Here is a 72,089-nt window from a genome sequence, read left to right on the forward strand (position 1 = left end):
CTGGTGCAAAAGCCAAGGGTGTTAGCCCTTCCCTAGCTCTTCCTGACAAAGACAGGAACAGGGCGGGTTAGCCCTTGGCCTCGGCTTTGCCCAGGTGCTTCCTGCGCTGCAGGAGTGATGTCTGTACTATATAGCACTCTGTAGCTGTCAGCACTTCTAAGGGCCTCCTCCTACAGCCCCAGGCAGTGTGGGACATGTAGTCCCTGCAGCAACAGTTGCTGGCATTATGTAGGACCTGCTTTGTGGGAGTGGTGTCTGCTATATATAGCACTCTGCAGGTGTCAGCCTTTCTAAGGGCCTCCTCCTAGTTGAGGCAGTCTGGGACACATAGCCCCTGCTGCAATGGTTGCTGGCATTATCTAGGACCCACCTTGCAGGAATGATGTGCATGTTATATAGTGCTCTGCAGGTGTCAGCACTTCTAAGGGCATCCTCCTATGGCCCGAAGCAATCTGTGATGCTTAGTCTCTGCGGCAATGGTTGCTGGCATTATCTGGGACCCGGGTTGCAGGAGTGATGTCTGCACTATATAGTCCTCTGCAGGTGTAGGCACGTGTAAGGTCCTCTTCCTGTGGCCCGAGGCAATCTGGGATGCCTACTCCCTGTGGCAGTGGGGATGGCATTACCTGGGACTTGAATCATCACATGGAAGTTCATTGACGGGTTTTGATGAATCAATTTAAATTGCTGAGAAATTCTGTTTTCTGTTTCTGAAATATGCATATTGTATAGAGAATTGGTGAGAAACCATAGTTGATGATACATGAAATACAAATAATTGAAAAGGCAATATTGTATAAAAATACATGGATAACTCAAAGTATAGGAAAACGCTCAAGTTAAGTGGCAGTGCATCTAGTTGGAATGGAGCTAGTCAGCAGTTCATTTTGCAAAAAGTCAATCAAAGCGAGGTAAAATGTGAGTGTGTACATACATATAAGTATATATATATATATATATATATATATATATATATATATATATATATATATATATATATATACATATATATATAAAATAATGCATACTGTCTCATTGTCGACAAACACTTTCCTAGTATTTAAGTTTTAAAAAGTAAAGAAACAAAGTTACAAATCTAAATAAATCAATCACAATTAGTAAGTAGTTAATTTTGCTGAAGTCAATACAAATTAGGAAAAGTGATTTATATGTGTGTGTGTGTGGGTGTGTATGTGTACAAAACACATCATTGTCTCCAACCACTTTTCTAGTATTCCAGTTTAAAGAAAGTTACAAAGCTGCATAAATTAATCGCAACAGAGCCATTAATTTATTACATTATTGATGTGACATGTGCTTGTCACTGAGGAATTGCTTACAACCTACTGTGACATTTCAGTCCCTGAAGCGTAAGCGGAGGTCCCTATATCACACGCATGGGTGGATGAGCCCTGTCGGGAAATATCTTTGAAAAGCATTACCCAGTATTCCAACACAGGAACCTCTCATGGGAAGTCGCTAAATATTATTCATGCTCACTCTAGTTTGTAAAAAAGGAAATCTTTTTATAGCTTTGTAGGTTATTCCTTTACTTTTTATGAGTGCTTGTCTGAGGTTTCCCAGTGTCTTCTTAATAGCTTGAAATGCATAAACAAAGATTAGCTGAGAAGGTTTCTGATGCTTTTATTTTTAAATATGTGCACTGTTACCTTTCAGGGGCAGATTAAGGCCCTGATTTATACTTTTTTGTGCCGCATTTGCATAATATTTTGTAAGTTTGTGCCACAGTTGCGTCAAAAAATTACGCAAATGCGGCGCAAAAAAAAAGTATATTTATGCTTTTTTAGCACCGCATTTGTGTAATTTTTTGACACAAAAGCGGCGCAAGCGTACAAAATACAACTGTATTTTTAATTGTAAGTTTGCGATGCTTTTCCGTCAAAAAGCGGCGCAAATGCGGCGCTAAAAAAGTATAAGTAAAAGTATAAAAATGGGCCTAAGTGTTTCAGAAGCCCTATTTGGTAATTGTGACAGGCATTTGCCCTTTCACGAATAAACCGAATTAGAAACATTGAAAAATGAAGTGTGTTACTCGCTGGACCCATCTCATTCACTCTATAGTATGTAGGGGAATCTGTCTGTCTAGTTAGTAGATGGGATGCTACGCTTAGAACCAGTAGTCCAGGGTTCTGGTTTGTCCATGCACAAAATCTTTAGTGATTGAAGGGAGACAGTAAGGATTTAGATTCCAGTAGTAGAATCGTTAACATGGAAGTCGACTGGAATGATCTGCCCACAGTAACCTTTTTGTTATCCCACAACTAACAATAATGCCACACCATCATCTGATTTAGTTAAGCAGTTCAACTTAAAAAATGCAGGGGCATAGTTATACTCTGTCTGCGCCGAATGTGCGTCAAACATTTTGACGCACATTCAGCGCAAACCTTGCTCCATATTTATACAATGACGCCCGACCCCCCGAACGCCAAAATTCCGCCATGAGCGTAATTTCCTGAATGCAGGAAACCGCCTTGTGTTAAAGACATGCAAGGTAGGTGTTCCCGGCCAAAAAATGACTTAAACACCCGTGCGCCATATTTATGCGACCGCGCAAAAATCCCGCACGGCCGGGAGTCGGAAAAAGACGCACAGCCCGATTTGCGTAAAAAATAATGCCTGGGTCAAAGCAGGTGTTAAAATGGGGCAAGCACACCACTACTTAAGGAAAACTCACAGAAGCAACAGCAGAGCTTCAAAAGGAAGGCATGGAGGTGCTTTTCATCCAGCATGCACGCAGATGCAGAGCACAGGACCAACAACAGCAACTTCCACAACACCAGCATGGACCCCAAAGGCAACGCAGAAGGCAGGAGAGGATATTCCGCACCAGGACAACCCTTCTAGGACTCCGGCAACAAGACATTATCCAGAGGTACAGACTCAACTGGCAAGCCATTCAGCAGCTGCTGCTCAACATTGAGCCAAAGTTTGCACCCAGCTTGCAGATACTCCACATCCTTCCACCAGAGACCAAGCTGCTAGCTGTCCTCCACATGTTGGCAAGTGGCTCCTTCCAAATCACTGGTGCCCTGGTTGCCGGAATCTCACAGCCCTCATTCTCTGCCTTCCTACACAAGGTATTGGATGCCATCATCTCCCTCACACCCCGCCACATCAGCTTCCCCAACACGCAGCTGAAGCAGCAGGAGACCAAATAGGGTTTCTACCAAATCAACTGCTTCCCACACGTGCTTGGTGCCATTGACTGCACACATTGTGCCACCTGCTGCAACCGAACATCTATATCGCAACAGGAAGCACACACACTCCATCAATGTGCAGGCCATTGTCGATCACCAGGGATTGATCACAAACATTGTGGCAAAGTATCCTGGCAGTGTACATGATTCATTCATCTTCTGCCACTGCACCATCAATCAACACTTCCAGGATGGACGATATGACAATGGCCTACTTGTTGGTAAGTACAGAAACCTAATTATATACACACACAGCACAGCAACCCTGTAGGACACACAACACATACACCACTACATTGACACGTGGCCAGGAAGACACTGAGGTTGTGACACTGCTAGGCATGTTTGATATCCTCACGCAATGGAATACACACCTATGGACAAATGACAGATCCAAATAACAACAGATGCCACTCCACAGACACAAGGGAACAATTTAAAACAACACAATGACAATGACATGGCCTCAACTGTCAGTACAACTTGGAAGATTAATCTTTCAATATCACATCAATAACACTCAATCAAACACCCTTCCAAACAAGTACTGGGTAAGGGGTGTGCAATGTGTTTTGCTGCAGGTCAAACACCATGAGACACATAGCATGATGATGATGACTCTAATGAAGGTAACATGGAATCATTGAGGCAGTACCAATATCTCACACCACTCCTGCTCTGACATTGCCCACTACCAATAGACAAGTGGACTGTGCTAAGAGCACATATTGATGTGACAATACTGAAAGTGCACATTCCTACACATAGGTTTGAGACAATTACACATATACACAACAGATGTACAGGCATATGGACCTTCTGACACTCAAAACGTCAACCTCACAACCAAGTTAGCCAGCTGAACTGGACCAGGTTCAGTAGTATAGGTACACGTTTGAACATGAGTCAACTCGGCAAGGGCAGAGAAATAGGTCTGCAGAGAACCTGTCACACATGGGGATATTTGTGCATTGTCAATTGTCAACAAGTCAGTGCAGACAACTTATGGACATGTGTTGTACATTGTCACCTAGCCAAATCAAAGTGCCTCACTGATGTTTAACAAATTCTATTGCATATGTTAAATTGGATGGGATGTCCAGGCCATATAAATGCAACCGTGTTACCACCACTGTGGATTTGATTCTGTGTGTGTATCATGTCACTCCCATGACACATGGACACCTCTTTCACATGACATAATGCAAGGGAGCACACAATGTACAAAAATACCGCTGACATCCGGTCGATCAGCCAAACACCAGTTCAGATAATGAAACAACCCAATGCTGATGGTACAACCTAGAAGCCTAGGATTCCACACAATAACACAAACACAGATGAGTCACAGACAACACAAGAGAACAACTGCCATGCAAAGTGATAATCATGGTGCAAGCAACATCAACATTTTCTCACTCATTTACTCTTTCATCTGATCATGGGTATGGGATCCAGCCATGGATCATGACCCCATTTTCAAACCCAAGCACAGCATCAGAGCATGCCTGTAATGAGGCACATCGGAGGACACACACCATAGTCGAGAGGACTTTTGGCATCCTGAAGTCAAGATTCAGGTGCCTCGACATCACCGGAGGCAGCCTCCTATACTCCCAGAAATGGTCTGCAGGATCATTTTGACCTGTGCCATCCTGCACAACATTTGTGTAAGGAGGAACATTCCCCTCTATGAACCAGACCCACAAATGCCTGAAGAGGAGGAAGAGGAGAACGTTGTCCATCAACATGAGGGGGACCATCCAAACACAGCTGCAGGATTGCGTTCGGTACAACACATTGTCCAAAACTTCTTTTAACTATAGTCACCATCACCACTGTCTTACCATATGTCACTAAACACCTATTCTAAACACTAAATCATGGTCTAGGTAATCATTTTTGCATCACATTATCCCTAAGATTCATAATCAGAGTGTAGCCTCATGGAGCATTGCAGAACTACATATTAGGATACTGAAAAATCCACATCACATTTGATGGGAATGAATGTACAGCCAACTTCACACACACTGTAAATGACATATATCCTGTCCATTTCACATTTGAAGGGCAATATCAGAGGACGACAGCTATTTCACACATACATGTTGGCAACATGGTTCATTGCAGCATATGGCACACAACAAAGACACCATTATTCAATATGGAAAAAAATGCCTCATACATGAGGCAGTGGATGTGCTATTGCAATGGTAAAAGGAATGTATGACCAGACCCTTGACAGCAGTAAGTGTGACATCAGCTATCTTTGCAAGGAGTATGTGTGACAAGAAATCCATGTAAGCAGCAAATGGATAGCACGAGTGCCCTGTTCTCTGTCTCTCCCCACCCTTCTCAAGGGGACCCTGGAAATGGACTATTTGTACCCAGATAATCCCTCATCTACACACACCCAGACTCACATTAGGACTCCAGTGTGCTTCTCTCTTTAGTATGTTATGCAATAGTCATTGTTCATCTGTCTGCATGAACTTCTGGTCGGATAATGCACTGCCTTTTAGTCTGTATGACCTGTAATCACCTGTCCATTGCTTCCCATGTGAAAGGTTCTGTTGACCCTTTGCACTTGATTCTCACCTACAGGACTTGTGAGAGACTGAAGCTGCACACACCTGTGAGCACCTCCATACAGACCAGCCATTTGAACATGCACTGCCCTTGCAGCTGCCTGGAACGGCATCGATACTGCCATTATATGTATATCACTGTTATGCATTGCCGTATTAATCACTTGTGTAACACAGGCCTTGGGTTATTGTGTAACGTTGCAGCACACAGGACAAAAACAGTATACATTTTCCACAGTGTTGTTCCAGCTTTGACCAGTCTCAGTCTGCTCACTGTGTATTTGCCTTGTTCATTTTTGTTCCTGATTGACCCTGCATCCTGTAAGCCTGACTGGTTCCTGTCTTTGCGTTACCATAAAGGTTCGCTGTGGCTACATTTGTCTCATAGTTGTGTTCCATGCCCTCACTTTCCTCCTAGGGTATTGTGTCAGGTAGGTCTACAATGAATACTCAAATACATTGTATAGCGTAATCAGTGTACTTATCGTATCATGGGGTGGAACTTGTCTTCAAATAGCCTAATCACGGCCCATCCCTTGTCTGGGTTTCATGTATGCATGAGTGACAAAAAGTGACAGTGTACCATGGCTGTATGCATGGATTGGGTATTGTGCCTCCAGCACAACAAACAACGTTTGATAATGTGCATGAAATGTCAACACATGTTTGTACCCTGACGGTCCACACACTGATTCACAAAGGCCCCAACATATTGATGGGGCTTGCGTGGTGAATAGCTGTGAGATTAATCAGCACAGAGGCACTGATGTTCCCGGCTGCAGTGGGAATTTTAGAGGCCACCCTGTGTACATATGTTGTGAGGAAACCTGCTGGTTTAAAATTCCTGTTCCATTAACTTTGTGAGCACACCAAGGTTGCCCTGTTGTCTGTCTCATAAAACTTCTTCAGTGCCACAGCTGGACTATCCCCATGTGTGTTCTCAATTCCTCTTTGGCATTCATTCAAATCAGCTGTGAAGGATACTTTTTTAATGCAGGGAATGGCTCCACAGACTCATGACTAGACCTGCACGTAACTGTGACAACATGGACCCCAATAATGACACAGGCTACACATGGGCCCACACACTTGAACTGGACACCTTTGTGCAATTAACCACTGGAAATATGTGAACATGTGCTGCTTGGTCTGCTGGTCCTCCACTGCCACAGGAGAATTTCCACACTGAATTGCATCATTGACAACACATGCATACAAGCACATGTATGAAAACAAGTCTTGTGATGTTCACACAGTGGGACAACTAAAATTGTAAGAACCAATTCACACATTGACACACAGGCAATGAGTTACTGTATTGAGTTGCGTAGCCTTGCTATCCTCTATTGACGCACAACCTGCTCTAACTGGGTATTACCAATTTGTATTCCAAAAGTTTGGGCATCCATTGTGTCAGTGAAGAGTGCAAATCCGGTACAACAACTAGGGGATCATGGTCCGCAGTAGTGTGATCTGCCACATGTGCCCATACACTGGAATGTACAATGAGGTGCAAACAGCCTAACTCTGTATAGTTACAGCTGTCATGTTCTATAAAAATTTGATGAATGACCCAAACACAGCAAAAGACATGAATTTTGACGCACACGCGTCAAAAAAGAAGCACATGCGTCAAAAAATGCTGCATATGAGTAGAAAAATTACGCTCGCTGCCATGATACATCCATTGGCCCTGAGCGGTAATTCCCACACTGTACCCCATGACATTGGTTAACTATGAAAAATATTTGAAAATATGGACGCGGGTTAATTTCTAAGCATGTGCGTAAAAAAAAAAAATGGCGCACAGACTGTAAGCGTTATAATATTTTGACGCATAAGAATAAAAACGCACCGCATTTGAGGCAGGAAATGATGTAATCGGATATCCTGTTTACAGAATTGGTACAGTGGGTGTACTTTCACTTTCACTTTCACCTTGCAGTCTGTGATTTTTCTTGACTGTGTGGCTGTGTTTGGACTTGTCTCTCTGTGAATATTGTGAATTTGTCTCCTATGTGCTCTTTATATTGTCTTTTGGTGTTTTGTAAGTGTCTGTGGTATCCTGTGTAAATGTGTTTTTGTCATTTCTGGTGTCTAATTTTGTCTTTGTACTGTTGGGAGTCTGTTTTGGGTAGTGGTAGTTTAGGGATAGTTGGGCTGTTTTAGTGTTAATTACTTTTCATTTCCCTCTCTTCCTTTCCCTTCATTATCCTCTGTACCCCTTAATTCCTTTATTTTTTCAAGCATGTTGGGTAGGCCACGTCTCGGTAGAATGGGAGAGGAAGAGCTGAGGGGATTCATTTGGCTGGTGTGCCACTTCCTCCCTTTGATGGTAGAAGCAGGTGGCCAGGTGATACAGGGGTATCACACAGAGGCAAGGAGGCTCCGGTGGGAAAAGGTCCTGTACCATCTGCAACTGATATATACAACACACAGCGCAGCGACCACCAGCTAAAGCACCGTTGGGCTGACCTTGATGCCAGGGAGCAAGACCTGCTGGACCACCTGGGGATTGTGATTGGTGGCCCTGTTGGTGAGTACAATTCAGAGTAATGTGCACATGTAAATGCTCTGTAGTGACAGTAGCAGATTTGTTCAGATTCTGCAGGCAATGTGGAATGCAAGTTAAACATACAGTGGCCATGAGTTATACAATAATAGCTACACATTACCGTCATTTGTTGACGCAACAGCTATACTGAGTTACAAAACACAACTGGAGCCTGTAAATTAGTGCTGCCTTCACATTAATAGATGATACAAGTGTGGCTCTAACATATGTTTTAGGCATGGTCTGTGAGGGTACCAGGAAAGGCATGTTTTTAATCCAGATATTTTCAAGAATTAATGTGTCCCCCAATTATTTCTGATACATGTCTGAACTGGATTCTGACACATACCAAGTTATTTCTAACCTCAGGTAACATCTTAGGCTGATAGTTTGACTTGGTTGTGCCGCAATTAAAATAGGGAGGGATGCCAAAGGTAATGCACACGGGTTCATATCTAAATGTTTGGTGCTACTTTCCATAGCTGTGGCACATAAAATGAAGCAAATGATACAAATTGAGTGGTAACAACTATCCATGGCCCTCTGTTCATTGTACCTGTGTGTTTTACATTGTTCTTGGGCACAATAGCTGGAACAGAGCTAATGCATTTGCCATCTGTGTTAATCTATAGCCATGAACTTCTCATAAGTTATGGGATCATCATGGGAAACCTGACGTTGGGGAATGCATGATCACTATATATTACGTGCATTATGTCGTGCAAGGGACCCTTGACCAATTCAATCACGCATATAAAGTTAACTAATACTTTGCTAGTATAGTTTGACACACCCATGCTGATCTAGTGCAGCATATGTTTAATAACTAAGGGCCAGATGTAGCAAAGGTTTTTACCCATTCTGTGTCTATGGGAAAAAGTGTTTGTACATATGGCCCTAACTTCCCAGTATGGAGGCTATCACAGACATGGGTGTATGCTAAGATCAGAAGACCAGCATTCCTGTGACTGCTGCCATTCCGAAGGCACATACAAATTGAAACCTACATCATCATGATTGACACAGTGGTACATTTGCTAAACTATGGGCCTCATTATGACCCTGGCGGTAGAGAACCGCCAGGGCCAACGGGGGCAGGAGCACCGCCGACAGGCCGGCGGTGCTCCCTTGGGCATTCTGACCGCGGCGCTTTGGCCGCGGTCAGAACGGGAAAACCGGCGGTCTCCCGCCGGTTTTCCACTGCCCGTAAGAATCCTCCAAGGCGGCGCAGCTCGCTGCGCCGCCGAGGGGATTCTGACAATCCCTACCGCCATCCTGTTCCTGGCGGCTCGCCCGCCAGGAACAGGATGGCGGTAGGGATTGTCGTGGGGCCCCTGGGGGCCCCTGCAGTGCCCATGCCAATGGCATGGGCACTACAGGGGCCCCCATAAGAGGGCCCCGCTAGTATTTCACTGTCTGCGTAGCAGACAGTGAAATACGCGACGGGTGCAGTAGCACCCGTCGCATCTTCCCACTCCGCCGGCTCGATTACTAACCGGCATCCTCGTGGGAAGGGAGTTTTTCCCTCGGCTGGCGGGCGGTCTTTTGGAGACCGCCCGCCAGCCCAGGGAAAAACTCATAATACCCTCCGCGGTCTTCTGACCGCGGAGCGGTATTATGGAGGGCGGCATCCTGGCCAGCGTCATAATGAGGCCCTATGTGTTAATAATATCACAGTGTCAGTTTGCTGTATATCCGCTGATCAACCAACTTGGCAAATGTAAGATGATGAATGTGGCTCACTGTGATTTCCTAAACCCATAATGGGTACACAGGGCAATGAGTGACACATTTCAGGTGCAATGACTACACCTGTGCCCATGCAGTCTGTCATGGATGACTACAATATACACTGTCAACATATATCTCCTTGTTGTATCCAAATATTAAAACTGGTCAATCCATGGCTAGCCTCAAACTGTCACCATATAATGCACAGGATCCCTGCCATTATGGTGTCATAGGGGGCATATGTGGCTCAGGGTACACTGTTAATATAGCATATGTAACCTACACACAACACACACCTTACATGTACCCTACATGTAAGGGACCATAGAAAGCATGATAAATCATGACCTTAAATCAACCCACAGGTGCGTCACACAGTAAATGATTGTCCTTAGATGCACAAGCCACAATACCTGAGTGACTGGTATTGCAGTGCTCCAGGGAAAGTGGCTTTGCATGTCTCTCATTACTACAAATGATGAGAGGAGTCTACTCCATAAAAGAGTCTGCAAACAATTGATGGAGCACGTTTGCTACCACATGATAGTTAGGGCCAGTGCATGTGTGCAGTAATGTGTGTATCACTCACTGGAGTTACTGGGTTTGTACATGTTTGCAGTGGTATGTCTGTTGCAGTATCATCATGCCTGAGAGGCTGGACTTTCAGATTTAATGTTACACACAGTAATTTTATTTGGAAGTGTTGTACAGTGCACAGACATTGAGCACATTTCTCCCTTCCATGCTTTACAGGTGGACCTGCCCCGTACACAATCGGAGAGGTGGCTCGATTTGTGGACCCAGACATATCCAGTAAGTGTTGATATTTCAGTTCTGTGTTGTGTTTGCAGCTGTTGTGTGATTAACTCCTGTGTGTTGGACACATAGCAAGGTATGATGTACTGGTAAATGATCGGATATGTTACTTGAGTGGAGTATCACTTTTTTTCTGTGAGTTGGACAATCATTAGCGTATAGTCATATGTTGGGATTGTAGTGCAGCCCTGTAGGCATGGCCATGTGAATAGGGTGACATTTGCTGTTAAATTTTTTATAAAGAAAATTTAGCAGAGGGCCATATTTATGATTTAGTCAGAAATTCAATCAATCAATCAATCATTGAATTTATAAAGCGCTCTACGTACCCGTGAGGGTCTCAAGGCACTGGGGGGGGGGGGGTACTGATGTTACTGATCGAAGAGCCAGGTTTGAGGAGTCTTCTGAAGGTGAGTAGGTCTTGGGTCTGTCGCAGGTTGGTAGGGAGCGTGTTCCAGGTTTTGGCGGCGAGGTATGAGAAGGATCTGCCGCCGGAGGTCTTTCGTTGGATGCGGGGAACGACGGCGAGGGCGAGGTTTGCGGAGCGGAGCTGATGGGTGGGGGTGTAGAAGCTGAGTCTGTTGTTCAGGTAGGTTGGTCCGGTGTCGTGGAGTGCTTTGTGAGCTTGGGTAAGAAGCTTGAAAGTGATCCTCTTGTCCACGGGAAGCCAGTGAAGGTTTCTCAGGTGGTGGGAGGTGTGTCTGCGGCGGGGTAAGTCGAGGATCAGACGGGCGGAAGGCGTTTTGGATGCGTTGGAGGCGTAGTAGGTCTTTTAATGGGATTCCAGTGCAGAGTGCGTTGCAGTAGTCTAGCCTGCTGCTGACGAGGGCCTGTGTCACTGTTCTTCTTGTTTCTGTCGGGATCCACTTGAAAATCCTACGTAGCATGCGGAGTGTGTTGTAGCAGGAGGAGGAGACTGCGTTGACCTGTTTAGACATGGTGAGGGAGGAGTCGAGGATGAAGCCCAGGTTGCGTGCGTGGTTGGTTGGTGTCGGTGGGGTTCCTAGTGCGGTAGGCCACCAGGAGTCATCCCAGGCGGAGGGGGTGGGTCCTAGGATGAGGACCTCCGTCTTGTCCGAATTGAGTTTCAGACGGCTGCTTTTCATCCATTGGGCGATGGATTCCATTCCCTTGTGGAGGTTGGTTTTGGCTGTGCGCGGGTCTTTGGTGAGCGAGAGGATGAGCTGGGTGTCGTCGGCATAGGTGAGAATGTTGAGGTTGTGTTGTTGGGCCACTTGTGCGAGGGGGGCCATGTAGATGTTGAACAGCGTCGGGCTGAGGGATGAGCCTTGGGGGACGCCGCCGATGATGTCGGTGGCTTTGGAGCGGAAAGGGGGGAGGCGGACTCTCTGGGTTCTGCCGGAGAGGAATGAGATGATCCAGTTGAGGGCTTTTCATTGGATTCCGGTTTCGTGGAGGCGTGTTTTCAGGGTGCGGTGGCAGACTGTGTCAAAGGTCCAGGAGGATGAGGGCCGATGTTTCGCCGTTGTCCATTTGACGTCTGATGTCGTCTGTGGCGGTCAGTAGGGCGTTCTCCGTGCTGTGGTTTCGTCTGAAGCCGGATTGGGAGGGAGCCAGGATGTTGTTGTCTTCGAGGTGGCTGGTTAGTTGCGTGTTGATGATTTTTTCAATCACCTTCGCTGGGAAGGGGAGTAGGGAGATCGGTCGGAAGTTCTTGAGGTCGTTGGGGTCTGCTTTGGGCTTCTTGAGGAGGGCGCGGATTTCGGCGTGCTTCCAACTTTCCAGAAAAGTCGCTGTTTCAAAGGAGATGTTGATGACCTTCCGTAGTTGGGGGGCGATGGTGGAGTCGGCCTTGTTGTATACGTGGTGGGGGCAGGGGCCTGACTGAGATCCTGAGTGGATGGAGTTCATGATCTTGTGTGTCTCTGTGTCATTGACGTTGGTCCAGGAGGTCAGGCGGTTTGCACAGGTGGAGCTTTCGGTGGTGGGGTCTGGTGTGGGAGTGGCGTTGAAGCTGTCGTGGATGTCGGTGATCTTCCGGTGGAAGAAGGTGGACAGTGCGTTGCAGAGTTCTTGGGATGGAGGGATGTCGTTGACGTTGGCGCTGGGGTTGGAGAGTTCTTTTACAATGCTGAAGAGCTCGTTGCTGTTGTGTGCGTTGTTGTCCAGGCGGTCTTGAATTGGGATCGTTTGGCTTGTCTGATGAGTTGGTGGTGTCTGCGGGTGGCGTCCTTGTGGGCTGTGAGGCTGTCAGGTGTGCGTTTGAGGAGCCATTCCTTTTTTAGTTTCGGGCAGTCGCCTTTGGAGTTTAGGAGCTCGTCGGTGAACCAGGTGGCTTTTCTTCTGGCTTGGTTGTCGGTGGGTTTCTTGAGTGGCGCGAGGGTGTTGGCGCAATCGTTGATCCATAGAGTTAGGTTGTGGGAGGCGGTGTCTGGGTCGGTGGGGTCGGAGGGTGTGTTCTGGGCGAGGGTGTTGGTAAGCTGGTCTTCCGTAACTTTGCTCCAGCATCGGTGGGGTGGTTGTTGGGTGCGATGGTGCTCGGTATGTTTCTTGTAGGTGAAGTGGATGCAGTGGTGGTCGGTCCAGTGGAGTACGGTGGTGTGGTTGAAGGTGACGTGGGTGCTTGAGGAGAAGATGGGATCAAGCGTGTGGCCGGCGATGTGGGTTGGTGTGTTTACGAGTTGTCTGAGGCCGTGGTTGGTGAGGTTGTCGATCAGAGTAATGGAGTTGGTGTCGTTGTTGTTCTCCAGGTGGAAATTTAGGTCCCCGAGGAGGATGTAATCCGTTGAGGTGAGTGCGTGGGTGCTGGTGAGGTCGGCGTTGGATTCGCTGAAGGGTGCTCGTGGTCCGGGAGGTCTGTAGATGAGCGTTCCTCTGAGAGTGGTGTTGGGGTCGGTGTGGATGCAGAAGTGTAGGTGTTCGGCGGTCTTGAGGGTGTCGTCAGTGTGGGTGTAGACCTTGAGGGTGGATTTGTGGGCGATGGCTATTCCTCCTCCGATTCCGTTGGTGCGGTCCCTTCGGATGATCTTGTAGCCGTCCGGGATGGCTATTGCGATGTCGGGCGCCGATGAGTCGTTCCACCAGGTTTCGGTCAGGAAGGCTACGTCTGGGGCGTTGGAGTCGAGCAGGTCCCAGAGCTCGATGGCGTGCTTGAGTGCGGAGCGGGTGTTGAGGAGAATGCAGTGGAGGTGGTTTGTTCCGGTCTTTGTTGGTTTCGTTGTTCTGTCGCAGGTGAATCTGCAGTTGCGGCATGAGAAGGGTCCGTGGGTGTTCCTTGGTGAGGGTTGGACGCATGCTGTGATGCGGCCGGGATTGAGGGTGTTGAGTTGGTCGGGCGTGTAGCGGCGTCTGGAGATGCAGGGGTCTTGCGGACCAGTGGGTGTGGCGCTGGGCGCGGTCCAGGCACAGGCGGGCGCTGACGGGCGCAGACGGGCGCAGACAGGCTTGCCTCTGGCACGCCAGCGGCATGACCGCTGCGCGGACGCACAGCGACCGCCATTAAGAAGGGAGGGGGGAGGGAGGAGCAGCTGGGAGGCGGGAGGGAGCGGCCAATGGGGACGCGAGGGGGGCGGGCCGCAGGGAGGCAGCGGCGGGGAAAGCGGCTCGGAGAGAGCCGGCGGCAAGGGGAGCGCACAAGGGGCAAAAGCGCCGGAAAAAACTGGAAAAAGGCACAGTAGGAGAAAACTGAGGGGGTGAACGGCACACTAATACAGGGCACAAAAAACGAGTCACAATAACATCAACGGCATGAACGGCACAGTAATTCACATTAATTCAAGGCACAGAGAACAAGTCACAATGGCATGAACGGCACAATAATACAAGGCACAGAGAACAAGTCACAAAACTTAAAATGGTACAAAGCACAAATCTAGTGACGCCTACCAGAGCCCACTAGACACCAGGGATGAGGCGCAGGTGGATGCCTGCGGGTGGAGGAGGGCCTCGAACGCGCAATTGGCAGCGCGTGCAGGGTCAAGGACAGGGGAACAGCTTGGTGGTGCTGCGGACGTGGGGGAGCGGTCTCCTGACCAAAATCAGGTCAGAGGTCGCACCCTAAATCTCACAGAATAGGGATGCCAAAGTCTTACCCACAGACTTGAGCCTCCCTGTTCACTAATTAACATGTTTGACTGTATGTTTGACTTCCTAGCAGCATGTAGCTCCACATGTTGTGCTCCGTGTATGTGGCACTTGAGTACAATGTCATAGGTGTGCATGCAGCTCATGGCCAAATGTGTGCTTGCATCTATCTGCTTGTTATAAGACATGTATTAGTTGTATTAAATTATGTTGACAATTGTCTGCATTTACAAACATAAATGTGGATGGGATTGTCCAAGGCTTGGGTGTATCCTAGTTGGACATCCTCCTTACCTGCGGTGGACTGCCCAAACCCATGGACAGCTGTCCAAAGCTTCCTGGGTGTCCCAGATGTTGGAAAGTATTTGTTGCTTGTCCATCGCCCCCCCGAGGCACAGGGTTAGGGTTATGAAATGTATACCTAGGTGTGATGATCCAAGTTTAGCCCACAGACATGTAAATCTGTAAATTACTTGTCCAAAACTAGGATACCCACTCATGATTAGCAACTGCAGTCCATCCTGGCAATTCCATTTACAAATCACAGATCTTGTGGCCCTTGATTGTCATCCAGAAGATAGTCATTAGTTGGCCTGTCACATGTGGAGGACTTGCAGCATTTGTTACGTGACAAATGGCTAAACAATGATGCATAGGTCATTTAAGTTGTTACACATCTTTTAAAGCATTGCTGTGCTGTTAGATAGGACATGTGTAGGCTGCTTTGGCATGTACTTCCTCAGGGCGAATCTGTGATCTGTATGGTGATGTGGCCTGTTTCAGCTACATTAGATGTATTGTCTGATTTACTCCAGTAGCTATATCACACAATGAAGTACCTAATGTTTGGTTTTATCTTTTTTAACAGCAGCCAATATGAATGCCATCCAGATTCGGGAGTTTCAGCGCCGGGCGATGCGTTACTGCCACATTCTGGATGTGGAGTCTGGGTTCCACTGCATGGCACGGCGTTATCGCCATGAAAGAGCCTCCGGAGTGTGGAGGGCATTTGCCCAAGTGGGCCATTCGGTGTCCACAACAGCCGCCACCACCAGCACCACCACTACCACCCAGGTGGCATCAAGCATATCAGGCACCACTGCAGGACCATCGACTTCCACTGCTCCCGGACCCATGACAGCACCACCTGCACCTCCCCCTACAAGGATGGCACCAACAACTGGACAAACATCTACAACTGGCACACAGACCACCCCTGCTGCAGTCATTGACCCTGCAGATTTCCAAAGGATGCAACGTGACATGCAGCGTATGTTGTGGAAAATGAACAGGCTGCAGCAGGAGGTGGCACAAATTAATAAGAAGGTGCAGCCATCAAGAAGAACCTGCGGAGGGTGAACTTGTGAAAAATATACCCTCTGCCTTGAATCCCTCCCCTCCCTCCTCTTTCCTGGTTCTTTTAATAATTGGGTTTAGGGGGCTTAGTGTTAGGTTAGAATAGGCTGTTAGTTTAGTTAGTAGGTTGGGGGATGGGGGGATGATAATTTTAATATGCTTTTTTATTATGTGTGTGGGTGGGTGGGTGGTGGATGATGTTGGGGTTTTGGGGTTTAAAAAAAATAAATAAAAATAAACAATAAAAATACAAAAAAATATGTTTGTTTAGTATAAGATAGTATGTGTTTAGGTTAGTATATGTTGTCCTCCATGTGTCCCGTCTTAAAAGGGGGGTGGAGGGTTGATGTTTAGAGTGTTTAGTTAAATGTGATAAATAAGTTTAGCTTAGGTTAGTTAGGGCCTGTTGCAGGTAATGTGTAGTTAGGATAGGTTAGGTTAGTTAAGGTGTTTCCCCAGGTTTTATCTTCCTTTTTTACTGTTAAATAAATATTTAGGTACTCCTTTACAGTATGTGTCAAATGCTTGAGGATCAGGGCCTTGCCATGGCTGAACAGTGCCTCTTTAGTATTTGCATTTGTGTCCCATCCTGCAACCAAATCCCAATTGAGCTGTTACATTGGCAGCTACACCAGAGCTACTCTGCTACGATTCTGCCATCCATTGCACCCACCACTCAAGGTTACTATGGATCCCAAAGTGTTGTTAATTTTTGATGTTTTCAATCTCACATACTTTGGGACCCGATTTGGTATTGAGGACACTGTGTTATGTCTGCCTGCAGCCTGATGTTCAAGTGAAGCCTTTTAAGGTGAGTGGTGGTATGATCTCATGTAGTATGGTCTACATAACTCAGACCTATCATGTGTTACATTGTTCAGCCAGGTTACTTATTTGTACGTAAACTCGTACACATCCATTCCTGCTGTATGGTGTGTGTTAGGACAATTTTGGGTCAAATGTCACATACAGAAAAATTGGCTTGAAGAAAATTTGAAGACACTAATTTTTGGCTTAGATATCCCTTGAGGAAGACTTATTCTGTCCAACACATCATTATACTGTATAGTTTCTATTTCCCTCAGAATTAACCCTCAACAAGGGCAGATGATGGTACAATCCAGACCACAGTGCATAGTTATCAGCCCACATTCTTTCAGGGCAGTTGCATTGACATTCTATAATCATTGACATGAGACAAACATCACTGATCTCCCTCGTGGTTGATGTGTCACATTACACAGAGACAAAGTGGTTGTGTAAGTGCTATTTATTATAAAGTGCTGTAGTGCTATATTTACATTGTCCATGATTGTGGGTCCATTACTGTGACACCTTCCATTGTGATCCTACACAAGTGCAAGAGGACAGGTCATTGGACATGCTGGGGTGAAGTGTCAGACAGTGCAGAGGGACATGATTTGCCAATGAGTTAGTGAGAGACAATCACAGGGCAGAGTGACAAGATAAACAGTGGGCTAGAGAACAGTGCTTGAGAGCAGCTGTTGCAAGACTGGCATGTTAGAAAGCACAGGACCTTGGTTATAAGTGGCCATGTGGCAGGGACTAGTGCTACCGGGTACTCTTACGGATGGAGGTGATCTGTTCCACGTCTTCATCTTCTGATGTGTGTGTTGCCTCCTCTGCCCTTGGTGGTGGTGGTTGTGAAGGGGCAACACACACCTCAGTGTTTGAAGACGTGGAGGCAGACATCCCGGTAGCTGCCAACTGTGGGGCTATTAAGGGCAGTACTGCAGCAAGGAGGAGCTGCTGGTTCTTAAGAATAGCAGCCACATCACTGGGGTAGGTAGCCAGGTCGGCCCTGAGGGGGTCAATATTACATTTGTGCACGCGTTGAAAAGTTTGTTGTTGGAGGTGTTGTGTCCTTCACACTTTTTTCAAGTTCTTACAAGATTGATGTTCACCCTTGCATGGCTGCTGGCTGTTCTGCAGTTGACATCATGCACGAACGCACCCCTCTAGGCTGGCTGCTATATTTTCCATCCCCACTCGCACCTCCTTGGCCAGCTCCCGCTGTACTCCAACTACAGCTCTCTCAAAGCTGGTGCCAGTGTTGTCAGAGTCCTTAGCTGTGTTCGAGCTGGCAGGTCGTACAATTGGGGTGGTGGGTGGGTCCTCTGTGATGGCTGCTGTATCTGTGCTCCTCCTTGCAACTGAAGGTGGGGTCTGGAGGGTTCCAAGGACATCTTGGAGGGTCTGCTGGCTGATGTTTGTCGGCTCGTCATCCATGTCATCAGGGAAGTCCTGGACAGGCATATCCCCAGGAGAGCCATCGTCCTCTGCAATGAGATATTGTACAATTAGTGTGTCTGTGTTGTGGGATTTGTAACGTGACGCACCTGCCTTCCTATTTGTTGCACATTGTGATCTTGGTTCCTGTTCATTAATCCTGTCCTTAATATTAGCATTCTCCCAGGTCTATGCCCCACCTGCATGTCACATGTAGTGTGGTCAGTTTGGGGACTTGTCAGCATCACATCCTCTAGGTGTAGGTTCTGCCCAAATTGTATATTGCCACCTTCTTGTCCTACTCAACCCTCCATATACTTCCATTCTCATGGTGAGGCCTTGCACTGGCTGTGGTTGTTCTGATGGCACTTGCACCACACTTAACAATCTGGAACTGAGCCAGTCTCAGATATTTCACATCAAGCTATGTGTTGCTGAGACCTAGCATATACTATGTATAGCATTGGCATGGCACACTGCAGATTTCAGCATTGGTAGTGTGTAATGTTGATGTTGGGGAATGTGTGCTACATTGGATTTTACTGATGGTCCTAGCAGTGTTCCATTTCCTCTTTGGACTGTGACACTAGTCGGTGACATATGTCCTCCCCCTCAATGCTGTTGTCTGAGAAGTATGACATTTGGGGTATTGCATGGTGTCATTGGAGCTATTGTGACCCAGGCACAGGGTGGACCCTGACATATGCAGCATGGGTATGACATTAGTACTGTGTATCTCATAATGTTTATGACAATGGCTGATGTTTGTACCAAGTATGGACGTTCACATTTGACAGGATTAGAACATTTTTATTGATTACAGGGGATTGATAACGTTGTCATCCTGAACCCTCTAATTTGAGTGTGTTTGATCCATGGGGACGTTACTGCCATTTGCTACTTGACCTGCACACACAGCAGAGGTGGTAGTGGCAATTGTTGTCAATATTAAATTCCACTTGCAGATATGGGCTGAGACTGTTAATTGAGCCCTAGTTCATGTAGGGAGAATACCAGCTGTGGTGTGACAGCAGGCCAGTTTTACATTGTACCCTACCCTCCTGGACTGGCTTTACCTTTCCAACATCCTTGGCATGGCAGCATATCCCCATGAAAAGGTTGTTGGTGTAGTGTAGTACTATGCCCCAGGTTTCCTCTGAACAGCCCATGCCCGCGTGCTGTGCCCCTTTACCAATGCCACTCCCTGAATATCATGACTTACATGCATTGTGTAGTAGGTATGTCCCCCCACCGCTTGCAGTTAACATTTGTGCATTTTAATTCCCAATGCGACTTACCCTGCATCTTTGTTGTCTCCTGGTAGTCTGCGCTGTCCTGTACTTAAATCCCTGTGACGATCTCCTCAGGGATGACGGCTGCCACATCTCCTCCATGTGGTCCAGTGCCCCCTGCAGTGCTGGACTCCCACCTCCAGTCTGCAGTGCTACCTTCCTGTTCCTGGCCATCTTTTCCTTGGTTCTGCGCTTGCAGTCATGCCAGCGTTTCTTGCACTCGATGACTGTTCTTCGTACTTCTGCCACACTGTTTATCTTGTCAACAATTTGTTGCCATGTTGCCTCTCTCCTACTAATTGGCAACTTTGAGGTGACAAAAAGTTGGTGCTGGTATTCCGTTACCTCTTTAACCAGAATGTCCTGCTCTTCTGCACTGAAGCAACACTTTATTTTCTTCTTCTCCCTCTCCTGGGTCTTGTGTTGGTCCTCCTGGCTGGTTCCTGGTCTGTTGTCATCTTCTTGGGGTCTGTCCAAGCATCTGGGATCCATTTTGTCTCTCCTTAGCACATTTTGCATCAAAAAAAGGCGCGTATCTGGTTGGTGACGTCGTAAACCGGCTCATAGTCATTTTCGCTGCATTAACGTCGTTTTTCTTTACGATGTGACACATTGGTTTGAGTAAAAAAAATGACTCACACCTGTGGTTTGCGCCGCCGTGCGTCAAAGTATAAATTTGGTGCCGAGCAGCGCAAATAAATGACGTTAGCTGGCGGTAAAGATTTTGACGCAACACTGCGTCGGCGTAGTTTTGCATCAAAAAGTATAAATATGGCCCGCAGAGTCCGCTGGCTTTGAAACACCATGGCAGGGGTCTTCAAACTGGGGGGTCTCAAGTGATCCCAGGGCGGACGCAAGGCTTCTGGCCAAAAGAAAGATTATGCAGGTAATAGTACTTTGTTTAAAGCAGAAACATGCTTTTTGCATTTGTAAAAAAGGTAACAGAACTTAACTGCAATGTTTAAATAAGTCTAGGCTTATTTAAACACTGTCAGCTTAAAAGAATAGTTCTGAAAATTTCTGAGGGGGGCCAGATGATTTATTTTTTTCCCACTGGGGGGGAACGGCATTAGCAAGTTTGAAAACCACAGCACCATGGCATGGTTGTTGGAGCAGCACAGACGCAGATGCGCAGATGAGATGCATCGGAAGGGGCGCATCCAACGTGACGTCCTCAAACATGACGTTGTCACTCATCAACACACCGGATACGAAAACAAATCAACTGCACCCTGTACTGTTGCAGTTACTTGTCCATCCACTCCTCCTCACATCCTGTACTGCGGACCACTGTACACATAACGTTCTCGGTATGTAGGGAGTTCTACAGCCCAAACCTAGAAAACTACTGAGTGCTGTACAAATGTGACACTAAGTGGAAGTAGAATGCTTGCAGGACAAGAGGGGTTTCCAACGAATGACCATGAAGTAGGAGCATTCATTGCACGTGGCGAGGAGCGCTTGAAAAGCACCTATCGTTGCTGCCTTCCTGAGGAGCAGGAGCTGTGATTAATTTCAGTGGGTGGGAGCTACCAACACTTATTTTTGAGCATCGGCACTTATTTGCCCTCATGAAGTATTGACCGAGAGCATTTGCCCATACACATTTAGTTGCAGGCATTTTTGAAACAATTAATTTTGCAGTTTAATAACGTTCATAATATACAATTGTATATGGAGCAGGAGTAATTTACTTTTTTTCTCCAAAATATATCATGAAATTTAATAAAGTGGACTTGTAGTCCAGCTTTTTAATAACAAATTGAAGGGCACAACTGATTCCCTATTTTTTAAAGTATATGTATTGCAATAGACAACACACAACCGTATTGCAAAAACTAAAGCAACAACCAAGTTTTAAAATGTTATGAACCTTTGCGTTCACATTCAGTGAACAAGCATTTGCAATTTAATGGGTCACGCATTTGGTCGAGGTAGAGCTATTACCGTTGTAAACTCCTAACCGGACTTTTCTTTCCACATAAACGGAAAATGAAAAGTAAAACAGTTTCACATAAGCGAGCCCATTCAAAGTGCCATGCCCTCTGCGTGAAGGAGCACACAAAAGGAAAAAGAAGTTTGCTCGCAGTCAAACATATCGTCAAAAGTGCAATTCGCCATGTAACAGGGTCGGCCCCCAAGGCGGTAACCCAACCGCCCCAAGGAAGGACAAAGATAAAGCATTTACCAATGATAAGAAAGAATTTTTGAAGGGCAAGCCCATGATCGAGCAATAGTGATGGGCGTGAGGTGGGTGTGGTTAAAAGCCCAGATACATACCAACATATCGAAAAGCAGCCCTTGCGTGCTGCTATGCTTGACCTAAAAATGAATAATATGCATTGTTGTTTTGGGGGATCTTCCATCACATGGACGTTTAGCAGTTGCCTCAGGCCATTGCTTCATTTTTGTGCCACAGGGAGGTATCTAACCACTGAGGTTTTAATACTATCGTTGGCTTGTCTAACATCAGCCATCTTTTATGTAATGAAAGTTTTAGTTCCCTTTTACTATGGAGCGTTATATTATCGGATTCATTCAATGATAGAGGACTGTTCAATTGGGCAATCTGTCTAGAAATATACAAGAGCCATGGCATTCTCGGTTCATTGTCTGAGCTTAAAGAATCTCTTATAAATGATATAGTGAACTTGGTCTCTTCTTTACTCCAAACAGAATGCCACAACTGGACAGGCCGTATTGTAAGTATATCTTCCAAGTAGTGTATGCCCAGTTCTCTGTGTGCTAGACCGGCTGATGTAGATTGTGGTGTGGCGAGCAGTGACCAAAAAGATATATTCTCCTGCATTTGTAAAATGATAGATTTAGTGAAGCCCCAATACCCCCACTCCCATAAGAAGCTGCAGATATGCATTTGTCTCTATAAATTAACTATCTGAATTGGTTTACAACCTAACTTAGTGACAAACCTACAAATGCCTTTGCAGGCATGTGTCATGTTTACCTATGAGTTTAATGTGCTCAGACCAAGAGTAATTGGCAATAAAGAGAATACCCAGGTAAGAGAATACAGTGACCATTTCAATTGATGTGCCATTGATATTGTGAGCCTGTGGTTTACAAGCTCCCTTTCTACAGATCATTGTGTAGGTTTTCTTTAAGATAATTTTAAGATCCCTGTCCTCCATAAAGTAGGAGAAGCAGACCATTGCTCTTTGCAGGACATTTGCAGTCTGTGACAGGATGACAGCGTGATCAGCATAGACGAGAACAGGGACTGCCCTTCTTTCCACTCGTGGAGAGTCGGCAGTCGTTTTCTGGATTACGTCAACCACACCATTTATAAATAGAGAAAACAAGAAGGCTGCCAATACGCACCCTTGCCCTGACTCTCCTCCGAGTGCTAAAGGGTGGAGAAGACTTCCCATTGGGCCCGTAACGCACCCTGGCTGACAAATTCCTCTACATCTGCGATAGCAATGACACTATTTCTGACGGAGGGCCCATCGAGGACAGCTTTGCCACAGGATGGAATGATGTACCAGATCAAAAGCACTGGACAAGTCAACAAAACATAATGGCCAGTCTTAGCCCTTGTGTATTTCCCCATGAAGAGATCTAAATTAACACTCTGTTCTACCATTCCCAGACCCCTCCTGAACCCATATTTTGACACTGTGAGGACCCTATTATTCTCAGCTCAGTGCTCTAATCTTTCTAGAATCACTCCACCCAATATCTTAGCGGAAAAGTCTAGGTGGGATAGGCGGCGGTAGCATTTGGAATCACTCTTGGAGCCCTTTTTAATAATCTGAATTAACAGTGATTCCACCCAGGTTGTCGGGGTCCAACCTTTAACAGCTGCGTTCAATACTTGAGTCAAAATAGAACTCATAAGTCCGGTAGATACTTATGCATATCAACTGGGACTCCATCTGATCCTGTCTACTCATGTCTTGCATGTATGTTGTTCAACATATATACTTTTAAAGTATCCAAAAGTATTAATAATTGTGTCTGCCCTACCCCAGGTTTGAATTCCAAAAAATGAAATTGGAGGTCTTATGTACCACAATGATGTCTTAACCTCCACTGCTTTTTGTTTCTTTCCTCGTTCAACTATAAATCCTGGCACTGGGTTTGACTTAAAATACAGTAAAACTCAAGACAGCCACGGGCCACACGTATGCAAGCTTTCTTCCTCTCGTGAATCGGGCTCCAGTGAAATGGAATAGGATTTTTATTTTACAGGATTATAGACCACAAGAGAACCGAAAGGAATAGACTTGCTTTACAAAGGCCTTACATTCATTTGAAAGGTCACATATTGAATTGAATGAAAACAGACATATTTTAGGATACAGATCATGGTACATCTTTCACATTAAATGCTTAGTTGAAAGTTTTGAATGGATACGGAATCAACATGTCCATGACCATATCTGGACAGAACAGGGTTATAATGAGAGATACATTTAGAATTTGGTAAATATTGCATAATGAGACAGGTAGATAGTCAAAGTCGATTGGTCTTTCCCTAAGAAATAGATACAGCGACCTAAAAAGGGCAAGTACTTCCAGCGGCCTGATTTACAAAAATGTCTGAAATAAACACACTTTTTTTATAGTTTCAAAGAATTCCCTGATTGTTCCTAGGTACAAGTGTCTGTCACAGATTTTCTGAACTGACTTCTAAATATTTTCACATATGGAAATTTACGCATGTATATTTTAACAAACAGATATGTCACTCTGAAATACATTTTCAATTTGAAGCATTTTTCTGTTTATTTATGAGAAATATGTTGTTCCCATGAAGAAAACCCTTTCCACACTTCCTTAACGTATCAAAGGAACGGGTGTAACAAGCCCCTGTAGACCCTACACTGCAGGCCCCCCTACCCATCAGAGAGACCCCAAACATTTAAAGGGCCATGATTCCCCTAAGACCATTGAATATCTGTGACATACTAGAGACTCTGAGGCTCCTCCATACATTCTGCAATGATGCGCCATTATTTTGTGTTATGTCACTGACTAATAGTGCTGTCTCCTCATTCCTACCTTATGAAAGACTTCCCTGATCGGAGACAGGAGTATCATGGACGTAATTATGGGTTGCCAGACGTCGCAGCCGAGACCCGTGGCTCGCCCCTTGTGACGCCTAACACTGCCTTCGAGACCCCTGGCATCAGAGGGGGCAAAGTCAGTTCCTGGAACACAGTGGCAGCTCATACTTAGAGAAGTTGGTTGGGCTCAGCTCTCTTTCTTTTCTCTTAATATTTTATTACACTAATATTGAATCATGTTTTATTATTCACTATTAGTGAAAGAAAAACAACGAAGTATAATTAACTGAAATATGATCTTTCCTAGCAGCTGAGGTATGAAAAAAATGCTTTTAAATGTATGTTGTGCGCATGCTTGCAGATGAGTGTGTGTTTACTTGAGTCTGTAGTAATGGACATGTGATGTCCCTTCCACTACCCCTGGCTTTTTGGTGAAATTATGTTAATAGAGAGTATGCTGGTGTTGATTAATTTGTGGAACTGAGTCCACCTGGAACGCCTCCACGCTCATCGCTGTCAGTAGATTTGTTTAGTGGGGGTGAGCAGCTTTATAAAGACTGGGGGACCAATTCACAAAGGTAAACTTAGGCCAAAAGTCTAAGTTTACACCAAAAGTCTAAGTTTAGCCTACAGTCTAACTTTACTCATAGTAATGTTGAACTTTTGGTGTGACCAAAAGTCTAAACTTAGACCAAAAGTCTTACTTCACTCATAGTAAAGTTAGACTTTTGGTGTAAGTTTAGACTTTCCGTCTAAGTTTAGAGCAAAAGTCTAAACTTTAACCAAAAGTCCAACTTCACTACGAGTAAAGTTAGACTTTAGGCATAAACTTAGACTTTTGGTGTAAATTAGACTTTTGGTCTAAGTTTACCTTTGTGATTTGGGCCCAAGCGGCCTGACAAAGGTAAACTTGGACCAAAAGTCTAACTTTATATGTAAGACTTTTGGTCTAGACTTTTGGTCTAAGTTTAGACTTTTGGTCTAACTTTACACCAAAAGTCTAACTTTACTCCACACTACTGCACTCTACTCCACTCTGCACCACTCCACTCTACGCCATTACACTTTGCGCCACTTCACTCTACACCACTCAAAAAGAACAGATGCTGTACGGAATGCTGAGCAAACAAAAATTCACCTCCAGTCACAGATCTAGGTTTAATCCATCTTTTTTTGCTCACCACGCCACCCCAGTTTGGACCCAGCCAAATGCAAATCAGTGTTGACCCTGCTCCCCATGGGAACAATCCAGACCAAACTGCCAGATCAGATTTACTCTACTCTCCACCACTGTACTCTATGCCATTCCACTCTACACCACTGCACTCTACACTACTCCAGTCTAGACCACTCCACTCTGCTATGCACAACTCTCCTTTACAATGCTGTACTGTACTCTGTACCACTACACTTTATGCCCCTGCACTTTACGCCAATCCACTCTATGCCACTCTAATCTGCTTTGTGTCACTGCACTCTACACCACTTCACTCTACGCCAATCTACTCTATGCCACTGCACTCTAGCCTGCACCACTCCACTCTATGTCACTTCACACTACTCTGAAACAGTCTACTCTATGCCACTGTACTCTACACCACTCTACTGCACTTTGTGCCACCCCACCTTATGCCTTGCACTCTATGCCACTGCACTCTACTCTGCACCACTGTAGTCTACACCACAGCTCTGTACTGCAGTCTGCGCCAATGTACTCTACACACTGCACTCTGTGACATTCTACTCTGCAACACTGCACTCTCTAACACTGAACTCTATGCCACTGTACTTTGCACTACTTCACTCTATGTCAATGCACTCCACGCCACTCCACTCTGCACCACTCTATGCCACAGCACTCTCTGCCACTATACTCTATGCAACTTTACTCTGTACACCTGTACTCTATGCCACTGTACTGTACTCCACTGCACTCTATGCCACTGTAATCTGCACCACTTTACTCTGTACCAGGGCATACTACGCCATTAGACTCTACTACGCAGCACTCTAATGTACACCACTGCATTCTATGACACTACTCTGTACACTGTTAAATTCTACGCTGCTGCACTCTACACCACTATAGTCTGGAACACTCTACGTAAATGCACTCTATACCAGTCTACTTTCCTCTATGCCACAATACTGTATCCTCTGCATGCTACTCTCTGTAACTCCACTCCATTCCACCCCAATTCACAACACTTTGGCCCTCATTACAAGGCTGGCGGTCATCAGACTGCCAGCCTCACCATGGCGGCCTTACTGCCGCAGACCCAGTGGTAAAGACCGCCACATCATGAGTTGTCGGTCTTGGCAGATGCCAAACCTCCACAATGCCGCCCGGCCCTCCGGTGCGGATGCACCAACGCGGCTGGGGGTTTGCATCTTCAAACCGGGGGCAGGCCTCAGCCTACTGGCCAGATTACAAGACTGCAGACCACCAGGCTTTCCGTGGCGGTCTCCCCACCACAAAAACACTGGTGGTCACGCACCTGGCGACATAAATCCCCATTCCTGTAGCTGACACACGCACCCCCACACGTCCACACATATGCACACACCTCCCCCACCCGTCCACACAGTTACAAAGATCCTCCACCCCTTCATGCATGCATGCATGCATTAACATACACACCCCTCAACATATGCATTCATCCTCACAGACACCCCCACTCACTCACATACATGCAGACACACACCCCCATCCATTTGCATACGTGCAGACACACAGCCCCATTCATGCGCACATACACGCACACAAATATTCACATTCAATCACATACACGCACGCATTCATCACCCCCTCCGCATACACGCACTCACACCACACCTCCTCTGCACACATGCACCCACACACACAGACACCCTCCTCTCTCCCCTTTCGGACAACCACTTACCTTCTCCGTCAAGGAGTTTGTCCGGGCGGGGATGGGTCCTGACAGTCTTGCACCGCCAGTACAACCACGCCAGCAGGACTCCGCCAAGCTATATTACGGCTTGTAATATGGCAGGTGGAGTCTTGCTTCTGTGGCGGTGCTGGCGATCCAACCGCCTCTTCGGAGTCCGACTTCTGCCCAGAAATGGGCCGAAGTCCTCCAAAGACTCCTAATATGGCGGGCAACAGACCGCCAACACTGGTGGTCTGTTGCCTGCAGCAGCTTCGGCGGTCTTCCAAAAAGACCCTTTTGTCACTCCAATGTACAGCACCTTACTCAACTCCTCGCCGTTCCACTCCATTTTTTATGCTAGTGTAGCAAAGCGGCACAGTAGCGTAAAACAATGTTGACGCTATTGTGCTAATGACCGCCATGGTGAGCCGTATTATAAGTATGGTGCAACCATGGGGTCCTTAGGTGCCGGGGGGCAGAAAAAATGATGCGTGAGCTCAGATGCGCCACTTTTTCATAAATATGGGCCTGTATTTGTGTACATATGTATGTGATTTTATTATGCATTTTGTGACGCAAGAGAGGACTAGGAACTAAAACTAACCTCATCCAGACCTAAAAATACATAGCAGACCAGGACTCCTGTTAAGAGAATACCAAATAAAACTTTTTTTCATAGTTGGAGAAACTCTTATTTATAAAATTGGACCACTGAATTCATTACGATAATTTTTTCTTCCATGTTCCTGGCTCCTAATAATTTTCATGTCTGTAATGCACATAGAACAGATGTGGTTGCGAAGCACTGCATGGATATAACTTTTTTTTTTAAATGTCATACATTCTTTTTCATGTTTTCATCCAGTGGACAGGCCGCCCTAGAGCGCATTCGCATCTGTGAGGTGCGCGGTGCGCCTCTTCAAACCACGTCACGCTTCGGCTGTGGAGGTACAGTAAAAACCCTTAACCCAAGGGGTGTTTTGACATTATTTTAAGTGCTTCTTCTGCGCAGTGTTTTAGAAAACTGGCAATGGCAAACTGCGTGAGTCCTGATGAGCTGAATGGAAGTGATGTTATCAGACTTCTCCGTTACCCGAGGGTTCACTTTGTAACCTTGGCTCGTGCTAGTCCGCGGCTGGCCTCTCCTGCACTTTATTCCTATATGACCTGTCAAACATACCACAGTACCGCGGCTCCATTCTTCCACCGTGTCCTCGTGCCCTTTCAGTGACTTCCTGTCTGCCTCGGAGGGCCTGTAGCTGCCTAGGTGTGAGATGTGGGGATGCAGTAAACAAGAGGTCAGCCAGGGTCACCTGATTCAAGCCTGATGCCTATTTATGTCAGAATGGTCCCGCGCTGGTGGTTTCCGGTCTGCTGAGCACAGACCTGTCAGCTGTCTGGCTCTGTCCTGGGAGGCCATTTTCTTTCAATGTCTATGAGAAGAGGTGTGAGTAATGTCGAGTTGCATATTTTTGTGCACTGGCTGTCCCACCCAGTGTCCTTTCTGCACTAAAACAGGTTCAGCAAGGCATTTACATTTCAGAAATAAAAAAAAAACTATCAGTATATAATTTACAATGTTTAAACATTTCAGAACACAACGAATAACTATTATTATTCATATATATGTGACATTATTTGCCAAATTTTGGAAGATTGCAACACTTGATAACGCGTCCAGCCCTTATAAATTACCTGTACCTGGACACGTTGGAGGTCGGTGAATCTTTTAACCGAGTCGGGCTCTCCTCATCCTAAAATAGTCGAGTCACTCAGATCAATAATCAATAGCTACTGTAATCGGTAATCAATACTCAATTAATAGATCAATATAGCACATCAGAAATCAATAACAGTTGGTATTTCGGCGCACCATGACCTTTCAGTCATGAATAACCACACCAGTTTATTAAAAGTTAGTGAATTTATTTCCCTATATTAACAAAGCTAGCACGATGTATATATGTCTCAAAACCAATTGATATATGTATATGAACATTACTAGCTGTCCATAACGGCGGAAGAAACGCAATCTACGTAAAATCTGAATAATAATACACTCTGTTATAGCAATGCAAATCACCAATATGACTAACTGTATTTGACTAATTGCATACATTGGTCAGCATAACAAGATTTCAATTTAGCATAGTACATTGAATGAATACCTCGACTAACCTCTAATTAGCATCGGCATGTGGGACTTCATGCAAAACGAATTTAGTCAACACAAATTTGGAAAACTTCTAGCTAGGACTCTATCAAAATTAGCAGTTGGTACCTAAAAGGAAAAACACAATGCATAATACATTTATCCTTTCATATTTACCAAATACAATCAGCATTCAAGAAAAGTCTTCGTCCTTCAGGTACCGGTTGATCAGCATGGGGCAAATTTCAAAGGGGCAAAGTTAAGGGCAAGCTTCCTTGCAGCGGCAAGGAGAATAGGGCAAAGTTACTGCATGGGCAAGACGGGGGCAAATCAAAGTTAAAGTCTCAAGGGTGAGAATTCTTAAAGTCTCTCTCTCTCAGATAGAGAAAAGGGCATCAGGGTGTCGTCCAAAATGGAGTCTGACATCAGGCTTCAAACTGGCATCGAGGAAAAAATGGCTGACTTCTCTTTGTCCGGTGGGTTTAAGTAAGAAACATTCCAAATTCTGCAGGGTCTTCCATTGGAGGGTTCATAGGTTGGCTTCAAATTGTCCAATCAAAAATTGTCTTTTACTAGCGCTCATTTATGCATACACTGTCCTTGGAGCCTTGGAACATAAATTGTAACATGGTTTGCCAATTATTTTACTATCTGTACCTTCATTGTCCGCACCTGCAGAGACTGAGCTTGTATCAAAGGGGATGAAACCGCCCTAGCACGAAACCTTGGAGATAAGTGTACCAGTCAGCTCTACTGGAAAAATACAACTTCAAGCAAGAATATATGTTTCATTAGTTCAAGGAAAAACCACGCAGTTAAAATTTGAAACCAGGCAACTAGGCCAAAGCCTGTACTAAATTTAAGCTAAGCAAAACAGTTTTCAAACAAGAAATCATGGCATACATTTGAGATTATGACGGATTACTACATTTTCAATACTTCATGATTAATAGAGCTCGTTTACAATGATGGTGAACTACCCGAGGGCACAATTTCCCTCGTACATTATTTTCTTTACTAAAATCACACTACATTACATGTTTTGATTATACGATATGTATGAATATATGTCGGACCTTCTTTTTCTGCGTCATCAATCCCTCCTCTGATGACTAATTATGTCATCACATCAAATCTACCCACAAATTTTATTCCATTAAAATTCTGTATAGTAATTTGGCACTTCAGTCAATTCCCTTTTTCTTTTAGTCCCTTTTGACTTTTCTCGATATATTTCCACCATTTTGTCTCTATTTTCTCTTCTCTTTTTCTTTTGTTCCTTGCTTTTAACATTTTGAAAGCTTTCCATATTCCCCAAGAACCTAATAAACAAATTAATATTATCAATATTCCCTTTACTATTTTTAGTAACAATCCGTTCCAAACGTTGCTGAGCCAATTTCCCACAGAAGCAAATCCTTTTCCAACTTTCTCCCAAGGAATTTTCAATTCCTTTAAATCTACACTTTCTTTAGTTAAATTTGTAAGCATCGTTCTAATTTTTCCACTGCTGTCTGGTATATATCTACAACAGTGACGTGTACCAAGCATTTTGCAAACGCCGCCATCCTTTGCTAAAAGAATGTCTAAGGCAAGCCGATTTTGAAGAGTCATAGCTCTTTCTGCAGCGAGTTCAGCATCCATCAGGATTATAGCTCCTGAAAACTTTGTCAGCATGTTATCCACAATAGTAGACAACTTTTGTATTTTGATTGAATTCAATATGACTCCTACTGAAGGAATCAATGCTCCAAATATATCTCCTACCACACCAGAAGCTGTCTCCCTTTTCTGAACATGATGTGATTCAGACAGCCTTGGAAATTTCTTTAAGTCGTCTAGTTGGTAAAACTTTGGGAACACTATTCCCAAATAACACCTCCCATACCATCCTTTAGGAAGACGATAATAGGCGTTGAGTCCACAAATATAATATACTCCAGGAATAACTGGGTCTTGTCCATTCAGCATGAACGTCCACTTAGATTGAAATGCATACGTATGTGTCATAATATGATTGAAATCTATGTATACAAAATCTTCCCACATGCAATGTATCTAAAGCTATTTTCCCTTGTGTCTTTATTGCAGCAAAAGCATAATTATCCACAGACGTTCTTTCGTGTAATTCCCTCTCTAATTTCTCCTTCATTTCATTCTTCCTATCATCAGTGCGGTCTAAAAATTCTATTTCTACTAGTGAAAGCAAGCATGTAAGGTTCTCTCTATGTGCGTGAGCTGTGTGAAAAGGTGACATCGGTTCGAAGAATTCCCTCATTAATTTGGCATACCAATCTCTAGCTATTTTACTTAGGTGCCCTATTATGGGGACATATGCAAAAGTAACATCGTAATTAGTGTAGAAATAATGAATGTCCTTTTGACCATAAAATCTGGAAGCTATTATACTACATGTAATTCCATACGTAAGAGGCATGCTGTGATACGTTACCCCTTCCACTACTGAGGTAGGTATTTGTGTACACACATAACAATCTTTCGCATCTATGGTCTCAACATACTCACTCAGTAAGCGATAGAAAACGTTAGATGAAAGTTCCTTCTTATCATGCAAGTGTCTCTCGTCTTGCTCGAGTCTCTTCAGAGCTGTTAGTTCAGTAACGATAATAGGTTTAGAAGTAGAAGCATCATTCGTCTCACTCTCATTTTTACCATGCATTCCAAGAACTATTGCTACGATGATTAGTACGCAGGCGGTTATTAAGCCTATACACATGTATTTACAACACTTCATCTTACGCCCCTGTGTAGTGAAGCTAGTCATGATCTGTATAGAATCAGAAAGTTGAAGACACTTTATCAAAGCGTATTTGCAGGTATTTACAAAGCTGAACGAGTTCAATGTTCACACAGTTTTCTTTAGCAGCTTAGTCTCTTATCGGTTAGCAGCGTTGTCTCAAAATCGGTTTCAAAGTCAATCAAGTTAGCAATGTCTTAGCCGGTTGAAAAGTCAATCAGGTGATCAGTGTTTTCAATCAACAGAGTCCATAAAGTTTTTATTTCCAAAACGAAGTTCTGCCTCTTCGTTCTCAAGACTGAGGGATACAAATTCGTCTGACCAATCGTTATTAGCTACGTATGCCCACTCCGGACCGGAATACCTCCTGCTCGGTATCCTTTTTCTTTTCAATTTTGCATCTCTCTTTGATTCTTTCTCACTGGTACTTTCCTCTTTGGCCAAGTCCTTTTCTTCACTTGGTGTTGGTACTACGACAGACACTTCCTTTCTTTTCTCTTTCACTCTTGGCCCTTCACTGTCATTCAACGTTTCTCTAGTTCTTAATTTTACTGGCGATATGCTTGGTCTTCTTTTTGCACTGTGTCCGCGTTATGGACCTGCAATCTCTTCTGAAGGAGTTTGAGCAGTTTCGTTCTGTTCTGCCTTGTCCCCTCCTTCTGGGGAGTTAATCAGGTTTTCCTTTTCTTTTTCTGTATCGTCTGCTTCTGGGAAAGTCCTCCTCTGATTAGGCTCTCCTGCTTCTTCACCTGTTTCGAGCCCTTTGTCACCGTTATTTTCTTCAGGCTCTTTGTCACTTTCAGCTGCTTCAGGCTCTTTGTTACCTTCAGCTGCTTCGTCGCTTTCTGAGGCTCCTCCTTGGTCTTCCCCAAGTGAATCAGTTGCTTCGTCCTCAGAGAATATTTCTCCCTCCTCTAATTCTGCCTGTTCGCTTCTAGTTCTTTTTCGCTCTGTCTCAGCGCTTGATACTTTGTTATCAGGTACTGGCAACTTCAGCGCTTCAACTTCCTCATCTGTGGGACACAACACCCTCTTTGTGTGACTGGCGTGAATCCAGTTGGGAACTCCCGCACACTTCACAGCGGTGGTAGTCGTCAAAATCACTTGAAAAGGTCCTTTCCAACGGGGTTCCAAACACGACTTCCTCACGTGCTTCTTTATCACGACCCAGTCACCTGCTTTCAGGGCGTGTCCTGGACCTTGGACCGGTGGCAAGGTGGTTGCCTCCACCTGGTGAGAGAAAGAGCGAACCACATCAGCTAGACCTTTGCAGTAGTCTAACACCATATCATCTGTAATATTCAAAAGCGCATTTGCAGGAACTGCTGGAAGTCTCATAGCTCTGCCCATGAGAATCTCGTGTGGGGACAGTCCAGTCTTTCTGTCAGGGGTGTTTCTCATTGACATTAGTACCAAAGGCAATGCGTCAGGCCATTTCAAGTTTGTTGATGCGCATATTTTCGCCATTCTTGATTTCAATGTGCCATTCACTTGCTCCACTAGACCTGATGCTTCAGGGCGGTAGCTACAATGCAGCTTTTGCTCAATGTTCAGTGCTGCACAAAGCAATTTTATTACTTCATTATTGAAGTGACTTCCCCTATCTGATTCTAAAGAGATCGAGAATCCAAAACGTGGTATTAACTCTCTCAAGAGTAGTTTTGCAACTGTGAGACTATCATTTCTGCGTGTAGGGTATGCTTCAATCCAGTGACAAAAAATGCACACAACCACCAACACATACTTCAAACCTCCATGCACAGGCATCTCAATGAAGTCCATTTGCATCCTGCTGAATGGACCCCCTGCTCTTCCAATGTGGCTCAAATTTACTATGGTTCCCTTCCCTGCGTTCATCTGTTGGCAAATGACGCAACGGTGGCAAACTGCTTCAGCAACTTGACGGAATTTGGGGTTAAACCAATCAGTTTTAAACAACCTAATCATGGCATCCCTCCCAAGATGAGCTTGTCCATGGTAAAATCTGGCTATCTGGGTCAAAAGGCTGTTTGGAAGAACGAATTTCCCTTCACTTGAAACCCATAATTCATCTAGTCTCTTTACACATTGTGATTTGGTCCACAAGAGTTTCTCATCCTCACTGACATCATTCTGTAAGGATTTCAACTCGTCCATCGTATCTACCACCTTTAGGGCAAATATTTCGCTTTGTTCGAGTTCTGGTTCACTTATCAAATTCCATTCATCCCTAAGCAATATACAGTTCAATGCGCAAAACCTTGCGACTTGATCCGCATATCCATTTCCCAGAGAAACATAGTCTTGTCCCTTCGAGTGTGCACTGCATTTTACCACTGCTACTTCTCCTGGTAGTTGGATGGCATGTAACAATTCTTTTATTCTTTCACCATTTTTCACTGGTGATCCTGAAGAGGTCATGAAGCCTCTCTGTGACCACAATTGTCCGAAATCATGCACTATTCCAAACCCGTACTGGCTGTCAGTGTAAATGGTAACTTTCATCAATGCAGACAGTTGGAAAGCTCTAGTAAGGGCTACCAATTATGCTACTTGTGCAGAGTAAACTCCTTGAAGCCAAGATGCTTCCAAAACACCTGTTACTGTGCATACAGCGTACCCTGCTTTCAATACACCCAGTGCATCTCTTAAACATGAACCATCAACAAAAATAATTTGATCATTTTCTTCCAATCGGGTATCTTTGATATCAGGTCTTGGTTTGGTGCAAAATTCAGTCACCTGAAGACAGTCATGCTCGATGTCTTCAGCGTTCTCAATTTCAGCATTTTCACTGGGAAACAAGGTTGCTGGATTCAACGTAGTGCACCTTTTCAGCTGTACATTAGGTGATCCCAGAATTATTGTTTCGTACCTTGTGAGTCTAGCACCAGTCATGTGCTGTGTTCGGGAACGTGTCAAAAGTATCTCAACTGAGTGAGGGACCATGACTGTTAAAGGGTGTCCCATCACTATTCCTTCACTCTGAGTGAGGCTGATACCAACTGCGGCTACGGCGCGCAAACACCCTGGCAGTGCTGCTGCGACCGGATCCAAAGTAGCTGAAAAATATGCTACTGGTCTGTTTACGCCACCGTGGGCTTGGGTCAAGACAGACAAGGAACATGCATCACGTTCATGACAAAACAATGTGAAAGGTTTTGTGTAGTCAGGCATACCTAAAGCTAGAGCCCTGCACATGCATTCTTTCGATTCAATAAAAGCATCCATCTCCTCCCCTTTCAGTTCAATTTAATCCAATGCATCCTTCTGGGTCAGTTTCAGTAAAGGTTTTGCTAATTTTGAGAAGTTGGGAATCCATTGGCGACAGTAGCTTACCATTCCCAAAAACTTCCTCACCTCCCTCCTCGTCTTTGGGGGACTCATTTGAAGTACACTTGTTATTCTTTCCTTCATAATTCTTCGTGACCCTTTCTCTATTTGGTGACCCAAATATTTCACTTTCTTCTGACAGAACTGTAATTTTGAAGGAGACACCTTGTGTCCATTCCTTCCCAAATGGTTCAACAGGGCAATGGTATCGGCTGTGCAGTCACTTTCTGTCTTGGAAGCAATCAGTAAGTCGTCAATGTACTGTACTAGGGTTGACTCGAATGGCAATTCCAACGCTTCCAAATCTTTCTTTAGAATCTGATAGAAAATTGACGGTGACTCCGAAAACCCTTGAGGAATTTGACACCAACTGTAGACTCTGTCTAAGAATTTGAAAGAAAAGAGAAATTGGCTGTCCTCATGAAGAGGCACCGAAAAGAATGCTTGTGACAAGTCGATGACTGAGAACCACTCGGCATCACAAGGGACTTGAAACATTATCACAGCTGGATTTGGTACTACAGGGCAACATTTAATTATTATGTCATTTATTTTCCTCAAGTCCTGCACAATTCGGACCTTTCCACTTGGCTTTATTAGTCCCATAATTGGTGAATTACATGGACTGCTTAACACATCTTTCAGTACTCCCTGTTTTACAAACTCATCAATGAGTTGGGCGACTTTCATGAGGGTGTCTTGCGCCATATGGTACTGTGGGGTCTGGGGAAAGGTTACATTGGGTTTTACGGTCACTTTCACTGGTTCCACTCCTTTCACCAATCCCACCTCCTTTCCTGTCATATCCCACACTTCTTTTCCGACTGTTTCCTGTAACTCAGCAGGAATATCTGCTTCAGTGATCATTGGGTAAAGGGTAATCAGGGGATACTCTTCATCGACAGTCTCCACTTCGTCCCCTTCTACACTGTCCTCTTCTTCCCCATCACTGCTCGTCTGAATTCTAATTCCATTGTTCGAACACATAATCGAACATCCCAATTTGCACAATAGGTCTCTCCCTAACAGTGATATCGGGCTTGAGTCACATACCACAAAATGATGTGTCCCTTGATAGTTACCAATTCTGACTTGTACTGGATCTGTGATTGGGTTCGTCAGGTACCTGTTTGCTACTCCCACTACTTGAACTGTTCTCCCTGAAAGTGGCAAATTTGGCACTTCAATGCTCCTAACAGTGGAACGTGTAGCTCCTGTGTCAACCAAGAATGAAACGCGATGACCCATAACTCTTCCCTCCACATACGGACCCTTTTGATCAACTTCCAAAGATGCTGCAAGCACACAATTTCCCTCCTCATCTGAACTTCCACTCTCCCATACATCGTTTATTCCATTCTCGCTGTGTAGTGGGAATTGGTGTACTGTGTCATTTTGACCCGTGACCTGTTGAGGAAGCATTGCTTGCTGCTGATTCATTGGTGCTAAGGGTATTTGCATTTGCTGATTAGGTACCATAGGAAACTGCTGTTGCATTGGCTGCAATTGTGTCATTTGCACACAAGGCATTTGCACCTGTTGCGGTTGCATGGGTTGTAAACCCTGCATCTGGTTTATATTGTTTTGAAAATTTGGGTTCGGACCTCTCAGTTTCGGTCCTCTCATAGTCTGAAATGCATTGACATCATTGTTTTGCTGACCTACACCTTCCTGCACCATCATTGGGCACTCCCGTTTCCAATGCCCGACGATTCCGCACGTGTGACATGGCATCACCTTCTTCATTGCCTGTATACCATTTGGAATCATAACGGTATTCAAATCAGGACCATTATTCACAAAACCTCCTCGGCCTCTGCCTCTCATCTGTGGCTGAAACATAGCATTTCCCTGCTGCTGCTGCTGCGGCATCTGTTGTTGAAAACCTTGCAAACCTTGTAAACCTGTCTGAGCTGCTCTGAGCTGCATCACCATCACCTTTTCTTTCAATCTTTTCTGTTTGGTCTCAATCTCATCACTGCAGTATTTCGCATAATTCAACACTTCATCAATCGACTTTGACTGCCAACAAATCAAATGCGATTGAATCATCTGGCTAATTTCGGGTCTCAGCCCTTCCACAAACCTGACCACAAAATGGAGCATGTCCTTTGGCTCAATCGTTTCCGTGCCACTGTAATTTTTAAACGCTTTCAACAACCTCTCATAATACGCGTGTATAGATTCTTTAACCTCTTGAGCGGTCCTGTCAATCCTTTGCCAATCCACATTTTTCGACGCAACCTCGGTTTTCAAGTGCTCGATCATCTTGTGGTACAAACTCATTACCGTAGGTGATGGCGCACCTGTGTCCCTATCTCTCTCTGGTTCACTCGTCGGCCAACCTACAGCCCTTTTACAATCTTCCCACAAATCTGCCGGAACCACAATTTCAAATAAAGTATTCAGGTCTTCCCTGAGACACTTCGCAAGTTTCACAAATCTATCTGTTTGTTGATACCACTCAATCGGCTTCTCTCTCAATTTGGGAAAGTCATCCGTAAAGGATTGAATATCGCACCTGTGCCATGGTACATGTACAAGTTTTCCCCCTGCTGTCTCTCTCATTGGTAACATGGTTATCAGATCGTCATTCTGTTGTTTTTTCTCATTCCGCTCTAGAGTATTTTCTTTCTTTTTGTCCTTTTTCTTAACCCATCTACTTTCTCACTTGTCTAAACATCTCCAGACCTGTGCACTCTGCAGTATCTCCTTATGGTGTGTTTTCATCCCTGCGGATCTCATGTGTTCAAAATCTTTTGTCTCAAAATCTAACCTGTAACTTCTGCTCAGGTGTTTAGTCTTACCTATATCGATCTCGTTTCTGTCTGCAATTTCTTGTAACTTCTTATGTATGTTGCTCACTTCTCTTGTAATCCTAGGGCACATGTATCTTAGTTCTTCCTCTGTGTATGATTCTAATCTGTTCAAACCCATTGTTCCCTCAACCATTTCATCTGCCTCCATGCCCAACCTTATTTTATTCAGGTATTCTTCTCCCTTCCCGCTTGATGTACTCTGTGGGGAGTTCAGGCTGTTGAACCATTGTGTTAACTGTTGCGCGTTCAGTCCCATCAGTGTAGCAGTTACATCAACTGCCATTGACGTTTCTGTAATGTTTCAGTCTGTGAGGTTAACGGTACTAATAGTGGTGGATGTGACCTTACTACGGTTGACGGAGCACAAATTGGAATTGGACTAAATTCCGACAAGGACCCAGATCCATTTGGCAGTGCCGCTATCGGAGTTGCCTCTGGAGTGGTTTCTATGCATCTTCTCTCTGTCCCATTCTGTATCATTAACCCTTGGTCGCTTGTGCTTGAATTTGCCTGTATGTACAGTGGTACTGGTGGACCTACAGTAATAGGTAGGGATATCGCGTCTGGATTCTGTCTGTTCCCCGAATTCTGTGGCATGTTAATCCCCACATTGTGGTTCATCATTGCTGGCATACCTAACTGGCCTTCTATTACTCGCACTTCTTGTGCCTGCTTTTGGGGCATCGAGAACTGTGTTGATTCAGCTTGAATCAATGTCGGTCTCTGATAGTTTTGTCCTCCCTGTGCCATTGAATCAGAGGTCATTCCCATATTATGCTCATCGCAACAGTGCCTTTGAACCTGTGGCTGATAGTTATCAGCAGGTTTCAATGTCGGCACGTCTGGGTACATTCTCTGAATCCGTGGTATTCGTGGTGAGAAAGGCATGTCGGAGCTGCTCGGCCTCTGAGATATTCTCAAATTTGGTGTTACATTACCCTGTATTGGTTCTGGAGGGGCAGTACTAATGCTTGAGCCTTTTTCGCTTTCCACGTATGGTGGTGGGCGATCATTCAGCAATTGTATAATGAACTCTTCATCATCTGACTCGTCTCCCCTTTTCGAGTTTCTATTGCTTTCTCTCTCTCTGGACTGACTCCTGTTTGTCTTATAGGTGGCTTTCCTTCCTTCCGTCTCCGCTTCATCGGTAATCGCTGGAAACAATTTAATCCCCTGCAATACATCTGATCTCCAAACCTTTTGTGTGCTGTCCCATCTAGCATCCGCTAGTGTCTTTTCTACTTTTCTTATTCTTGTCTCAAATTTCTTTTGTTGTTGGTTTCTAGCTATTAGCTCCCAAATTGCTAGTGCCTCAAACTGTGCTGGTCTTGGAGGTACTTTCATGTCGTATAGCGCAAATCTCAGATTTTCTAAAACTCTTAGATTAAACGACCCGTGGATAGGGAACGCTACACTTCCATGTTTCTCTGTCAATTTGCACCATTGTTTTAACCATAGACATGGCGCTACACCCTTTTCTTCAATGACAATGTAAGCTGGTGTACCCTCAGGCGGTGTTTCTTCTCCTACATTTGCTTTAATATAAACATCTCCTCTCATGGCACTCTTAAATGCTTTGAAAAATTTCATCTTTCCGTCTTTTGTTTTTCTAAAATATGTAATCAATAAGCGACTTTAATTCCCGGAATACTCTTCGCTTGCCTTTCCCCTTCCAATTGCGCTTCACGGACTGCGTCCAATCCGTGCGCGACCCTTCTCGCCAACCGACCTATCCCAGCGCGGCTCCTAGTGACGTCACACTCACACACTGCGGCTGACAAAGTCCCGCAGCTTGTCCTCTTTTCATTCGGCTTCACTCATAAACTAATTTCTGCAATATAACGCAAGCACTTAACCAAAAGAATAAAACAGATCTGTCGGTTTACTACAGGAAAGGTAATACAATCGCTTCAGAAACCTTAGGGATTTTTCACTAGCCTCAGCAGTTATTCCATCTTTCTCGGTTTCCCACTTTCGCAAGCAAAATTTGACCCGCAAACTTTACTCTCAACTGATCAATGAACTATTCTAGTGCACTATAGAATTCGTCAAATCTCAAAGTCGAAGTTTTCTTCCACTCCGCAACATTCATACCGACTTGTTGACCACGCCCGATCAACCTATTAAACCTGACCAGATCACAACATCAAACAAGTGTCACATACACTTTTCAACATACTCCGGAGTCTCTTGACCTCGCAGGGCCCGTCTCAACATCAACAACCACGTGGACAATTTTTCTGCTCAAAGCGCTACACACACGTGAAGTTGGACGACTTCCCTACTCTCACACCTTTGGAGTAACACTCCTCTAATATCTTTTAACCCCCCTAAAATCCTCCCAAACTTCTCAATTAATCTGCGGCGATAAGCTGTGCAAGCGCAAAACCCTAACTTCTCTCATACCGTCACTAGAAACGCCAAAACCATTCTCATACCTCCATGTTTCTCATTCGCAAGCTCCGAGATTCCGGGAAAGTCATTGGGGACTTAGGGCATCATCATCTCTCCAACTTGTTTTATCAAAGAAAATTCTAACTTGACTCAGTCTATTGTTCGGATGGGGTCCCAAAGGGCTAAACCATCCTCTGCTACCATCTACTGATAACGCGTCCAGCCCTTATAAATGACCTGTACCTGGACACGTTGGAGGTCGGTGAATCTTTTAACCGAGTCGGGCTCTCCTCATCCTAAAATAGTCGAGTCACTCAGATCAATAATCAATAGCTACTGTAATCGGTAATCAATACTCAATTAATAGATCAATATAGCACATCAGAAATCAATAACAGTTGGTATTTCGGCGCACCATGACCCTTCAGTCATGAATAACCACACCAGTTTATTAAAAGTTAGTGAATTTATTTCCCTATATTAACAAAGCTAGCACGATGTATATATGTCTCAAAACCAATTGATATATGTATATGAACATTACTAGCTGTCCATAACGGCGGAAGAAACGCAATCTACGTAAAATCTGAATAATGATACACTCTGTTATAGCAATGCAAATCACCAATATGACTAACTGTATTTGACTAATTGCATACATTGGTCAGCATAACAAGATTTCAATTTAGCATAGTACATTGAATGAATACCTCGACTAACCTCTAATTAGCATCGGCATGTGGGACTTCATGCAAAACGAATTTAGTCAACACAAATTTGGAAAACTTCTAGCTAGGACTCTATCAAAATTAGCAGTTGGTACCTAAAAGGAAAAACACAATGCATAATACATTTATCCTTTCATATTTACCAAATACAATCAGCATTCAAGAAAAGTCTTCGTCCTTCAGGTACCGGTTGATCAGCATGGGGCAAATTTCAAAGGGGCAAAGTTAAGGGCAAACTTCCTTGCAGTGGCAAGGAGAATAGGGCAAAGTTACTGCATGGGCAAGACGGGGGCAAATCAAAGTTAAAGTCTCTAGGGTGAGAATTCTTAAAGTCTCTTTCTCTCAGATAGAGAAAAGGGCATCAGGGTGTTGTCCAAAATGGAGTCTGGCATCAGGCTTCAAACTGGCATCGAGGAAAAAATGGCTGACTTCTCTTTGTCCGGTGGGTTTAAGTAAGAAACATTCCAAATTCTGCAGGGTCTTCCATTGGAGGGTTCATAGGTTGGCTTCAAATTGTCCAATCAAAAATTGTCTTTTACTAGCGCTCATTTATGCATACACTGTCCTTGGAGCCTTGGAACATAAATTGTAACATGGTTTGCCAATTATTTTACTATCTGTACCTTCATTGTCCGCACCTGCAGAGACTGACCTTGTATCAAAGGGGATGAAACCGCCCTAGCACGAAACCTTGGAGATAAGTGTACCAGTCAGCTCTACTGGAAAAATACAACTTCAAGCAAGAATATATGTTTCATTAGTTCAAGGAAAAACAACGCAGTTAAAATTTGAAACCAGGCAACTAGGCCAAAGCCTGTACTAAATTTAAGCTAAGCAAAACAGTTTTCAAACAAGAAATCATGGCATACATTTGCGATTATGACGGATTACTACATTTTCAATACTTCATGATTAATAAAGCTCGTTTACAATGATGGCGAACTACCCCGAGGGCACAATTTCCCTCGTACATTATTTTCTTTACTAAAATCACACTACATTACATGTTTTGATTATACGATATGTATGAATATATGTCGGACCTTCTTTTTCTGCGTCATCACACTGATATTAAGGCAGTAAAATCACAAGGATTGTGAAACTGACATTAAGCACCTCGGCCGTGCCCCGGAAGTGAAACATCTGTGCCCCAGCTTTCTGCACCTCAAGGCATTTACGTGTCACAGAAGGGGACGTAGATTATTGTGCAACCCCTTCAATTGTAAAGATTGCAGACTGTGCATATGAAATGCTGGCAAATTCCTTAAGAGGGCATTCACTCATTTAGATGTGGGTGTAGCCTCATGTAAATGAGGGAACAATCTGCATCCATGCCTGCGCTGTATTAAACACATGGGCGCAGAGGCAAAGGAGCTGTGACACATAGTGGACTCACGTGGGCGCCACTTGAATAGGGTGACCACTTGGCATTGAGGCAAATTCTGGACAGGGCTGTAAAAAATTCAGGACAAAGGGTCAAAATTCAGGACAAAAATTCAGGACAAAGGGTCAAAATTCAGGACACAAATTCAAGAATAAACGTCAGTTTTACAGACACACGCAAGAGAGGCCATGCCTCACTATGTTGTCAGTGCATTTATTTACTCTTTTTTAACATAGCACTATTTATTCACAGTGGTCTTTTTGTGATTGCCTCCTGGTATGCTACATTCAGGTGTCACATTACGTCCTTGTTCAGTAGTGAATTAATGCCCTTCAATACTGCGGCAAGGCCATCACCCCTACCCAAATCTACCCGATCTTTCCTGAAGAGAAAGTAACAGCAACATTTTGATTATGTTTCTGAACATTTTAAAACCCCTGGCAAACAGTTTGGGAAACATTAAGGTAATTAACCTTATGCTAGTTTAAACAAATTGAACAAAAACATCTGGCTTACCCCAACCGCCCATGGGCTTTCAACTAATTTTTTTTAAAGAGGCAGGGCAGATGGTGTGGGCGACAGTCTCACACCTAATGTCAGGATGTGATGTACCCATAACTTGTCTGCAGTCTCACTGCACTAGAGTGTATGTCTGGGACTATACATTTATCTCAGAAATGGGAGCCCGGACTACCAATCAAAGATAATAAAAGAGGAGGATGAAATTGAGAGCAAATGGGAGATCCACGGCAAGTAATTCAAAGGGTTGTTGCTAAAAACTGGATAAATAAAGAAGAGAAGAACAAGGTGGGACAATTCCTAGAATCAGACAGGATGGGTCCACCAAGACTATTCGAAGGTATTGGGTACCTGGGGAGTTGTCTCTGCATACAGGAGCGAAACAGAAGGGGCACTGTCAAGAGGTTGAACAAGCAACACCCATCCACCTTGGCAAACTCTTCTGGTGCAGTGGTCCGCTGTTAGTGCTTTTGAAGGGTGAGCAGGGGCCAGACCCCTTGCAAGGTTGTGCAAGGCAATTGTCCGCTTTGTCCATGTCTTTATATGGTTTTGAAATTGAGCAAAAGCCAAACTAGAGATCTGGGTTATCCCTAAGTGTCAAGTACACATAGAATCTTCAAAATATTTGGGATGTAAATTGCACAAACAAAATTTACACATTTTAGAATTTAATTAGTGTTTCTTTAACATATGGCACTGCTTTTGCCTTTATATACAATTAGATCTCAGATTGAACCGGGAACCAGTTACCTGTTGATACCTAATGATTAATATCTACCATTCTTACACTGATTTCTAGGATGAAAATCTCGACAGAGCGAACGGTCCCTCCAAGCCCAGTTTGCTTTTTGGTTTTCTCTTCTGCTTTCTGTAGAGGCCATGTGGCACTCGTGAAGAGGGTGTGCTACCCCAATGATAGTATTATTTTGCAAACCTTCCCCTGCTCGTCCTTCATTACTTCTTCAGACAGGCCACACATCTGATTTGGTCACTGCGGTGCCATCAGGAGCTCTTTCCACTCTAAAGCTAACTGTGACTGCGGGTGGATTAGGTCTTCTGGACTTAGAATGCTATTATTCAGCTGCACAGGTCCAATGGGTGGCTGGCTGGCTTTCTGCCCACCTCCCTGCATGAGATGGGGTTTACCAGTAAAGACTTTTAAGAAAGGCTTAATGCACTGCTCATTGTTTCCTACTGACCATTCTACGGATCACCATTCAGGGTTATCATTCACGGCTTTCTCTTACCTTGCCAGAACCTGTAAACTCACTGACACAAAGAAACCCTAGCTCCTGCACTACCTTTGCTAAGTCTTCCCACTCACAAAGGATGGCTGTGCTCAGAGCAACTCCATCAGTGGCATGTTGCAGGTTTCTTAAAATTGGGGACTTTGTTTCTGAATAGTGAGCTACTACATTTCCAAACCCTTGTGGCAGACTACCATCTTCACCCCGGTCAACTCCTTACTTACAACCACCTTAAATAATCATTAAATGCCCTATTTCATGTCTGCCACCTAGCACTAACCCTACAAGAGGTGTGCCAGAAGCTCTGTACCATAGGAAATGGTGGCAAACTGATAGAATGGGTGTACAGACCTATCCTGCAACATGGAAAACACTTCAGGTCTTCTCATCATACTACCTGGGTGATTGATGTGGCCAAACCTCTGCAAGATATGGACTAAAATACTGGACTTTCCCCACAGGGTATCCCACAGCTGTCACTTTAAGTAAATTCATAGTGCTTCCTTGTGAATGCATTCTGCCCGTTGCTTGCCATTGGCCTAGTGGTTTGTAACTCACAATTTGTTGCTATCAATTTGCTGGCTTTATTTGTTTTAGGCTATGCAGCTTGAATTCGTCCCGTCCCATGCCAAAACCTTATTTACAGTATCCTGCTGAGTGCTCCCTTTCTGTAAACAGGCCTGTAAATCTTGTTCTTATCTTATCATATTTGCTGTGCATTCAAAGAACAAAGTCAAATGTCAGGCTCTGTCTTCGGTGGGAACTTAGTGTTTACTTTCCTTTCTCTGACTTCAAAGTGAGAGGATTTATGCGACAATCTTGCTGGATACTGGGGTTAGGAAAGAGTTTTTTCTATCACATGACAACATTTAAATAAACTTCAGAATATATCAGAATTAGAAGTACAAATCAAGCACATTTTTGTTAATTCTGAACTGTGCTATAAACAAATACCTTTACATGATTAAAACAAATCATTGCATTAGGTGATGCAATTTCCACGCATCATCGTCTGTGCACAGTATAGTTTGATTTGAAAAACTGTATATCTGTGCAAATGTAATGGTCATTTCAATAAAAAATGTGTTGTCTGTAATGGCAGTGTGTTACCACACCATGCATACTCCCTTCCACTCTGCTCTGTACCACTCCACACCACTGCACCTACTCTGTATCACTCTACTTTACTCCACTCCATGCCACTGCACTGTTCTCCATTCGGAACCACTCCACACTATGCCACTGCACTCTATGCTACTTCACAATTATGCCTCTCTACTCTGTATCACTCTACTCTATGCCACTGCACTTTACGCCTCTCTACACCACTGCGCTCTGCTTGTCTGCACGCCATACCACTCCAGTCTAGGCAACACCAATCTAATCTGCACAACTCCACTCTCTGCCACTCTGCAACACTGCACTGTACGCCACTGCACTCTAAGCTAATACACTTTATGCTAATGCACTTTACTCTGTAACACTCAACTCTATGCCCCTGCACTCTACATCAATACACTGTACGTCACTATAATCTACTCTGCACCTCTGCACTCTATGCCACAGCACTCTACACTACTTTACTCTATGCCATCACACTCTATGCCACTTTATGCAATTCCACTCTACGCTGCACCTCTCCACTCTAAGCCACCTCACTCTACTGTGAAATAATCTACTTTATGCCACTGTACTCTGTACCACTGCATTTTATGCCACTGCACTCTACCCTGCACCTCTCTACTCTATGCCACTGCACTCTACTGTGAAACAATCTATTCTACGCCACTGTACTCTATACCACTCTGACCACTGCACTCTAGTTCAATGCACTCTACACCACTGCAAGCTGACACTCTGCAACACTGCACTGGCCGCCACTATACTCTACACCACTCTGCTCTGTACTACTGCACTCTGCCCCAATATACTCTATTCCACTGCATTCTATGCCACTCTACTCTGCCCAATGCCACTCTATGCAACTGCACTCTACACCAGTGCACTCTAAACAACTGCACTGTATGCCACTGCCCTTTACTCTGCACCACTGTACTCTATGCCACTGTTCTCTGTACCACTCTACACCACTGCACTGACACTCTACTCTGCAACTCTGCACTCTACACCACTCTACTCTATGCCACTGCACTCTAGGCACTCTACTCTACTCTACACCACTCTACAATACTCCACTCTGCACCACTCTATACCACTACACTTTATGTCACATGAGTCTACTCTGCACTATATGACACTGCACCACTATGCATTACTGCACTCTCTGCTACTCTATTGTATGCCACACTACTCCACTGCACTCTATGTAACTCTACCCCATGCCACTCTATGCCACTGCACTCTGCGCCAATGCACTCTAAACAACTGTACTGTACGCCACTGCCCTCTACTCTGTACCACTGTACTCTACGCCACTGCTCTCTGTGCCACTCTACTCCACTCTACATCACTGCACTGACACTTTACTCTTCAGCGTTGCACTCTCCACCACTGTACTATACACCAATCTACTCTATGTCACTCTACTCTGCATCACTCCACTCTACAGCACTTTGCTCTACTCTGCACCACTCTACACTACGCCACTGCACTCCCTGCAACGTGAGTCTACTCTGCAATCTATGCCACTGCACCACTCTACACTACTGCTCTCTCTGCTACTCCATTGTACTCCACTCTACTCCACTGCACTCTATGCCACTCTACTCTGTCCCACGCCACTCCATGACACTGCACTCTAAACCACTGCACTCTAAACCACTGCACTCTACGCTAACGCACTCTAAACAACTGCACTGTACCCCACTGCACTGTACTTTGCACCACTGGGCTCTACGCCACTGCTCCTATGCCACTCTACTCCACTCCACACAACTATGCCACTAACTTTAAGCCATGCTGAACAGCGGCTACTCAGGTGTATAACATGGCTAATGGCTAAAACACATTAGCAAAGCCAATAGCTCTTTTGTAGATGAGACCTATTGGCTTTGCCAATGTTTGTTAGCACTATGAGGTACCGAGGTACCTGAAAGAACTGTAAAAAATACAATTACATCATAATAAAGGCTGCTACAAAATGCGTAAATACATTTCGGTTAAATAAAAAAAAAGTGCTTCTCAAATACGGATTTGAATAATATACAGTTTATACCTAGTACTAAAAAAATTTATAACACTCCATTAAAACCACACACTCCACGGCTCACCTTGGAACACCATTACAATACCTCTCTAAAAGAAATATGTTTGCCACCAGAAAAATTCAAGTGACTCCTTTTAGTAAAGTCAATGCAGGTTTTCAAGCCCCTTTGTATTTGCAGATTTACCAGTTGGGCATATTTGCATGTCTTTAGGGAAGGAGACCCCCTGTCAAGAAGGAACTGATTCTTATCTGTCTGCCCCTCCCTCAGAGCACAGGAGACTCCCTGCCTTTCACTGCAGCTGGGGAAACTGATCTGCCCGTAATTTCGCCCTGCCTCCGTTGCCCTTTAGGTGAAAGGCTAAAATTATGGACAAATGCCGTCCGTTATAGCTTTCATCACGGACAACGGACAGCAGGGCGAAATTACGGACAGTCCGTGAAATTTACGGACGGGTGGCCACCCTACACTTGAAAGGTGGGATGGGCCTCCCACAGTCATTAACCTGCATGCAGGTGCAGCCATTCACTACACTCACCTGCAGAGGGATCTCTGCCCACCCTTTGTAATGTATGATGGTTGCCACCTGCAAACTGGAAGGCAGACCGACACTTTTAAACAATTGGTCTTCCTTTCACAAATGTACTGTTCCCAGGTATGTACAAGTTTGCAGCTGTGCTGGGGACTGCACTTTAACTGTAACATGGTGCACTAACTTGGTCTGACGCACCCACTGAAAAATGCTCTGAGGGCCTCATTTACGGGTTTTTAGTGCTGGGCAGCGTCACAAGGAATCTTGCTGCGCTGCCCTGAATCAAAAGAAAAGGGCAGGAATGCACCATATCTGCCCTTTTCCCCTATGCTGACGCACAATGGGCTGCCATGCGCCAATGCAGGCACCTTTGTACCATAGTGCAAGGGCACCTGCATTGCAGGGATGATTGTTTTTGTGCAGGAAGGGACACCTTCCTGCACAAAAACATTCACAAGAGGCGTTTTCCTTTTTTTTGTATGTGTGTGCAGCACACATAGAAAAAGGAAAAAACGAGGAGAATCTCGTTGCATCTTCCTAACACCTCCACTGGGGAGGCGCAGGCTTTTGATACCTTCCCAGGTTTACAAAACCTTGTAAATTTGGGAATGTGTCAAATGCCATGGGTGTTACTTGGGACCACCCACTGTAACACCGATGGCATGCCTCCCTGTCCCAATGAATTGCCCTGCGTTGACTCAGTCCTTATCTACAAAGCCATGAAAAGTCACACAGGGTGGCTTTACGTGGCCATGTAAATATGGCCCTGCAGTGTCTGCTGCCGGACCATCACTAAAAGTGAGGTTTCATCAGTGCCCAGGAACTTGTAAATAAGCCCCTGAGTGTGAAGACCAGGGCAGAGGGCCCCACATATAATACGGGTCCTGTTGATTCCTCAAAGGCATCAGAACAAGTGCCTCACATGACCTCTAATCCTAAAAAAGTAATTTCTCGGGCTTCCTGGAAGCTGCAGGTGACAAGGGAAACTACACATGTTACTGCCCCCTTCAGGCCCCAAACAATGTCCATGACGTGGGAGTATCATGAGGGAAAATGGGCGTGGCACGTTATTTCAACAACGTTTAAGTAAAATATATATGATCTGAGAGTTACTATGCAAAAAATAGCTCCTACAATGACAGGCGCAATATAGTTCTGTTCAGTGGTTAAACTGAGTGGAGAATGATTCTGTAAAAAGCCTCACTATACCAGATGTAATTTCTGCACTGTGCTTTTGGTGTAAATGTTAAGCAAGCATATGTCAACAAGCGGGTATTCCTTCATCATATATGTTATAATATTTATTTCAATGAATGCAAATTTGTGTTTTGCCAGAAGAGCATATGTAAAACAATCTATCACATTTCAATAGTACATCCAGAAACAAAAATAGTTATCTGTCCAATATTTAATCAATCAATCAATCAATCAGTACTTGTAAGACGCAGTTTATCACCCGTGTGGTCTCAAGGTGCTATGGTGGGCATGCTGATCATTCAAAGAGCCAACTCTTGACATTCATCCTAAATAGTTTCAGTGATGCAGCCTGTCTGAGGTTGAGAGGAAGTGTATTCCAAGTTGGAGCTGCGAGGTAGGGGAAGGATTTTCCTCCAGCTGTGCTTTTCTTCATTCCGGGGATGGCGGCGTGGGCAAGATGGGAGGATCGGAGTTGCCTGGCGGAGGTGTAGAATGTCAGGCCGTAGTTGCGGAAGTCTGGTCCAATGTTGTGAAGTGCCTTGTAGGTGTGAGTCAGTAGCTTGAAGGTGATGTGTTTTTGAACGGAAGCCACTGGAGGTCTCTGAGGTAGGTGGAGATGTGGCTGTGGCAGGGGATGTCCAGGATGAGTCTGGTTGCCGTGTTCTGGATTCTCTGTAGTCTCCCTTGTAGCTTCTTTGTGATGCTGACGTAGAGTGGGTTGCCTCAGTTAAATTTTCTGCTGACCAGGACGTGGGTCACCATCCTTCTAGTAACAGTGGGGATCCACTTGTAGATCCTTCGAAGGAGCCGCAAGGTGTGGAAGCAGGCAGAAGAGATGGCGTTGACTTGACGGGTCATGGAGAGCATTGAGTCCAGGTTGTTGCCCAGGTTGCATGTGTGGTCAGCTGAGGTGTTTCCTAGGCCGGTAGGCCACCAAGAGTTGTCCCAGGTGGAGGGGGTGGAGCTGAATAAGAGAACCTCTGTCTTTTCCGAGTTGAACTTAAGACAACTGGCTTCCATCCAGGCGGTGACTGCTTTCATACTGTTGTGGACCTTTATCTTGGCTGTTGATGGGTCCTCGTCAGGAAGAGGATCAGCTGAGTGTCGTTGGTGTAGGAGACAATGTTTATTCCATGCTGTCTGATTATCATAGCGAGCGGGGCCAAGTAGATGTTGAAGGGGGTCTGGTTTAGCGAGGATCCTTGGGGTACTCTGCAACATGTTTCTTTGGGTGTTGAGGTGTACGGTGGGAGTCTGACAGTGGTTTCTTCCAGTCAGGAAGGATCAAATCCTTTCCAGTGCTTTGCCTCGGATGCTGGCTTCGTGGAGTCTAGTGCAGAGGGTAGAGTGGCAGACTGTGCAGAACGCGGTGGAGAGGTCAAAAAGGATGAGGGAAGCTGTGTCTCAGTGGTCCAGTATGGTGTGGATGTTGTCTGTGGCTGCGAGGAGGGCTGTCTCTGTAATGTGGTTACTCCTGAATCTGGATTCTGGGGAATCCAGAATGTGGTTTGATCTGAGAAACTCCATCAATTGCATGTTGATTGCCTTTTCTGTTACCTTGGCTAGCAAGGGGAGCAGCAAAATGAGTCTGTGGTTTTTCATATCCCTTGGGTCGGCAAAGGGTGTCTTCAGGAGTGGGTTGATTTCTGTGTGTTTCCAGTCAGATTTATACACTTTCCAAAAAAATGCCAAGGTAGACAGAGTCTAATCAGCAAGGATTTAGATATTGTTCATTGTTTAGTCAGAAACAGATTTTGTGTACCTCATTAGGACGAGAAGAAAACTTGTTTCAAGCAATCAAGCTCATTTGCAGACTTCTTCCGGTTGTTTTTTCAAAGTTTGGAACTCAAGATTTTTGACTTCTGCCTTGGGTGTGTCGAATGCATAGGATTAACTAGAGAGGAGTGTTAGCAAGTTAAGTTAACTTATAAGGGGACGCATTGTAGGTCGATAGACCTTTTGACTGTGCTTCGAGTTGTTCCCACCGTGTGACCCTGTACCAATACAAATCAATAACAGTAACAATCAATGACACCAGTAATCAATAGGAGTCAGACATATCCACACACCATGACCTCTAGGCCATGAATAACCACACCTTTATGTAAAAGTTAGAATGTTTATTTCCCTATATTAACAATGCTAATGTCACGTAACAGTCTCAAAATCAAATGATAAGCAGACAAAAACAATACTGGCTGACCAAAGTGCCTAAAGAATCACAATCTAATCAAAGCTTGGGCTACTACACATTCTAAGGTTACAGTACAAAGTAATAGCACGAATAACTGCGCAAACGAAATAACATACATTTAGATTCAGCAAGGAAAAGACAGCAACTGTTATTACATGTAGCGAGCATCATCAGTGAATACCTTAACTAACTCCAGAGCAGAATAGTATTTTTGGACTTCGTGCAAAACAATTTAGTCAATACAAATTTGGAAAAACATCTAACTATGGCTCTATCAAAATTAGCGGTTGGTACCTAGAAACAAAAGCAATTAGATATATCAATCAGTAACATCGTCTTGCACCTTACCTCAGTATGGCTCAGCAAGCTGTGACTTGCCTCTTGTTCAATTGGTCATCAGTTCGATCAGCAAGGCATCAGGATTCAGCATTAAAGTTCAGGAAAAGCAAAGTCTCTTCTTGCAGTTCAAAAATGAATAATAACTAAACTACTTCCCACGTCGTCATTGGTCAAAGAATCACATGTTTGCGTTTAGTCCAATGAAAATAGAACCCCAAATCTATGAATTTTACTGGTATACGGTTCACATGTCAATGAATGGCTTCTCTTCTCCGGTTCCCATGGCTTGGCTTGTCAGGTATCAATATTGTTGCGGCTTATATTCCAGTCAGTGCATCCATTGTCTTCTCCTGGGAAGGTCATTCTTAGACACACTACGTTATACAATCTATCCCTAGCTAGTACAACATATTCTACCTAGCAGTTCTCTTGAGAAAGAATTTCAACTACGAGCACTTGGTCAACGCAGTGGAAAATTAAGTACGCTTTGTGAACATTGGCAGCTACTCAAGTAGGCGCAGTTTCAAATGCGTGCATTATTTTTTAACGTTAATTCATTTTCTATGCAAATTCAACACTCGGAATACATAAATATTCATTAGTAAAATTCAGAGTTAACCGGAGAAAGATTATTTCCCTCATTATAAAGCATCAGTAATACCGCCAACAGGCCGGCGGTAAAAAAAAATGGGATCACAACCACAGCGGAAACCTCCAACATAGACAGCCACTTTAACACACCGACCGCCATGGCAGTAGCAACAAACACCGCAGCGGTCACCGCCAACAGACAGGTGGAAGACAATGTAATGCCCACCCTATCACAACCCACCAATCCGCCAGCTTTTCCGGGGCTGTACCAATGTCATCAAAAGCACGGCGGAAACAGAACTTGGAAGGGAAACCACTCACTTCTCGACAATCAACAAAGAACCAGGACGCCATGGAGCCCGAGCTGCAGGTCCTGCCGATGCTGGTCTACCTCCTCATACACGACGGATATCAAAGACGGCGGCAACGACCACGGTGAGTACTGTACCTAGCACACAGGGGAGGGGGGAGGAAAAAGACAGTGACACACACACGCAACACGCAACACCCCACCCCCACCCTCACCCATAACACCATACACACAAAAACATGCATCAACAGTATATTTACACCCCGTTACCCCCTGGAAGAACGCAAGGACAAAAGCAATTGAGTTTAAACAGTGATATTTTGAAATATGCAGATATGCAAATATTTACAATAAGTACAGAAGGCCGTACACTGTCCTTTGCAAATGTCCATGGCCCACTGGGCCAAAAATCATGGGCGAAGCCCAGACTTGACTCCTGCCTCAAAACACAGAGAACACTGCAGGGGCATCAGGTCGTAAACACACAGGCACCTCAGGGGGAAGGGGAAGGGGGGCACCTCAGCCGGAAGACGGTACTATGCCACTGCTCCTGGAGGGGGCTACATGCCCACAGCGATGTCCTGGGGAATGCAAAGCCACAGTCTCTCAAGTCTCTCAAGTGGTTGGTTTGCCCACTGCTTGGTCCTGGGGAGTGTAAGGCTGCAGTCTCTCTAGTGGGTGGTTTGCCCTCTGCTTGGTCCTGGGGAGTGCCAAATCACAGTCTCTCAAGTGGGTGGTTTGCCCACTGCTTGGTCCTGGGGAGTGCAAAGCCACAGTCTCTTAAGTGGATGGCTTCTCCAGTGCTTCATCCTGGCAAGGAGGGGCTGAGTGGATAGCTTCTCCACTGGTTCTGGAGGGGGCCTTGTGCCCAGTGCGCTTCATCCTGCCAAGGAGGGGCTGAGTGGATGGCTTCTTCCACTGGTTCTGGAGGGGGCATTCTGCCCAGTGTGCTTCATCCTGCCAAGGAGGGGCTGAGTGGATGTCTTCTTCCACTGGTTCTGGAGGGGGCCTTGTGCCCAGTCTGCTTCATCATGCCAAGGATAGTCATAGTGGATGCATTTTTCCACTGGTTCTGGAGGGGGCCTTGTGCCCAGTCTGCCTTATCCTGCCAAGGATAGTGATAGTGGATGCATTTCTCCACTGGTTCTGGAGGGGGCCTTGTGCCCTGCCTGTTTCATCCTGCCAATGATAAAGTGAGTGGATGCATTTCTCCACCAGTTCTGGAGGGGGCCTTGTGCCCAGTGATGCTGCACTTGGGGTGTGGCAGCTCACATTCCCTCACCTGGGTGTCTGAGGCACAAGATTTGCAGGGAACAGGTAGCATGATACTCCATGGAGGCAGGGCCAGACTCCATCCTGCGGCGACTAAGGCTGCAAACTGGTGGTAGTGCCGGTGCTAGTGGGGGTGCTTCAAGTGGTGGTGGGAGGCACCAGGCCGTGTCCTGCAGCCTTGGATGGCTGCCCACTGGGGATGTCACTGCTGACAGTTGTTGTGGCACCGGCTGGGCATGTGGCAGTGCAGATGGCGGTGCAGGTGGCGGTGCTTGTGGCGGTGCTTGCGGCGGTGCTTGCGGCGGTGCCTGCGGCGGGGATGCTGCCGGTGCTGGCAGTGGTGCAGGTGCTGGTAGTGGTGGAGGGAGACACCAGGCCGTCTCCTGCAGCCTCGGACGGCTGCCCACTGGGGATGCTGCTGCTGACAGTTGTTGTGGCAGCAGTGGTGAAGGTGGCGGCGCAGATGGCAGTGCTTGCCGCGGTACAGGTTGTGGGGCTGTCGGTACTGATGGTGGGTACCAGTCCCTCACCTGGAGCCTCCGAGGCCTGAAGTGCCTTGCCTTGGGTTTTCTTCCCCTTCCCCACCTTGGCAGATGCTGCTGGGACCCTGGCACTGGCAGCTTGAGTTTTGCAGGAGGCCTTGCTGGGTGAGTTGTGCTCCTTGGCCGTGCTGCATGCTGGTCCCTTCTTCACCTTGGCAGGTGTTGGAATGGGTTGGTCCTTTGCAGGTGTCGGTGGCACAGTGGCTGCCCTGACGGGTGCCCCCTTTGATCCTCTGGGACTTGCAGGTACCACAGTGTCCGCCGACTTGGTGGCTGAGGTGCTGGCCTGGGACCTGGACACCCTGGCCCAAGGGGAAGGACGGGGGGAGAAGGCATAGGGAAGAGGTCAATGTTTGCCAGGAAATGTTTTTTAGCCACACTGGTACGGGAAGATGGAGAGGGTTTGGGAGTGGAGGAAGAGGGAGTGGTTGTAGGAGGTGTACGTCTGCTGAGTTTGGGTGAAGGTGCATGGGCTGAATGCTGTTGTGAGGTGGATGGCTGTTGGATGGGTGGGTGCTTGAGTTTGTGTACTTTGGGAGGAGGGGTCACAGACACAGTGGGAGAGGACACAGGGGATTTGTGTATGGTTGTGGGGGTGGTGACCGCTCGTGAGGGCTGTGTTGTGATGGGCGTGCTGGTGATGGAGGTAGTGGATGAAGATGTAGTGCATGCAGGTGTGAGTGTAGACACTACTGGGAGGGAGGTGGACGAGCAGGAGGAGTGGGACACGGTGGAGGCAGTGGATGTTGGTGTGCTTGCATGGGCATGGTGCTTGTGTGAGTGCCTGTGAGATGAAGTGTGGTGCTTATGTTTGCCTGAGCCACTTTTGTGTGGTGATTTGGATGCATGCTGGTCTGAAGGTGTGCTTGGGATAGGCTGAGGTAGAGGGGATTAGGTCTGGGTAGTGGAAGTTGGAGGGGGGAGGCTGGACACAGGGACAATGGCTGCCATCAGTGCTGAGGCCAGAGCCTGAAATGCTCTCCGTTCGGCCGCCACGCCAGAGTGAATGCCCTACAGGTATGCATTTGTTTGTTCCAAATGTCTCTAGACACTCTGGATGGCATTCAGAATGGTTGACTGCCCAACAGTGAGGGATCTCAGGTCAATAGCCTCCTCACTGAGGGCAGCAGGGCTGACTGGGGCAGGGCCTGAGGTGCCTGGAGCGAAGGAGATGCCCACCCTCCTGGGTGAGCAGGCACGGCAAACACGCTGAGGGGCTGCTGGGAGGGTGGTGCTGGTGGGGGGGGTGGCGGCTGTACCTGTTGTTGGGGTGGGCACAGAGGTGTCTGCCACCGCCAGGGAGCTTCCATCGGAGGAGGAGTCGCTGTCAGTGCTCTCCCTTCCTGTCCCCGTCGTGGAGCTCCCCTCGCCCTCCATCCCACTGGTGCCTTCACCCTCGGTGGATTCGGTCTCCAGGCCCATGTGGGATGCAGCTCCCTCCGTCACCGCTGCCTCTGCTCCTCCGTCAGATGATGCTAATGCACACAAGGACAGGGCGACAAAACAAAAAAGGGGGGAAGAGACAGAGGATACACTTGGTCAATGCCAGCAACACTACTACCGTTGCGTACACAACACACAGGGAGCTGCCTTATGCACTAGGTGATGCCCAACCATTTACTGAGACAGTCACCAGCCCATGGGGTACAATGCCTAAAGCCAGCATCTGCACACCTGAAACCTACAGGACCCTGCACAGTAGTAGTTGGCCACTTACACCATTGGGGTAGGAGTGCGCCAGAGCCTGCCTAGGGCCTGATCGCCCTGGCCTAGGGGCACCCACAGCCCTCATCCCCCACCCAGCTACCTCCTAAAGCGCGCAAAGTCAGCTTTCAGAATCTGTACTCACCCCCTTGTGGCTGCTGTGATGCCCTCAAGCACCCATCCAACTCCGGATAGGCCACCGCCTGGATGCGGAACATCAGGGGGGTCATGGTGCAACGGGCACCCCTTCCACGTTGGGAGGCCAACCCCAGCTGGGCCTCTACCGTTTTCTTGGTCCAGCAGCGCAGTTCCTCACATCTCTTGGGGCAGTGGGTGCTCCTCCTGTGATAGACCCCCAGGGTCCGCACCTCCTTGGCAATGACACGCCAAATACCCTTTTTCTGGTGGGCGCTGACCTGGAGGCAAAAGACAGCAGAAAAGGAAATTACTCACCTGTCCGGACTGTCATACTCATTGCACACCAGTTCCCACCCATGCCCTGACGCACATACACTGACCACCTCCCATGCAGCACCCAGGCCAGGACGCCTCAGCACTCCCCAACATGTGGCTTCCATCCACACCACTCCAAACATACATTGCCCACACATCATGCTCACAGTGTACTCACCTGTTTGTCTGGAGGACCGTAGAGTAATGTGTACTGGGGTAGGACCCGATCCACCAGTTTCTTCAACTCCTCTGCAGTGAAGGCAGGGGCCCTTTTCCCAGACACATGAGCCATTGTCGCTTCCAGACACTGGTCACAGCAGCACTTGCAGTGTAGGTCCTCTACTGTTGACGGTCAGGTAGCAAGTGAGTGAATAGTTCGAAAATGGCAGTGACGTCCACGGCAGTGCGTACCGTCACCTCCGGCGTACATCGCCATTGGCTCCTGAAACCCATAGGGCCCAATAATAACCAATGCGAATCTGCGCGGCGGTCATCAACCGCCTACCACAACGCCAGCGCACTTACCTAATTTCCACTTGTCCCTCCTCACAGGTCAGGCAGCCGCCATTTCAGGGGGGCACAGGGCATGGCACCTAACTGTGTCACAGCAGACATGGGCACATCAACTGACTCTCGACTTCACATACTGCTTCTGTAAAGTAAATTCAGCAACATTAGTGCAATATATGTTAAAATATGACCCAGTGCTCACCGTTCTCTTCCATAGGCTACAACCGCTGAGCCAGATTATGAGATGGCGGCATCCTCAGGTGTACAGACCCCTGGTGGACCTGTCGACAATGGATGACAGACACATTATCATCACATACAGACTTGATCGTGGCACAATCCAAGAACTGTGTGCCCAATTGGAGCCAGACCTGATGTCAGCTATCCCCCAGCCCACAGGTATCCCCCCTCTAGTGCAGGTACTGTCAGTGCTCCATTTCCTGGCAAGTGGTTCCTTTTAAACTACAGTGGCCATGGCCTCAGGGATGTGTCAGCCCATGTTCTCCAACATGTTGACCTGCTGAAACACATGCGCAGCTACATTGTGTTCCCCCAGGTGCATGATTTGGCCACAGTGAAGGCTGACTTTTATGCCCTGGGACATTCCCCAACATCATTGGTGCCATTGATGGTGCACATGTAGCATTTGTGTCCCCCCGGGAGAAATAAATAGGTTTACAGGAATAAAAAAGCTATCACTCGATGAATGTGCAGATGGTGTGTTTGGCAGACCAGTACATCTCCCATGTGAATGCCAAATATCCTGGCTCTGTGCATGACGCATTTATATTGAGGAATAGCAGCATCCCATATGCGATGGGCCAACTCCAGAGGCACCGGGTATGGCTAATAGGTGAGCCAAAGGTCCCCACCGAGTATAAGTTGGTGTCTGGGTATGGGATTGCCCATAAGGATTAATGTGTATCTAACAGTTGTCACCCTATATTTGCAGGTGACTCTGGTTACCCCAATCTATCATGGCTACTGACCCCAGTAAGGAATGCCAGGACAAGGGCAAAGGAACATTACAATGAGGCACATGGGCGTAAAAGGAGGATAATTGAGAGAACCTTCGACCTCCGGAAGGCCAGGTTCCGGTGCCTTCATCTGACCAAGAAGGTGTGCCAGATCATCGTTGCATGTTGCATGTTGCACAACCTGGCCATGAGACGCCAGGTGCCTTTTCTGCAGGAGGATGTGCCTGGAGATGGTCTTGTGGCAGCGGTGGAGCGTGTGGACAGTGATGAAGAGGAGGCAGAGGAAGAAGATGTTGACAACAGAACAAATATAATACAGTAGTACTTCCAGTGACACACAGGTAAGACACTGTAACTTCACTTAACATTTCAGTAATCTGTTGGACATTGTACATGGCAGCCTCTTACCCTATGTCTATGGCCACTGACTGTTCCTTTTGGATTTTCTATTTTCAGATTTGTGTGCCCCAAACTGGCTCCTGCTATATGTACTGCTGCCCACCAAAGGTCATCCTGTAGTGTATTTCACTGTATATATATGTTGCAATGCTTTGAGAATGTTGTACTAATACATTTGAGATTCATTACACTGACTCCAGTATGGTATTTGTTTAAAGGGTGTTTATTTATGTGCCAATAAGTATAGGGGTATTTGCAAGGGGCTGGGGTGATGGTGGAGGAATGTCCAGTTAGAGTCCAGTCTCTTGGTATCACAGGTGGATTGTCCAAGGGGGCATAGGAAGGGGAGCAATGGCAATTCAAGGTGGACTGGGTAACAGAGTGGGACAGAAGGGTGACTATCAGGAGAGTCGTTTTTCCTGGTGGGGGTCTTGGCAATGTTCTCTGTCTTCTGCCTGGATCGCAGGGACCGTTTGTGGGGTGATTCTCCTACTGCAGGGGGTGGGGTGCTGGTGGCCTGTTGTTCCTGTGGTGGGGCCTCCTGTCCCCTAGCGCCGGCAGAGATGGAAGGCTGTTCCTCGGTTTGGCTAGTGTCAGGCGCTCTTTGTTGTGCCACTGCCTCCCTCATGGTCTTGCCCATGTCAGCCAGCACCCATGCAATGGTGACCAGGATGGTGTAGATTTTTGTTAGGTCCTCCCTGATCCCCAGGTACTGTCCCACCTACAGCCGCTGGGTCTCCTGCAACTTGGCCAGTACCTGGCCCATGGTCTCCTGGGAATGGTGGTATGCTCCCAGGATGTTGGAGAGTGCCTTGTGGAGAGTGGGTTCCCTGGGCCTGTCCGCTCCCTGTCTCACAGCATTCATCCCAGCTTCCCTGTTGTCCTGTGCCTCTGTCCCCTGAACCGTGTGCCCACTGCCACTGACCCCAGGTCCCTGATCATCCTGTGTTTGTGGGGTTGCCTGGGGTCCCTGTAGTGGTTGACACACTGCTGATTGACATGTCCTAGGGACAGTGGCATGGGCCCGCTGGGTGGGTACTGTGCTGGTGTTTCCTGAGGGGGGCGGCTCTGTGGTGGGTTGGGACTGTGGCATGGGAACCGACTGTCCAGAGGCCCCTGATGGGCCAGGTTGGTCATCCTGATCTAGGCATGCAGAGCTGCTGTCGCCACTGTGGGCCTCTTCGGGGGGGGACAGGATGTAACTGCCACCTCCTCTCCGGTGACGTTGAGTAGGGGTCCAGTTGGGATGCAAATGCATTGTTAATGTATCTGCGTGTGCCATCTTGTACATGTATGTGTTTCCCTGTATGATTGTGCTTTCCCTGTTAGCTTGGCCTTGTGTGGGTGATGAATTTGTGGGCTGGCTGAGTCTCCCTACTGGGCATGCTTTGGTGATGGGTGTCCATGCAGGTCTGTGAGTGGTGTCCATGCATTGGTGTTGCATGCAGGGCTTGGTATTGGTATAGGTGGATTGTGATGGTGGGGTATATGTGAGGTGATGGAGTGATGGGAGTGAGGGTAAGGGTGTGGGTATGTAATGTCATGCAGGTAGGGTGGGGGATGTAGTAGTAAAGATTTGACTTACCAGAGTCCAGTCCTCCTGCTACTCCTGTGAGGCCCTCAGGATGTATTATTGCCAAGACTTGCTCCTCCCATGTTGTTAGTTGTGGGGGAGGAGGTGGGGGTCCACTGCCAGTCCTCTGTACAGCAATCTGGTGTCTTGCAACCATGAAACGCACCTTCCCCCATAGGTCGTTCCACCTCTTCCTGTTGTCATCCCTAGTTCTGGGGTGCTGTCCCGCGGCGTTGACCCTGTCCACAATTCACTGCCATAGCTCCATCTTCCTTGCAATGGAGGTCTGCTACACCTGTGATCCGAATAGCTGTGGCACTAACCGGATGATTTCCTCCACCATGACCCTTAGCTCTTCCTGAAAACCTTGGGTGTCTTTGGGGTGCCATGGATGTGGTGTGAGTGATATGTGTGAGGACGTGTGAGGATGTGTGGGGTGATGTGTGGGGTGATGTGTTGTGGTGTATGCTGTGATGTGCATGAATGGTGTATGGGGCAGGGTGTTCAGTGCCTCTGATTGAGTGGGTGCTCCTTGCTTGCCTCTCTCTGCTTGCTATCTTTTTTTCATTGTAAGGGGTTGTGGGTATTGTGGGTGTGTGTTTTATATTGGATTGGGTGTGTGGGTGTGGTGTGTGTATGTGTGTCAGGTGTGTGTTTTTTTAATTGTCCAATGTGGTGTAGTTTTGTAAGTGTGTGTGTATTTTGAGCGCGGCGGTATGTACCGCCAATGGTTTACCGCAATTAAAAGACCGCTGCAGTGATTCATGGGTCGTGATACTTGGGCGTATTCCTGTTGACGTAACAGTGTGGGTTTTGGTACCGCCGTTTTATCACTGACGTTTGTCCTGGCGGACTTGTGTGGGTGTCTGTATTGTGGCGGAATTCTATGTGTGGGTCATAATACCCGTGGCGGATTACCGCCGCGGTCACAGCATGTTGGCGGCCGTCAGCACAGCGGTAGGCGGCATTTACCGCCAGGGTTGTAATGATGGCCTATATCTCCATGGGAGGACTGATCATATTCCAGCCATAAAATAAAACAATACACCGTATTTGGAAATCTAGTCAAATTTGGGTGCGTGTGTCTGATTCATAGATTTCAGAAAATAAATGAATTACCTGTATGTGATCTTCGATAATTTAATCCTCATCCTAATGGCTGAACAACACATCCTCTTGCTTTTCACCTCAGCCGGTAAACATATGCTCCCTTTCACTGCAAACATACATAATGCACTACCACACACATCACAGAGAGGAACGCCACAGCGGGCACGCAGTACACTTTTAAATGCCAAGAGTGACATTTTAGATAAGGGCGATGGGTTGTTAAAGATGGTCGCCATGCTTGCCCTTGCAAGGAAAACAATTATGATTATCATCACTAACTTGTATCTGCCACTGGGAAAATGCCAGGAATTCCCAATGATATTGCTTTTTTGCTGGTGCATGTTGACCACACTACCAGATCATAGTCATACTTTGGAAAGTTTTGGATTGGTTTGGTGAAATGACAAACCTTCTTCTTCACCTTTGGATCTCTCGGCAAAGGCTGGCGTTAGTCCCCATGCCAAGCCCCCACATAATCATTTGCATATGTGATACATGTCATTAGAGCAGTGAAGGGGTTAAGGACCTTACCTTTCACAAACTGCCTGTTTATGTGTTACAATGTCTGTGAGTGCATACGTCAATAGGGCTTTGGGGGACAGGTGCTGCCAGGCACTCTGTCCCCCAGGGGCATTGGAGGAAGGTGGCACAAATGGGCTGTTTGGCCTACATCCGTTATCGGATGTACTCCAAGGGATATATACCTGCCATTTTTCAGGGCTAGCCACCATTTTGTGAGTAGCACACAGTGGCAGTCCTGCTCGCTAGTAGTTAGGGGATCTTTTGGTAGCAGTTTTTTGGTAGCGAGTTTCTTTGGTCACTTTTAGCGAAAGTAAAAATCACATACCGTAGCTGGTGCAATTTTTCTGTGGTCACAGGAAGGCAGATGGCGTCGGTGGAAGAGAAGGAGAGGGTGGCCTTGCGGCTCTTGGTAGAAGCCGACCGCATGGACCTGGTGGTGGGGGAAGTGGCTCAGCCTCATCCAATGAGTCGCGCGTCAAACAGGGTGGCAACCGTAGTTCTTGCGTGCTCGCCGCCCCGGTGCGGAAGAGTCAGGCCCAAGAAAAGGTGTGGGGTCGGGGCTTCACACGTGGGAGTGGAGTGGCCGGAGCAGGGAGGAGGGTTGGGGGCAGGGTTGGGGTGGGATTGCGGGTTATGATCGACGATCCGGCTGTGTGTGAGACTGGGAGGGGGGAGAGAGGTGAGAGGCAGGCAGTGACAGCAGGAAGGGGAGGGGCTGGAAATTCAGTGAAGAGGTAAAAGAGGAAGCACCAGGCGCCTGGGGGGCTCAATATGGGGGCCACAGGAATTGATGCAGTGACAGAAAGAGAAGAGGGCCCTGGCCCCAAGAAGGACAGGCTCATGGGGGAAGAGAGTACTGTAGGGTGGTGCCAGAGAGGGTCAGGAGAGGAAGAGGAGGGGCAGGATGGTGGTTTGGTTTTTGGGGAGCAGAGCCTGGATAGTTTGGGGTGGGTGGAGAGTGACGAGGAGGCATGAATGGTAGGGGAGGGGTGGGATTTGGGAGAGAGTGAAGTGGTGCTCAGTGGGAGGGATGGAGATGAGGATCCAGGAGAAGGGTTTTCAGGCTGGGGAGTAGGCGGGGATGCAGTCAGTAGCAAAGCAGTTGGGGGTGCTCCCATGGAGCGAAGATGAGGAAGAAGGGCGGTTAGAGCTGAACAGCAGGGGTCCCCCGAAATACGTGTACGCTAGAAACAGATCAAAGGGGCGTCGGGCAGAAGAAGGGGGGCAGAAATAGGTGTAGGGGAAGTTTATCTTGGCAAGTGCAGGTACAAGGAAGGCGGAGGAGTGCAGAGTCAGGAGAGCATGGGTCGGCTTGCCAACCCCGACGGGAAGGGCCTGCTTGGTGCCGGACGACCAGCCTTGCAGCATCATGGGATCCGGTGGTGAGCACCCCGTGTCGGTTGGCCACGGCTGCGCTGGGGGGAATGACCAGTCGAGAGCAGGCCTGATCCGCCAGCGCAATGAACATGGACAGTGGAGCAGCCAGCAAGGACAAGAAGGATGGCAAGAGGAAAGGTGCAGCTTTACCCCCTCCCGGGGGAGGGGGCGGAGAAAACTAAAGAAGTGATGGGTGCCAGGGGTCCCAGCGGTATGGGTCTGGGCAGGAGCAAGGCGGTGCCCACAAAAGAATCTGCGGGGGTGCTCTGGTGTTCGAGGCTGATGGTATGGAGCTAAACTACTTTGAAGATAGCCCAGAGTAGGGGGTAATAATAGATGGCCACAGTGATACAGAAGGAGAATAGGTGGGAGCGTGGGGGGGTAGCCTTTATGTTCTTTGTCCTAGTGTGTTACGGGGCAAGGAAAAGCACCAACAGGCAGTAAAAGAGCAGGCGGTGGCGAGAACACTGGCAGGATGGCAGGCTTTGGTGTGGGCGCCAAGCTTAATGCCAGGTAAGACAGGGTTGAACGGAGGGAATGCATTCACAATGAGTGAGGTTGGATGTGGAGGGAGCTTGGATGACCTACAATGTAGGCACAGGAAATATGTCAGAGATGCAGGTGTGGGGCCGGATACCCGTGGAGAAGGGAAGAGTGCCCGAAGGCAGACATCGACAGCACAGGAGCAGGCAGATTTAGGGGTTGATAGTACAAAGGGGGATGAGAAGGAGAGTGAGGGCAAGGAGGTTAAAGTAGGAGGGAAGGAAAGCAAGGAGCTGAAGATGAAAAAGTTCCCTTACATGGGGGTGACAAATCCCCTGCGAGCACACTTGATACGTGCCACAAGGGAGAAGATATGTAAAAGTGAGTATATGGAGGTACTGAAGTTACTACACAGGAAGGTAAGGGCAAAGGAGGGTTCGAAAGAAGAGGAATTTGAGCTGGCTAAACGCCCACGGGTGCCAGTAGCAATAGAGAATTGGATGTCTGCTTTTCTTATATACGCAAGCGTATATTGTGAGTAACACCCAGAGAGAAGCATGGCCTTGCTAAAATACATGCATCTTATCAGGAAAGTACAGCTATCTTTCGGTGGCAATGCATGGGCCCAGTACGACGAGGAGTTCCAGGACAGGATGGCAGCAGACTCTGAGGCAAAATGGGGCGAAATTGATACTGACCTTTGGCAACAGACTATGGGCCTGGCAAAATTTGGCAAAACAGTGTTAACGGCCAGTGGCCTCCCAATACAATACAAGCCCTTTCAGCAGCGTCCCAACTGGGGTGGGGGGGGTGTTGTGAACCAAAGGACAGGGAGGAATCTCTGGGGTGTGCTGGGACTTTAATAAGGGACTGTGCATGAGAGAGTATTGCATGAGTGTTCCAAGTGTGGGGGCAGACATGCCTTGGTGCAGTGCTACTGTAACCCAGGATCGGGGCAATTAGGACAAGGTACTAGCAGGGGACAGCAGCCGCAGGGTGCACAGGCATGGCAGCAGGGGGGCGCAGGGGGCGAAGGGGCCAGGGCTCTGGAGAAAAAGGCGTGTACGCGGTTAAATTACAGAGGTTGAGATACTGGTTACTGTTTTATCCTAAGCGATAAGCAGCGGTTCAGTTGATGGAAGGCTTTACGTGGGGGTTTCATTTGGGGTACGAGGGTCCCAGACAGCAGAGTTGGGCTGAGAATTTGAAGTCTGTAAGGGCGCACCCGCAGGTAGTTAGGGAAAACCTGGCAAAAAAGATAGATGAGTTTAGGATGGCAGGACCTTTCCATGACTGGCCAATTGAACAACTCATGATCTCGCCCATTGGGATGGTACTGAAAAAAGAACCAGGGCAGTTTTGGTTAATACAGCATCTGTCATAGCAGGCGGGCCAGTCTTTCAATGACTTTATCCAAAGTGAAGTGTCCAGAGTGTCGTATTCATCGGTGGATGTAGCAATGGCACTTGTTGAGCAGGCAGGGCAAAGGGCACTGATGGCAAAATGTGATATCAAGTCTGCTTTTAGGCTGCTTCCAGGGCATCCAGAGGGCTTCCCATTGCTGGGTATCCAGATTGATGGTGAGTGGTATGTAGATAAAGCTCTTCCCATGGGTTGTGTGATATCTTGTGCCTTGTTTGAGTGGTTTAGTTTCTTTTTGGAGTGGCTGTTTGCATTTACTACAGGTCATACCAATGTGACACACTACTTGGATGATTTCTTCTTTGCTACACCTTCCAGTTCAACGGGCCGCCAGGACTTGCTGTACAACTTTACAGAGCTCATGAAAGAGGTGAGTGTACCTTTGGCACCGGAAAAAAACTGCAGGTCCTGCTAACTCGCTTGCCTTTCTGGGAATTGAGCTGGATTCCAGGGCCATGGAAGCCAGGTTGCCTTTGGACAAACAGGTGGACATGTATTTGTTGTTGGATGCAATGTCAGAAAAACTGAAAGTCACAGTTAAGGAGGTACAGATTTTACTCGGCCACTTGAATTTTGCATGCAGAGTAGTTCTAGCAGGTAGAACATTTTGTAGGCGATTGGGGCTTGCTATGTTGGGATTGTCTTTGCCTCACCATCACATGAGGCTTTTCAAGGGCATGAGGGAGGATTTGCGCATGTGGTGACTTTTCTTAGACACTTTTAATGGTATTCCAATGGGTTCCCCGCCGGAGATCGAGTGGGAGGCACATATCTATTCATATGCGGCGGGGTGCGCCGGTTTTGGCATCTACTGGCAGAGGAGATGGTGTGTGAAGGAGTGGCCGGCAAGGTTGAAGGGCGGGGAAGGAGTATTGGATTCCTGGAACTCTTTTCCCTCGTTGCAGCCTTGTACATATGGAGTCCATTGTTACAGCGCAAGAAGGCACTTTTTCATGTTGACAACATGGCGGTGGTGCACATGGTGAAATCGGCAGTCAGCTAGGAACCCACAAGTCCTAAAATTGTTGAGGGTGTTTGTGTTGGCGTTTATCTGCGCTATGATAATATGTTTAAGGCCAAGCAAGTGCCAGGAATGAACAATGACATTGCAGATGCTTGGTCTCATTCACAGTGAGAGAGCTCCCATGGGCTTGCCAAGGACACAGACAGGCAATGGAGCCAGATGCCACAGCAGCTCTGGGATGTAGGCAAGAAAAGATGCTGCAGCTGGTGGTAGGAACTTTGGCGCGGTCGACGCGGAGGGCATATAAGGCAGCATGGAAATAATTTATAAGGTCAGGAGCGAGAGAGGGTTAGGGACAGAGTAGAAGATGTAGACCAGCTTATTTTGGCTCTCATAGGAAAGGGGCAGTAGAAGGTGACTATAGCAGGGAAGGTAGTGGGGTTGCGTTTATGGGCAAGTTATTATGGGGGTATGCACCCTCAGCGGGTGAGCTGGGCGAGTGAATGATGGAGGGGTGAGCAAGGGAGCGAAAGCAGGGTAGGCAAACACAGAGACCAGTGACGTTGGAAGTCTTGTCAGGGGTCTTGAGAAGGCTGGTGCACATTTGTTCTTTAATGATTTGGGTGTTCTTTGGAGCTTTTCATGTGCCGGAAATGCCAGGTTCCAAGAGAAGCCTTGGTGTTTTATGGAGGGAGGTGTCCATACAAAACCAAGAGGTGGGGATCTTTCTGAGGTCATCTAAGACGGACCAGCGAGCGCGAGGAGTTCACGTAGACAGAAAGAAGGGGAGGTCTGCCCACGCCGTGGGGGGTGCAGTGGAGTCAGCTGCAGGAAGACAAAAGGGGGGCAGTTTTTGTGCATAGTGATGGCACACAGGTAACGGCTTTTCAATTGCTGAGCTTACTGAGAAAGGCATTGGAAGACATGGAGATCCCCCGTCGCATTTTGGGAACCACTCGTTTCGAATAGGAGCAGCGACTGAGGCAGGGAGGCAAGAGTGGTCCAGGGAGGAAATAAAGCAGCTGGGTATGTTGTCCTCTGAGTGTTTCCAGAGATATGTGCGCTAGTTTTGGGGGGTGTAGGGATATGACTGGTGGTAACACTTGTTCCTTTTTTATGTTCAGTGCGGGTCCTCTGTAGGTAAGGTTGAGTGTCTCGATTGTGGGACACTCTTTCATCAGAAGGGCAGAACAGGAGGCCAGGCAATCAGATTATACAAACCTGGGGGCTGAGCCCACCATGTGGTGGGGTGGCATGGTATGTGAAAAGGGGTATAAAATGGAAGGAGCTTTTGCCAGCATTGGTCAAGTTACAGAAAGGGGCCATGCCCTGAGGTTTGATTATTTATCTAGGTGAGAATGACCTTGTTCAGGAGAAAGGATTGGCTCTGGTGAAATGGATGAAGAGGAATTTGTTGGCGATAAAGCAACAGTGGGCAGGTTGTCTTCCGGTTTGGACGGAGTTCATTCCTAGGAGAACCTGGAGGGGAGCACGTAGGCCAGCAGCAATAGATAGGGCTCGGAGAAAGATTAATAGAGAAATACAACGTTTCTGTAGGGCGCGCAAGTTAGGATGTATTGTACACTCAGACATTCGGTATGATGCAGTGGAATTATTGTCGGAAATTAGAGAGTTTCTAGCTAGGACACTGAAAGGGGTAGTGTAGAGGGTGGGGTGCCAGAAAAAAGCTCAGGATTGCCCGTTTTTCCTGGTGGCCTTAACAGAAGGTCAGTGGAGTTTACAGAGGGGAATCAGCCCCTAAGAGAGGAGGCAACTGATTTGAAAGAGCATGAGGGCAGGGATTAGGGTTATTTACAAAGTAGTTTGGCACTTACTAATAGGCACGAGTTAAAAAGTTAAGCAGGGAAGTTCAAGTGTTTTGAATAACAGAAGGTAGTTGGACATTGGGTAGTTTTGTAAGGTAAAAGGGGAGGATGTTGTTTTATGGGTGTGGGGGGTAGGTTTTAAGCAGATGCTGTTTTGTTTAATTAGGTGGATAGTTTTGTAAGGCAGGATGCCAGGGATGAATTGTGATATACATCTGTTCCAATAAGGCTGCTTTTTGCACACACTAAAGGGTACGTGGTCTGTCTGGGCTCATTTAACCCAATAGGGCTTTGGGGTATAGATGCCGCCAGGCACTCTGTCCCCTGGGGGTTTTGGGGGAAAGGTGGCACAGCCGGACAACTGGGCTGTGTTTGGGCTACATCTGTTATAGGAAGTAGCCAAAGGGATATTTACCTGCCATTTTGCGGGGCTAGCCACTATTTTGTGGATAGCTCACGGTGGCAGCCCTGCTCGCGAGTAGTTAGGGAGTTTTTTGGTAGCCCCAACCCTCCCACCCTCAAGAATAGTTTTGGAGGAAGTTAGTGGTGGCAGGACTGCTTTGATAGGAGCAGGTGTGTAGGGCAAGGATGTACGGTTGTTGCTTGGAGCAGGTGCAATGGAGCAGATGCCTGGAAGGTTGGAGGGGCCTTTACAGAAGGTCAGTGGAGTTTACAGAGGGGAACCAGGCCCTAAGAGAGGAGGCAACAAATTTGAAACAGAATGAGGGCAGGGATTAGGGTTATTTAAAAAGGAGCTTGGCACTTACGAATAGGCGCAAGTTAAAAAGTTAAGCGGGGAAGTTCAAGTGTTTTGAATAACAGAAGGTAGTAGGACATTGGGTAGTTTTGTAAGGTAAAAGGGGAGGGTGTTGTTTTAGGGCTGGCGGGTAGGTGTTAAGCAGATGCTGTTTTGTTTAGTGAGGTAGATAGTTTTGTAAGGCAGGATGCCAGGGATAAATTGTGATATACACCTGTTCCAATAAAGCGGCCTTTTGCACACACTAAATGGTAAGTGGTGTGTCTGGGCTCATTTGACCCAATCACAGGTTGTGAATCACTTGCAAGCAGACCCATGCCCGCATCCATATGCTGAACAGGTGTGACAGCAACCAAGGTGACCTATTTTCAAGTGTAGTGTAAAAAATATATGTCGATAAAAAGTGAGAAATGGGTAATGCAAAGTGCAACGTTTGCAAGTGTGAAATGGGTGTGATCAGGCAGAAAACACTCCATAGGTGTAACCCTGGCTGATAGAGTGTGTTGTCCTGTGTCGCACATGTTTGTCAGGTTCAATTTGTCACTTGTTGACTTTCAGTGTGAAGGGCGTCAAGTGAAACTTGATGTGTAATAAATCAGATTCTCGGTGTTTATAAAAAGGCTTCCTTAGAAGATGGCGCAGGATTGCTATCGAGGGAGATGTGCGCTTTAGACATGCACAACATGCTTACATGAAATCTGCAGGACAAGAGTTACAATCCTTGCAGCGCCAATTAGCTGAAGTAAACAAAGTACTTTCTTAATTGTGTAATTACAGCCTCTGATATTTACAGTCCTTAGAAATTACAGAAAAGCAGTGACATACTAAACAAAAATGTATTAATATTCTAGTTGTGGGTATAGGACACTTAAGTCCTCCATCTTTCTGATCATTGTGTACCTACTATGTGTAAAGACTTCCGGCTTGCCACTACCCCACCACAGACCCTACTTATAGTCAAGTGCTGACGTCATCGATGGCCTTAGGTTACTTCACTTTCCGTACTCATGACCAGGAAGAAGCTTTAATTGAAGTTGGAGCCAGTCTTTAGATCTCTGTTACTGAAGTACGCTATAGTTACACATTATTGTATGTGCATTGTTATTTTTATGGGCTTTCCCATCCACTGGTCCTGTTCTTTGTGCCTTCGGCCGTCAAGTTTGCTGTTCTACAGTCTGCATGTTGTCTGTCATACATTTACAGATACACCATGTACTATGCTAATATATTTCCTTGTTGACACATCTATACTTTTTTGACAATTTAATTAATTGTTCACTATTGCTTAATATTGTTACTATTTTAGTAAAATTACAAAAAAGTTGGAGTTGACGAGTGGGCACCGTTTTCGTTTCCTGATAGGGGACATTTTCATGTTTGCAGTGTGTCTAGGTGTGACATCCCACTGCCTTAAGTGTGGCACTTTTATTGCGGCTGCAGTATTGAAGCCAGTGTGCCATGGGCCGAATTGCAAGGAAAAAATGCCCCCTGCTTGATATGTGAGTTATAACATACAGCATTATAATATACTGAAATTGTCAGGATTTGTTGGGCTTCTCGGCCTTCTGGGCCCCGGTGCCAATGCACCTGCTGCACGAATTGACGCTGCGGCCCTTATCAACCGACAGGCACAGTACTGGTGGGTATGTAACGATATTGAAACGGATGTAAATATAGGTGTGCATGAAAGGCCGTAGTTTTGACATCTACAAAATGCTTCTGTAATGGTTGTAGTCCGAGGCCTGGGATGCAGTACTTATGCACCCAGTTAGTAGCACACCCGGCAGTATTGCAGGTTGCAGGTGTGAACCTATGGCACCAAATCTGTGCCTGACGTGGAGCGAAAACCTTAACCCTTTCTCTCCAGTTCGTCTTCTCGTTTCCACGCGCTGCTACCTTGTCCTTGGTGCCCCGCCTCATTCACTGTGCTGGTTAGCGGAGCCTAAGCATTAGGACTGCGGGGAGCATCCAGAGAAGGGAAGAGAGAGTCTTTCAGACAGAGCTGACGCAGCTAAGATTTGACAAAATGAGCCTGAGGGCAAGTTGTTGTACGGAGCCTTGCTTCTAAGGCAGAGGTGTCAAAGTTCCCAGAACCACACAAGTGTAACTCTTCCGGACCAAGTTTCTACTGCATTCTGGGACTTGTAGTCCTGACTTTACGCTGGGCTGAAAGTGACTAGTGATGACGCGGAAATGAAGGTTTTACATTTATTAGCGCATAAACGTAGTGCCGCAATAATCAAGTGTGACTTTAACCGAACTAATAAAGATTGTACGGGGACAAATGTGCCCTCAGAGTAGTTTGCCAACATTTATAAGCGTGCTTTATATAACGTGATGTATTAGAATTGTACTAATCTGACATAACCGTAAACGTGTGCCATGATTTGCTTGTTTGAAATGTTTTAACTTAGCATAACTTTAGTGGAGGCTTCGGCCTAGTTGCCTTGTCCCACGGTTTAGGTGCTCGTGTTTTTCTAATGTGCTAATAAAACGTGTATTCTTGCTTGAAGCTGTACTTTTCCAGTGAGATCGGTTCACATGCTTATCTTTAAGGTTTCGTACCAGCCTGGCATCTTCTTCTTTGCTCCAAGGTCAATCTGCAGGTGCAGACAATGGAAGCTCTGAAAGTGAGTTAATTGGTAAAATATGTTGCAACTTACGTTCCCGACTCCAAGGATAATGTATGCCTAGGTAGAAGCTTGTGAATTGTAGTTTTTGATTGGACAATTTGAAGCCAACCTATGAACCCTCCAATGGAAGACCCTACTGGATT

Source organism: Pleurodeles waltl, chromosome 5 (assembly GCF_031143425.1).
Source record: "Pleurodeles waltl isolate 20211129_DDA chromosome 5, aPleWal1.hap1.20221129, whole genome shotgun sequence".
Classification (NCBI taxonomy): Eukaryota; Metazoa; Chordata; class Amphibia; order Caudata; family Salamandridae; genus Pleurodeles; species Pleurodeles waltl.